General features: G+C 39.8%; 4 protein-coding genes and 1 pseudogene across 4 annotated transcripts; 1 reads left to right on the forward strand and 4 right to left on the reverse strand.

Moving 5' to 3' along the window:
• Nucleotides 1-11,325: 11,325 nt before the first annotated feature.
• LOC112909749 (olfactory receptor 7G1-like) lies at nucleotides 11,326-12,264 on the reverse strand. The gene has a single exon (XM_025985794.2). The coding sequence runs from the start codon at nucleotides 12,262-12,264 to the stop codon at nucleotides 11,326-11,328; it is 939 nt and encodes a 312-aa protein (XP_025841579.2).
• A 7,624-nt stretch (nucleotides 12,265-19,888) lies between these two features.
• LOC112909751 (olfactory receptor 7G1-like) lies at nucleotides 19,889-20,827 on the reverse strand. Its single transcript, XM_025985795.2, has one exon. It carries the CDS (start codon nucleotides 20,825-20,827, stop codon nucleotides 19,889-19,891), a length of 939 nt encoding a protein of 312 aa, XP_025841580.2.
• Nucleotides 20,828-23,045: 2,218 nt separating this feature from the next.
• Nucleotides 23,046-23,984, reverse strand: LOC112909735 (olfactory receptor 7G3-like). Its single transcript, XM_025985773.1, has one exon. It carries the CDS (start codon nucleotides 23,982-23,984, stop codon nucleotides 23,046-23,048), a length of 939 nt encoding a protein of 312 aa, XP_025841558.1.
• Nucleotides 23,985-32,778: 8,794 nt separating this feature from the next.
• On the reverse strand, nucleotides 32,779-34,775 carry LOC112909708 (uncharacterized). The gene is made up of 3 exons (XM_072722142.1): nucleotides 34,701-34,775; nucleotides 33,698-33,909; nucleotides 32,779-33,448 (listed from the first exon to the last, which is right to left on the reverse strand). Exons 1-3 carry the CDS (start codon nucleotides 34,773-34,775, stop codon nucleotides 32,779-32,781), a joined length of 957 nt encoding a protein of 318 aa, XP_072578243.1.
• Nucleotides 34,776-44,294: 9,519 nt separating this feature from the next.
• On the forward strand, nucleotides 44,295-45,100 carry LOC112909671 (prefoldin subunit 1 pseudogene; annotated as a pseudogene).
• Nucleotides 45,101-64,078: the final 18,978 nt, after the last annotated feature.

The raw sequence follows: 64,078 nt of genomic DNA on the forward strand, positions 1-64,078 counted from the left end.
CCGTTTTTGGCTTTATAATTTTGACTCCTCTAGGTGCCTCATAAGTAGATTTTTGTCCTTTTGTGACTGGCTCATTTACTTAGCTTTATGTCCTCAAGGTTCATCCATGTATTGTAGGTCAGGATTTCCTTCCTTTTTAAGGAATAATATTCCATTGTGTATATATACCATATTTTGTTTATCAAGTGTTCACCATTGCAGACCCCAGAGGCCTGCTCCACAGATGACTCCAGCAGCTTTCATCACTGAGGAAACCAACAGCCAGCTCAGCTACTATAGTCTCCCTGCAGTTTTCATCACCAAGAGTTCTGCAGATTTTCACATGCAAAGACCAACAGCTTGAGTCCCACTCCATTCCCACCACCACAGGTGTCTTCATCCTAGAAGTCACCATGGCCCCTGCACACATACTCACAGCTGGTCCTGGCCCCCATAGCTACACATGTGCATGCAGCCAGCCCCATTCCCTATCCCTGGTCCCCAAATCCATGCATATTCATGGCTATCTCTGTCATGATACAAGTGCATACCACCAGCCCCGGAAACCACAGCTGTGCATACTCAGGCAGAGAACCCCAACTTTTATCATTGGCTTCTACCACCATGCACACACCCATGGCTGACCCCTGACATTGCCCTGACCCTCACCACCATGCAAGTATTTACAGTCAGCTGTGCTACCATGCAGAAAACTACAGCTAGCACCCATAGCAGAGTGCATGCATTCTGCTAACCCTGACCATTACAACTCCCTGTCCTGGATCTTCATCACTGATTCTGGAGGTTCTGCAAAGGAAAAAAGACTCATAAAATACAAGGGAAACCCCATAAGACAATCAGCAGATTTCTCAGCAAAAATCTTGAAAGCCAGGAGAGAGTGAGATGCTTTATGCAAAATATTGAAAGAAAAAACCTACCAAGAATACATTACCAAAAAAAAAAAAAAAGAATACATTACACAGCAAAGCTGTCCTTCAGAACTGAAGGAGAGATAAAGATGAAGAACTGAAGGAGTTCATCACCACTAGACCAGTCTTAAAAGAAATTCTGAGTGGTTCTTCAAGCTAAAATAAATGTCAGTTAATAACATGAAAACATATTGAAATATAAAACTCAGTGATAGAGGTAAAAACATAGTCAACTATAGAAAAATATAACATTTTAAGGGTGCTGTGTAAATCACTTGTAACTCTAGGGTAATGGTAAAAGACAAAATTATTAAATATAACTATACTGCAATAATTGAACAAACATACAATATAAAAAGATAAACTGACACACCAAAAATATGAAATGAGGGAAGTAAAAGGGTGGAGCTTTTGTATGTAATCAAAATTAAGTTGTTGGCTTAACACAGGCTGTTACAACTAAAATGTTTAATGTAAGCCCCATATTAACCACACATCAAAACCCTATACGAAAAAAATAGGAATCAACAAATCACAGAAAATCAACAAATCTCAAAGGAAGACAGTAATATAGGAAGAAAGGAGCAAAGGATCTACAATACACCAAGAAAACAGTTAACAAAATGACAATAGTAAGAACTCACCTATCAATAATCACTTAAATGTAAAATTCTCTGATCAAAACACATAAAATGATGAATAGACTTTTTTTCTAATCCCTATCATGAGATTTAATCTAACCTAGCTATATCATGCTTACAAAAGATTCACTTCAGCAATTAAGCACACCATAAACTGAAAGTGGAGCTGTGGAGAAAGGTATTCCATGCAAATGGAAACCAAAAGAGAGCAGGGGTGTCTATACTAACATCAGATAAAATAGACTTTATGTAAAAAACTATAACAAGAGGCAGGAGCACCTAGGTGGCTCCATCAGTTAAGCATCTTAACTGATGTCGGCTCAGGTCACCATCTCAGAGTCCTGGGATCCCTGCTCAGTGGGAAGTCTGCTTGTCTCCCTCTTACTTTGCCCCTCTCCCTGCTGCACTCTTTCTTACAAAAATAAATCTTTAAAAAAAATTATAAAAAGAGGCAAAGAAGATGGATATATAATCAAGGTGCAATTCAGGGCTACCTGGATGGCTCAGTAGGTTAAGCCTGCCTTCGACTCAGGTCATGAACACAGAGTCCTGGGATCGAGCCCTGTGTGAGCCCCATGTGAGTCCCGTCAAAAGGCTCCCTACTTGGTGGAGATTCTGCTTCTCCCCTTCCCTTCTGCCTCTCCCCTTAGCTCATGTTTGCTCTCTCTATCAAACAAATAGAATTTTTAAAAAATTAGACACATATTCAACAAACGAAAACAGCTCTTAGAGAGCTCTGGAGTACACTTAAGAAATTTTACCAACACAGTGGTAAAACCTGAGAACAATCACACGAAGAGGAAACCAGTTTCATTTTGCCTTCATTACCCTATTCCCCAAGTTGGCATTTGTGAGCACCAAGAGGGACCTCAGATGGAAAGAGTCCCCATACCAGAAAAGAACGAGTGGTTGAGCCATCAGTTTCCCAGTGTTTCGGGGCATCACACATGCCTTAAGTTTCACCCCACCCAGACTAGCAAAGCTGAGACATAATCAGAAGGCAAGGATCAATTAAAAAAAAAAAAAAAAAGCAGGGGATACGAATAGCAGGACTGATCTCAGTTCACTGGGACCTGAAATGCATAAAAACCTAGTATATTTTGTCACAGAAAAAAACAAAGTCCACTCCTTGCATTCCCTTTCACCCCAGTTATTCATGTTCAGTAACACCATCCACCTGAGTCCCTCACATTCCTCCCCCTCTACTCTGAGCCCTCAACCCACACCAGCAGCCAGCTCAAGCCTCTGAAGCTGTGTGAATGCAAAGCACTACCCCAGACCCTCTTGCTGGCCCCCAGCACCATGTGCTGCTCACTTGGAGATAGTCCCTCCAGCTGTGCATTGTAAGCCACCAGCCTGATACCCATCACCAACCTCCATGGCAGTGTGCATGCCTGGGAGAGATCCTGCAGCAAAAGAACTCACCATAAGGGCAGGCTGGGTGGCTCAGCGGTTTAGCGCCGCCTTCAGCCCAGGGTGTGATACTGGAGATCCGGGATTGAGTCCCATTTCGGGCTCCTTGCATGGAGCCTGCTTCTCCCTCTGCCTGTGTCTCTGCCTCTCTCTCTCTCTCTCTCTCTCTCTCTCTCTCTCTCTGTGTGTGTCTCTCATAAATAAATAAACAAAATCTTAAAATAAAAAAAAAGAACTCACCAAAAGCTGGGGCCCCCACAGTTGCTTGTGGACATGCATCAGACCTTGCCTTCTGTCACTGGTCTATACCACTGAGCTCATCTGTAACCAACCCCTCCAACTATGCTCCTACATGCTCCCAGACCAACCCCCATTACTGGGTCCCACTGCCAAAATATAAAAACCATAAATATATATGCACCCAACATCAGAGCACCTAAATATTAAGCAAATACCAACAGACCAAAGGGAGAAATAAACAATACAATAGTAGTAGGGGACTTCAATGTCCCATTTTCAACAATGAAGAAATCATCCAGACAGAAAATCAACAAGGAAACATTAGACTTGAACCATACATCAGGCCAAATGGACCTATCAGACATACAGAATATTCAACTGACAACCTCAGAATACATATTTTTCCCACGTGCTCATAGGACTTTCTCCAGGATAGATCATATGATAGGTTTCCAAAGAGTCTTGGCAGTTTTATAAAGATTACTTGACAGGATGAGCACTGGGTGTTATTCTGTATGTTGGCAAATTGAACACCAATAAAAAATAAATTTATTATTAAAAAAATAAAAATAAAATCTTAACAAGTATTCTTTCCAACCAAAATGCTATGAAACGAGAAATCAATAACATGAGGAAAGCTGGAAAACACACAAATATGTGGAAATTAAACAACACAGTCCTGGACAACCAATAAGTCTAAGAAGAAATCAAAAGGGAAATAAAAACACCTTGAAACAAAAACATGAAAGCACGATATATCAAAAACGATGGGATGCTCCAAAAACAATCCTAAGGGAGATATTTAGAGTGATACATGTCTACACTTGAAAAAGAAAAAGAGATCTCAAGTAGGAAAGCAAGCTGAGGTCAAACTTAGAAGGAAGTAAACACAAAGAGCAGAAATAAATGAAATAGAGACCAGAAAACTACATAAAGATGTATTTATTAGAGAGAGAGAAAGAGAGAGAGAGAACAAGTTGGAGGAGGGGCAGATGGAGAGAATCTTTGAGCAGACTCCCTGCTGAGTGCAGAGCCCTGACTCAGGGCTCCATCTCACCACCTGTGAAATCATAACCTGAGCCGAAACCAAGAGTCAGGTGCTTAACAGACTGAGCCACCCAGGCGCCCATGAAAACTATATAAAAGACCAACAAAACTAAGAGTTGGTTTTCCAAATGATATACAAAATTGAGAAAATTTAGCTAGACTAAAAAAAGAGAAGATTCTAATAAAATCTGAAATTAGAGAGGAAACATTATAACTGATACCACAGAGGGGCACCTGAGTGGCTCAATGGTTGAGCGTCTGCCTCTGGCTCAGGTCATGATCCTGGGGTCCTGAGATCGAGTCCGGCATCGGGCTCTCTGCATGGAGCCTGCCTCTCCTCCCTCTTCCTATGTCTCTGCCTCTTTCTCTGTGTCTTTCATCAATCAATAAATAAAATCTTTTTAAAAAATTAAATTAAATTAAAATTTAAAAATAAAATATTTTTTAAAAACTGAAACACAACATTGCAAAATGTTAAAAAATTTTTTAAAAAAAAACTGAAACACAAAAGATCATAAGAGAATACTATGAGCAGTTATATGCCAACAATCTGGATAACCTAGAAGAAATGAAGAGACTCCTAGAAACGTAAACAAAGCCAAGACTGAATCATGAAAAAAGAAAATCTGAACAGATCAATAATGAAGGAGATTGAATCTGTAATCAAAAACCTCCCAACACAAAAAACCTCCTGATGACAGGGTTTCGCTGGTTAATTCTACCAAACATTTAAAGAAGAGTTTATACCAATATTTCCATATTCTTCCAAAAAAATTTTAAGAAATGGAGACATTTTCTAAATCATCTCATGAACCCAGCATTACCCTGACACCAAGCCCATATAAAGACATCACAGTAGGGGATCCCTGGGTGGCGCAGCGGTTTGGCGCCTGCCTTCGGCCCAGGGCGCAATCCTGGAGACCCAGGATCGAATCCCACGTCGGGCTCCCGGTGCATGGAGCCTGCTTCTCCGTCTGCCTGTGTCTCTGCCTCTCTCTCTCTCTCTCTCTCTCTCTATCATAAATAAATAAAAAAATTTAAAAAATATTTTTAAAAAAAGACATCACAGTAAAATTACAAAAGAATATCCCTGATAAATACAGATACAAAAATCCTCAACAAAATATTAACAAATTGAATCCAACACCAAAGTAAAAGGATAATTTACCATAACCAAATAATATTTATCCAAGAACTCAAGATTATTTAACATAAGAAAGTAGATCAAGGAAATGCATCACATTAATAAACAAAAGTATGAAAAACTGTATCTCAATTGATGAAGAAAAGGAATTTCATGAAATCCAAAGCCCATTCATGATAATAATTTATTTTTTTAATTTATTTTTTATTGGTGTTCAATTTGCCAACATATAGAATAACACCCAGCGCTCACCCATCAAGTGCCCACCTCAGTGCCCATCACCCAGTCACCCTTACCCCCCGCCCACTTCCCCTTACACCACCCCTAGTTTGTTTCCCAGAGTTAGGAGTCTCTCATGTTCTGTCTCCCTTTCTGACATTTCCCACTCATTTTTTCTCCTTTCCCTTTTATTCCCTTTCACTATTTTTTATAGTCCCCAAATGAATGAGACCAGATAATGTTTGTCCTTCCCCAATTGACTTATTTCACTCAGCATAATACCCTCCAGTTCCATCCACGTTGAAGCAAATGGTGGGTATTTGTCGTTTCTAATGGCTGAGGAATATTCCATTGTATACATAGACCACAGCTTCTTTATCCATTCATCTTTCGATGGACACCGAGGCTCCTTCCAGTTTGGCTATTGTGGACATTGCTGCTATAAACATCAGGGTGCAAGTGTCCCGACATTTCATTGCATCTGTATCATAATAATAATTTAAAACTCAGAAAACTAGGGATAATACAATAATTCCTCTAGATGTTAAATGGTTTTAGTGGAAAACCCACAGCTAACACCATACTTAAAAGACTGAAAGCTTTCTCCCTAACATCAGGATAAGGCAAGGAAGCCTGCCTTACCACTGCTGGTCGCCATGGAACTGGAAGTTCAAGTCAGAGCTATTAGTCAAGAAAACCAAATAAAAGTCATCCAGATTGGAAAGGAGGAAGTAAAACTATCTCTATTCACAGGGACCTGATCCTATATATAAAAAACCCTAAAGAGTCCACAGGAAAGGCACTGAGCAAAGAACTGTGCAAAGTTGGGCAGCCCGGGTGGCTCAGCGGTTTAGCACCGCATTTGGCCCAGGATGTAATCCTGGAGACCCAGGATCAAGTCCCACATCCGGCTCCCTGCATGGAACCTGCTCCTCCCTCTGCCTGTGTCTCTGCCTCTCTCTCCCTCTCTGTCTCTCCTGAATGAATAAATAAAATCTAAAAAAAAAAAAAAAAAACTGGGGATCCCTGGGTGGTGCAGCGGTTCGGCGCCTGCCTTTGGCCCAGGGCGCGATCCTGGAGACCCGGGATCGAATCCCACATCGGGCTCCCGGTGCATGGAGCCTGCTTCTCCCTCTGCCTGTGTCTCTGCCTCTCTCTCTCTCTCTCTCTCTAACTATCATAAATAAATAATAATAAAAAAAAACTGGGCAAAGTTGCAGGATAGGTGATCAACACACCAATATCAGTTGTGTTCTTACACATCTGAAAAAAGCAACTGAATAGAAGAAAGAAGAAAGTTATTCTCTTTAAAATAGCATCTAAAACAATGAGACACCTAGAGATAAATTTAACCAAGGAGATAAGAGACTTGTACACTGAAAACAAAACCCATGGCTGAAATAAACTGGAGGAAATCTAAATAAATGGAACTGTGCCTGGTGCTAACAGGTAGAAAGACGTCATTAAGATGTCAGTCTATACAAAGAAATACAGAGATTCAATGAGATCCCTTTCAATACTATTTTTGTGCCAAAAGGGGTAATGCCTTTTTCCAGATATAGAAAAACTGATCCTCGGACTCAGATGGAATTTCAGGAAGCCCCAATGAGCCTAAACAATTTTACACAGAACAAAATCAGAGGACATAAACTTTCTGAGTTCAGAATTGAATGCAGTTTGGGAAGTCCTCAAAAGCTAAACAAAGAGGGCAGCCCAAGTGGCTCAGCTGTTTAGCGCCGCCTTCAGCCCAGGGCCTGATCCTGGAGACCAAGGATCCAGTCCCATGTCAGGCTCCCTGCATGAGGCCTGCTTCTCCCTCTGCCTGTGTCTCTGCCTCTCTCTCTCTCTCTGTGTATCTCATGAATAAATAAATAAAATCTTTAAATAAAAAAAAGCTAAACAAAGAATTACTATGCAACCCAGCAATTTCACTCCCAGGTATATAGTCAAAGAATCCAAATCAGGAAGACAAAGGTACTTATACAACAATGTTCATAGCAGTATTACTGACAAGACCCAAAATGTAGACGCACACACACACACACACACACACACACACACACACGCACACACACTGGATTATTTTTCAGCCATAAAAAGGAATATAGTTCTGAAATATGCTAAAACATGGACAAACCATGAAAACATTATGCTAAATAAAATAAGCCAGATGCAAAAGAACATTTATTTTATGACTTATCTTTGATGAAATATCTAGAGTAAGAAAAATCATAGATAGAAAGTAGACTAGAAGTTGTCAAGGGCAGGTCCTGTGACATTAGATCAAGTTATTCATAAATGGCTACAGATTTTCCCTTTGATTCATGAAAGCTATAGAAACAGATGCAATGTTTGGTAAATACCATGAGTGCAATTTTGCCACCATATTGTACACTTAAAAACATGAAAGTTGCATAGGGTGTAAGAAAGTTTCATTCTTCTCATGTGGCTATCCAGTTTTCCCAATACCATTTTTTGAAGAGACTGGCTCTTTCCCATTTTTTTAAAAAGTTTTTATTTCAATTCCAGTTAGATAACATAGTGTATTATAAGTCTCAAGTGTACAATAGTGATTCAACAATTCCATACATCCCCTGGTGCTCCTCCCAACAAGTGTGCTCCTTAATTCCCATCACCTATTTCACCCATCCCCACACCCATCTCCCCTCTTGTAACCATCAGTTTGTTCTCTGTAGTTAAGAGTCTGTTTCTTGGTTTGCCTATCTCTTTCTTTTTTAATATTTTGTTCATTTGTTTTGCCTCTTAAATTCCACATAGAGTGAAATTATGTGGTAATGTCTTTCTCAAACTAATTTTGCATAGATTATACTCTCTAGCTCTAATCATGTCATTGCAAATGGCAAGATTCCATTCTTTTGATGGTTGAGTAATATTCCATTGTATGATGTATAGTTGAGTAATATTCCAGTGTGTGTGTGTGTATCCCATGTGTCCAGTGCATATCCCACTGAATCAGTCAGTGGACACATGGGCTATTTCCATAATTTGGCTTTTGTAGAGAATGCTGCTATAAATACTGATGTGCATGTATCCCTTTGAATTAGTGTCTTTGTATTTTTTGGTCAATTACATAGTAGTATAATTGCTGGATCATAGGGTGGTTCTATTTTTAAATTTTTGAGAATCTCCATACTATTTTCCACAGTGGCTGCACCAGTTTGCATTCCCACCAATAGTGCAAGAAGGCTCCCCTTTGTCCATATCCTTGTCAACACCTGTAGTTTCTTTTTTTTTTTTTAAGATTTTATTTATTTATTCATGAGAGACACACAGAGAGAGGCAGACACAGGCAGAGGGAGAAGCAGGTTCCCTATGAGGAGCCCTATTTGGGACTCAATCCCAGGACCCTAGGACCACCCCTGAGCTGAAAGCAGAGGCTCAACCGCTGAGTCACCCAGGTGTTCCAACACCTGTTGCTTCTTGTGTTGTTGTTGATGTTGTTGTTGTTGTTGATTTTAGCCATTCTGACTGGTGTGAGATAATATCTCATTGTAGTTTTGATTTGTATTTCCCTGATGATCAGTGATATTGAGCATCATTTCATGTATCTATTGGCCATCTGTATGTCTTCTATGAGAAAATCTCTATTAATGTCTTCTTCTCTTTTTAACTGGTTTTTTATGGTTTCACATCTCACATTTAGATCTTTAATCCATTTTGAGTTTATTTTTGTGTATGTTAGAAGTCCTAGCTGCAGCAATCAGAAAACAAAAAAGAAATAAAAGGCATCCAAATCAGCAAGGAAAAAGTAAAACTTTCACTATTTGCAGATGACACAATACTCTATATAGAAAACCCAAAAGGCCAAAAAAAAAAAAAAAAAAGAAAAGAAAAGAAAAGAAAAAAGAAAAAGAAAAAAAGAAAGAAAGCCCAAAAGGCTCCATTAAAAAAAACTGCTAGAACTAATAAATTCAGTAAAGTAGCAAGATATAAAATCAATGTACAGAAATATGTCACATCTCTATACCCCAATAATGAAGCAGCAGAAAGAGAAATGAAGGAATCAATCCCATTTACAACTGCACCAAAAATAATAAGATATCTAGGAACAAACCTAACATAAGAGGTTAAAGATCTGTACTCTGAAAACTATTAAACACTAGTGAAAGAAATTGATGATAACACAAAGAAATGGAATGACATTCTATGCTGATAGATTGGAAGAACAAATATTGTTAAAATGTCTATCCTACCCAAAGCAATCTGCACATTCAATGCAATCCTTATCAAAATGTCAACAGCATTTTTCACAGAGCTGGAACAAAAATTTCTAAAATCTGTATGAAACTACAAAAGATCCCAAATAGCCAAAGCAACCTTGAAAAAAAAAGCAAAGATGGAGGCATCACGATTCCAAGCTTCAAGTTATATTACAAAGCTGTAGTCATCAAGACAGTATGGTGGCACAAAAACAGACACACAAATCAATGGAACACAACAAAGAACCCAGAAATAAAACCTCAACTATATGATCAATTAATCTTTGATAAAGCAAGTAAGAATATGCAATGGAAAAAACAGTCTCATCAACAAATGGGGTTGGGAAACTGAACAGCAACATGCAGAAGAATGAAACTGGACCATTCTCTTACACCAAACATAAAATGAATTCAATGATTAAAGACCTAAATGTGGGACCTGAAACCATAAAAATCCTAGAGGAAAACACTGGCAGTCCCCTCCTTGACATAAGCTGCAGCAATTTCTTTCTAGATGTGCCTCCAGAGGCAAGAGAAACAAAAGCAAAAATAAACTATTGAGACTTAATCAAAATAAAAGGCTTCTGTACGATTAAGGAAACAATCAACAAAACTAAAAGGCAAAAAAATGGAATGGGAGAAGATATTTGCAAATGACATATCTGATAAAGGGTGCATATCCAAAATCCATAAAGGACTTATAAAATTCAACAACCAAAAAATGAATAATTCAATGTAAAAACTGGGCAGAAGGCATGAGTAGACACTTTCCCAAAGAAGACATACAGATGACCAACAGATAAATGAAAAGCTCCCCACCATCACCGATCAGGAAAATACAAATATATTGTTTTCACATTATATAATCAGGATTACATTCTCTTGGAAGATACGATGGTTTCCTCACTAATAAGGATCAAAGGTCTAACGATCATCTCAAACCACTGAGATAATCCAATTATAGCAGTTTTATAGATGATAAAATTGAGGATCTATACTGTTAATGCTGGTGTTGCCCTGAACTGACACAGTTTACCCATGACTGATCCCAAGAATTACTGGAGTATGAAAGAAAAGCCCCCCCTATGTCTCACATTTGGATCTTCCCTGGAGTGCGATTCACATGGCACTAACCATGAAATAAGGCAAAATCAAGTCTCTGCTATAACCACAGACTTATTAGATCCTCTCTCTGACTTATCCAACTTCTCCTACTTCTCATATTTCAGTATCAGTGTAACCCTGGTCTTGGGACGGTTTGTGAGGACTTCATCAAAAATACCAAGCTTAGGAATCGGAACTCAATTTTGAAATGTCACAGAGCTATTCAAAGAAGAATCAAGTTTCAACCCAAAGTTAAAATGAACTTACCCACTATGTTCTCTAGTCATTCTACAAGAGCTTGGTGTTGCAAGAACCAGATATTCTGGCTCACTCAATATTTCTGTCACTTTGACTCATTCTAGAAACCCCAGTCCATGCAGATGACAGAGTCACAGAAGAGAAGGCATTCTACTTATGAGTTTTCTCAAGGCTCCCTTCATGTCCCTGTTCCTCAGGCTGTAGATGAAGGGGTTCATCATTTGAGGGACAACAGTGTACATCATTGAAACCACTGCAGTGTTTCTGGAAGAGCTAGTGAGAGCAGAACTAATGTACACCCCCAAACCGGTCCCATAGAACAAAGACACAACTGACAGGTGAGACCCACAGGTAGAAAAAGCTTTATACTTCGTACCTGCTGATGGCATTCTCAAAACAGAAGATACTATCTGAGTGTAAGAGAAAATGATTCCACACAGAGGAATACCACCAAATATGCTGGTTGCAAAATATATCAGGATGTTATTGATGAGGGTGTCAGAACATGCTATCTTGATAACCTGAACAACTTCACAGAAGAAGAGAGGGATTTCAAGGTCTGTGCAGAAGGACAGATGCAACACCATCAGACTGTGCATCAGGGCATCCACAATGATAATAAACAGAGGCAGTAGAATCAAGAGGCCACAGAGGTGGGAGTTCATGATGACTGTGTACCTCAGTGGATGACAGATGGCCACATAGCGGTCATAGGCCATTACTGAAAGAAGACTACTTTCTAAACTTGCAAAAATCAGGACAAAGCAGATCTGTGCGAGGCAGCCTGTGTAAGCGATGCTTTGATTCTGTGTTTGGATGTTCACCAGCATCTTTGGGATGGTGGTTGTGCTTAAACAGATGTCATTAATAGACAGATTGGAGAGAAAGAAGTACATGGGGGTGTGGAGATGGGAGTCATAGATGACAGCCAGGATGATGAGCAGGTTTCCCAGGATGGTGACCAGGTACATGGACAAGAACAGGATGAATAGGGGGAACTGCAGTTCTGGATTCTCTGTCACTCTCATGAGAAGGAAATCTGAAACATGTGTATCATTTCTGGGTTCCATATTGTTGATGAATCTGATGGAAAAGATGGAGTCAATCAAATGTGTGTTTCCTAGACCAGCAGGAAGAGCATCACTGCTGGCAAAAACCATCTTGGGATGGGATGGAGACTAATAGAGAGGAGTAAGAGATGGGTGCCTTCTGTATGTATATTATTCATTTTTTTAAAAGAAATAATAAAAACCTGAAGCTGATATAGCAGAGCATCAACAATTGTTAAGTCTGGAAAGGGTTAATGGGTAGTCATTTTTAAAAATTATACTGTTTATGATGCTGTTTCCTCATAACATTTGGTAATTATAGGGACACCTGAGTGGCTCAGTCAGTTAAGCATCTGACTTTAGCTTAGGTCATGATCTCAGAGTACTAGGATTGAGCCCCATGTTGGGCTCCCCACTCAGTGGGGAGTCTTCTTTTCTTTCTCCCTCTCCCTCTGGCCCCCCATTTCATGCTCTCTCTTTCAAATGAATAAATAAAATCTTTTTTAAAAAAATAAAACATTTGAAATTTGATAATTTTATAAAAAGAAAAAGACTGGGGCACTTAGGTGGCTCAGTGGTTGAGTGTCTGCCTTTGGTTCATGTTGTGATTCTGGGGTCCTGGAATTGAGTCCCGCAATTTCCCCAGATTTTCCCTCTGCCTATGTCTCTTTCTCTCTCTCTCTCTCTCTCTCTCTCTCTCTCTCTGTCTCTCTCTCTCTCCATCTCTCATGAATAAGAAAATAAAATCTAAAAAAAAAAAAAAAGAAACAGACTAGAAAGGCAGCTGAAGATTCTGTCTGGAGGGCACCTGGGTGGTGCAGTCAGTTAAGCATCCAATTTTTGGTTTTGGCTAAGGTCATGATCTCAGAGTACTAGGATTGGGCCAGGGTCCTGAGATCATGCCCTGCTTTGGGCTCCACACTCGGCGGGGAGTCTGCTCGAGATTCTCTCTCCTTCTCCCTCCCCACTGCACTCACACACTCTTGCTCTTTCTCTGTAAAACAAACAAACAAATAATCAATCTGAATCTCCAGAGACCTCAGAGGCAGACAACTGAGATAATGCATAGATATGTCAAGAACCAAGAATAAGATAAACTTATCTAAATTTCCTGCCCTCTTACCACAAGATTGTAGGTAAATGTCAGAAAATTTTATAACAGTCACCATTATTTTTTAAAAGGCAAATTCCCCCACCACCACCAAAAAAATAAATAAAAATCTAAAAAAAACCAAAAAAACAAAAAACAGGCACCTGGGTTGTCAGTTAAATGCCTTCCTTTGGCTCAGGTTATGATCCTGGAGTCCCAGGATCAAGTCAAGCTTCCTGCTCAGCAGGGAGTCTGCTTCTCCCTCTGCCTCTCACCCCACTCCTGTGCTCACTCTCTATCTCTTTCTCTGTCTCTCAGACAGATAAACAAAATCCTTAAAAAAAAAAAAAAAAAAAGGCAAATTTCTACTGGGGGGGGGGGAATGGTTCCTGGCCATAGAAGTGAATGAAAAGATATTAGTAAATGGAGTGACAGTAAAAAGCACAAGGAAACATGTGAAAAAAACAAGGCATGTGGGAAGACCAGGGTTAATTTGCTTTTAATCATTTGATGTAGGTACTCTCTTCACAGCTTCCCCTATATTAAAACATTTGCCCCCATTTCCGAACACTGCGTAGGGGATGTTACATTACCTGGTTGGCATCATAGTGGACTGATGATTGACATTTCTGATGTACCTTATGGAAGACATGCTCTCAGGAAAGGCAGAAGGATTAAGTGAGATTCAGGTTCTTGAGCAAGAAGGATCATCTATAGGAGGAGGCTGAGCTGTACTACTTTTAAGGTTGGATGAGGTGGTCATAGGCAGATTATAGTCTCTATATCCCTAGAGGTTCAATTTCCAAAGCTCCTCATTAACCAAGCAATTTTATTGTCACAGACATCCCAGGGCAGTGTAAATCCTTAAAGACCAAGACTCTAGAACATCCTGAAATTCAGGATGGTTTTTTCTTGATCCCAGGAGACCAAGTGTACATCATGTCCATCTGGGTCTGTTCATCTCCATTTCAAATGCTTTGCAAATATTAACACACTATCCTTCTCTAATGGAATTTCAGTCTTATTTTTAGGTATTAATGAAGGGATCTCTACCCAGTGACATCAGTAAGCCTGATACTAATTTTAGTTGTGAAAATATACTTTGTATATATTGATATAAATAACACATTTTAAAATATAGCTGAATTGTAAAATGGGGGAACTCTCAAAAGTTTTTCTTTTGGGGATCCCTGGGTGGCACAGCGGTTTGGCGCCTGCCTTTGGCCCAGGGCGCGATCCTGGAGACCCGGGATCGAATCCCACGTTGGGCTCCCGGTGCATGGAGCCTGCTTCTCCCTCCGCCTGTGTCTCTGCCTCTCTCTCTCTCTGTGACTATCATAAATAAAAAAAAAAAAAAGTTTTTCTTCTAAGAGTCATTAATGTTTCCTGAAGCTTAATCTTCATTGTGTATATTCATACAATAATTCTATTTTATTTTTAGACCTTTTTGTCTCTAGTCAATGCAGAGAAATCTGTCACCTTTTTATGTCTGTAACTATTTTTCTAATTTTTTTCACAATATTTTCAATGTATATATTTGTCCACTCTAGGAGACTGTGGGCTAAAATTATCTACAGAATTCATGTGAATTAGTAAGAAAAACATAAACAACTCAGTAGAAATAATATATATACTTAAAAGAAAGGGAAGTTGATGCCTGAAACCATAAAAATCCTAGAAGAAAGCATAGGCAGTAATTTCTCTGACATCAGCCATAGCAACATTTTTTCTAAACATGTGTCCCAAGGCAATGGAAACAAAAGCGAAATTAAACTATTGGGACTACACCGAAATGAAAAGCTTCCGCACAGCGAAGGAAAAAACCAACAAAACAAAAAGATAACCCACTGAATGGGAGAAGACATATCTGATAAGGGGTTAGTACCCAAAACATGCAAAGAACACAACTCAACAACATAAACATCAACTAATCCAATTGAAAAATGGGCAGAAGAATAGACATTTCTACAAGGAAGACATATAGATGGCCAACAGACACATGAGAAGATGCTCAACATCATTAATCATCAGGAAAATGCAAATCAAAGCCACAATGCTATGTCACCTCACACATGTCAGAATGACTAAATTAAAAAATACAAGAAACAACAGGTGTTGGCAAGGACGTGGAGAAAAAGGGACATATATGAGAATATTCCAACAGGTTTATTCATAATAACAGAAAACTAGTTACAAACTAAACTAATAACAGAAAACTAGTTACAAACAAAATTCCATCAATATTGTACAGAATACATACTTTGAAAAGTTGCCATATATCATGTAAAAACAGAGAATTAGAAATAAATTATTTACTTATGTGCCCAATAACATGATTAAATATTAAAGTACAATGATAAGAAAAACTATTAAGATGAAAACTAATATATTAAACTTATACAAGTTTGGAAGAGGCAAATTTATAAATTGAACAGGAATATATATTTAGGTGATAAGACAATGGCATTTAATTCTATTGCTAGTTTTATAAGGCTAATATGATAAAATATTGGAAATTTCATGGAATTCAACCCAAAAGAACTTCAAAGAAAATAAGCACACAAGTCAGAAGTGTCTGCACCTGGAACGGGGAGAGGGTGATGTGAGTAGCAGATCACATAGGCAGTTCCTGGGGTGATGGCATTGTTCTTTTTAACCCCTAGATATGTATAAATGTTCTTATTACGTGATTTTTTAGTATATACAATATTAAAAAGCAAACTGAAGAAAAATCTGCCATTTTCCTAACTCTAAACACATTCTCCCATATGCTTTTATTTTTTTAAAATTTTTATCCCATATGCTTTTAATATTGAAGTCATGCATGTCAGACTTCAGAGGTCAATAGAATTTTACAGCGTTTATTAAAAATGCTCATCCAGTATAAAGATTTTTTAATTCTTCACATTTTTAAATAAAAATGGGTTATGTTTCTAAAAAATCTCAAATATAGTTCTAAGTATAAAAATGCATGCACATTCCTCAAATGTCTCCCCAGAGGTTCAGAGTCGGTGGTTCTTGCTGGAGTCAGGCAACCTCAGCATGAACAAAGGTCTCAGGTGATTTACCTCCTTAGCTGTGCTGTGGGCTTCAACGAAGGAACCTTCTCCATTAGAGATGCTGAGAGCCAGGCAGGAGCTGTTTCTCAGATGTGGTGCTGAAAATAAAACCTTCACCCAACCTCCCATAACAATAGAACTTCTCCAGCAATTCCTTTGATTCTCCTGAGAACTCCACTATTTAACCCTTTCCCCACAGAGGTGATTCTAACCCATGGACCTTCTTTTCTGTGTTTATGGGGAAAATGCTGTGCCTAATCTTGACAATTCCCCTTTTCTCCACTCTTACACTCAATATCTCCTTGTTAAAAAATTTTTTTTCTCCATAGAATATCTATGCTAACAAAGACATATTTAAAATATTTGTTGGGGGAGTGGTGTCTGGGTTCAGTCAGTTAAGCGTCTGTCTTCTGCTCAGGTCATGATCCTACTAGAGTCTTGGGATCAAGCCCCAGGTGGAGATCCCAGCAGAAGAGACTGCTTCTTTCTCTCTTTCCCTTTGCCCCGCTCCCTCATGTACACATGCTCTCTCTCAAATAAACAAATAATAAAATATTTGTTAGGGCACTTGGGTAGCTTAGTCACTTGAGTCTGCCTTCAGCTCCGGTCATGATCCCAGAGTCCTGGGATCCAGTCCTGCAGGCAGCTCCCTGCTCAGCAGGGAGTCTGCTTCTCCCTCTGCCCTTCACCCCTGCTTGTGACCTCTCTCTCTCTCTCTCTCTCTCTCTCTCTCTCTCTCTCTCCCTCTCTCATTAAGTAAAATCTTAAAAAGAAAACATATAGGCTATAAAAGACCAATGCCACCAATAGTGCATGAGGGGTTCTTTTCCTCCACATCCTTGCCAACACCTACTGTTTCTTGTGTCGTTGATTTAGCCAAGGAATGTTATATTCTTGGCAACTACTTCAGAGGTAGGGAATGTAGAGGGGTGCTTGGGTGGCTCAGTCAGTTAACACTCAATTTTTGGTTTCTACTTAGGAGGTTACCTCTGGGTCATGAGAACAAACCCCACAACAAGTTCTCTGCTCAGCAGGAAATCTGTTTGACAATCTCTCTCTGTCCCTGGATCTGTTCTCAAGCATTCACTCACATGGTCTCTTGTACTCTCTCTCTCTCTCAAATAAATAAATCTTTAAAAAAAAAAAAAAGACCTATAAGAGGGGCACCTGGGTGGCTCAGTCAGTTAAGCATCTGCCTTTGGCTCAGGTCATGATTTCAGGGTCCTGTGATCAAGCCCCACATTGGTTCCCACCTCAGTGGGGAGTCTGCTTCTCCCTCTCCCTCTGCCTCTCTCCTACTTGTGCTCTCTCTCTCTCTCACTCAAATGAATAAATAAAAATTCTTTTAAAAAAACAAAATACGGGATCGCTGGGTGGCGCAGTGGTTTGGCGCCTGCCTTTGGCCCAGGGCGCGATCCTGGAGACCCGGGATCGAATCCCACATCAGGCTCCCGGTGCATGGAGCCTGCTTCTCCCTCTGCCTTTATCTCTGCCTTGTCTCTGCCTCTCTCTCTCTGTATGACTATCATAAATAAATAATTAAAAAAAATAAAATTAAATTAAAAAACCAAAATACCTATAAGATATGGAACACAATGACAGCAATTAAATCTTGTGGAGTACTTGCTAGTTGTCGAACATTGTCCTAAGTGTTTGTAATGCTTATGAGGGTGGATTTCTCAGTAGGAGTTACATTCCATGTGATCAGGAATCATTTTCCCACAGTAAGAATTTCCCATTAGCAAGAATTAGATTAAGTAGATGGCATAGGATCCTATTCTTAGGGAATAAATTAAAGGGGATATATTCCACATGACTCAATGCAATGCCAAGTAACAACAGAGCCAGAGTTAAAGAGTCAGATTTCTGTCTCCCAGCATGGTATCTGGATAAGGCCTGAATCTGTTGCAGTCCTCTGTGTCCATGAGGGGAACTAGTCCAAGATAAAACCATTACATGGAAAAATAAATAAATTTACCTCTACATTCCCTACCTCTGAAGTAGTTGCCAAGAATATAACATTCCTTGGCTAAATCAACGACACAAGAAACAGTAGGTGTTCGCAAGGATGTGGAGAAAAAGAACCCCTCATGCACTATTGGTGGCAATGCAAACTGATACAGCTGCTGTGGAAAACAGTATGGAGGGTCCTCAAAAAGTTAAAATAGAACTACTCTATGATCCAGTAATTGCACTATTGGTATTTACCCAAAATATATAAAAACACTAATCGAAAGGGATAAATGCACCCCGATGTTTATTGCAGCATTACTTACAATAGTCAAACTATGAAAGCTACTCAAATGTCCACTGATAGATGAATGGATACAGATGATGTCATATGTGTATACATACATAATATTCCACTGTATACATACAATATTCACCACATATCTATATATAATATAGATGGATAGATAAAATGGAATATTATTCAGCATAAAGAGAAATTAAATTTTGACATTTGTAACAACATGGCTGGAGCTAAAAGGTATCATGCTAAGTGAAAGATGTCAGATGGAGAAAGACAAATGCCATATGATTTAACTTATATGTAGAATTTAAGAAACAAAACAAATGAGCAAAGGAGAAGAGAGAGAGAGGCAAACCAAGAAACAGACTCTTAACTATAGAGAATAAACTGATGGTTACCAGGGGGAGGTGGAAGGGGGGAATGGTGAGATAGATGATAGGGATTAAGAAGTGCATTTGTTAGAACTGGGTGTTCTTTGGAAGTGTTAAATCACTGTATTGTGTACCTAAAGCTAAAATAACACTATATGTCACCTAACTTGAATTAAAATAAAAATTTTTTTAAAAAGAATATAACATTCTTTATTGTTTGTGTCTCTTAGAATCAGGGTTACCTTCTTTTGGCAGAAACAGAGATTTTTTTCCCACTAATTAAGATTAACTGTATCACCATTATCTCAAACTACTGAGATAATAATATTATACAATTTTATAGATGATGAAACTGAGTGTGGTAGATGTTGATAGTGCCTTTGCACAGATACAGTTTGCCAGTGACCACTCTGCAAAATTACAAAATTAGGTATAAAAGATCAATTCCTCCCATGTTTCATAGTAGGCTAATTTTTGAGGTGCAATTCAAATGGTGCAATCTATGCAATTGGTAGAATTATGACTCTATGACCACAGACTTATTTGGATCCACTCCATGATTTATTCAACTTCTTAACTTTTCTTCTTCCTTGAATATCCAAACAAAACTCACTGTGTGCCCTGCCTCAGGTTCAGCTCTATGGACCTGATCAAAGAAACTGAGTTTGATAATGTAATTCATTTTTGAAACATCACAGAGGTATTCAAAGAACAAATCAAGTTTCAACCCAAAGTTAAAATGAACTTACCCATTATGTTCTCTAGTCATTCTACAAGAACTTGGTGATGCAAGAACAAGATATTCTGGCTCACTCAATATTTCTGTCACTTTGACTCATTCTAGAAACCCCAGTCCATGCAGATGACAGAGTCACAGAAGAGAAGGCATTCTACTTATGAGTTTTCTCAAGGCTCCCTTCATGTCCCTGTTCCTCAGGCTGTAGATGAAGGGGTTCATCATTTGAGGGACAACAGTGTACATCATTGAAACCACTGCAGTGTTTCTGGAAGAGCTAGTGAGAGCAGAACTAATGTACACCCCCAAACCGGTCCCATAGAACAAAGACACAACTGACAGGTGAGACCCACAGGTAGAAAAAGCTTTATACTTCGTACCTGCTGATGGCATTCTCAAAACAGAAGACACTACCTGAGTGTAAGAGAAAATGATTCCACACAGAGGAATACCACCAAATATGCTGGTTGCAAAATATATCAGGATGTTATTGATGAGGGTGTCAGAACATGCGATCTTGATAACCTGAATAACTTCACAGAAGAAGAGAGGGATTTCGAGTTCTGTGCAGAAGGACAGATGCAACACCATCAGATTGTGTATCAAGGCATCCACAATGCTAATAAACAGGGAGAGAAGAATCAAGAGGCCACAGAGGTGGGAGTTCATGATGACTGTGTACCTCAGTGGATGACAGATGGCCACATAGCGGTCATAGGCCATTACTGAAAGAATACAACTATCCAAACTTGCAAAAACCATGACAAAGCAGATCTGTGTGAGGCAGCCTGCATAAGTGATGCTCTGGTTCTGTGTACGGATGTTCACCAGTATCTTTGGGATTGTGGTTGTACTTAAACAGATGTCAGTAAATGACAGAATAAAAAGAAAGAAGTACATGGGGATGTGAAGATGGCAGTCAGAGATGACAGCCAGGATGATGAGCAGGTTTCCCAGGACAGTGACCAGGTACATGAATAGGAACAGGATGAAGATGAGGGACTGCAGTTCTGGATTCTCTGTCACTTCCATGAGAAGAAATTCTATAATGACTGTTTCATTTCTAGGTTCCATGTTGTTGATGAATCTGATGGAAATTATATGGTAACAAGACAATGAAATGTTGGCTCCTGGGCAAGTAGCAAGAATATCACCAAGCACAAGCACCATGTTGGGAAAAGAAGAAGTCAAATGGAGAGATGCCTTCTCTTTACCTATTATATTGTTATTTTTTTTCAAAAATATTTGGAGTGCCTTGGTGGCTTAGTGGTTGAGCATCTGCCTTTGGCTCAGATCGTGATCCCGGGGTCCTGGGATTGAGTCCCGCATCAGGCTCCCACAGAAAGTCTGCTTCTCCCTCTGTCTCTGTCTCTGCCTCTCTGTGTGTGTCTCTCATGAATAAACAAAATTTTTAAAAAAAGAGCTTCTACAATTATTTAAAAAAAGAAAAGGAAAAATATTTAAAGTTAATAAAGCTATGAGTCAGGATTTATTAATCCTGGAAAGGGTTGAAGAATCATCATTTTTTAAATTAGGCTATTTTTTAATTTGGTGACTTCATTAGAAGAAACAGGTAGTGAGACTGATAAGTCTATCTGCATCTCAACCCCCTTACACAGAGACCTCACAGCCTGGCAACAGAGATAACACAACAGTATATCATAAAACTCAGAATTGGGAGATAAAGGGAAACTGCCCAAGTCATCTTTCAGAAACTAGTAGAATGATTAAGCAAATGTTATAACAATCACCAATTTGCAAATAAGCATGTTCCTGCTGAGAAGGAAATTAGTCTTTTTCCTTATAGAAAGAGTAGGAAACCGGCAGAATGATAACTCTTTAGGGATTGGAGAAAAGATACAGGGAACATGTCAAGAAAATAGAAGACAGACAAGAGGCAAATAGATGTCTTGATTCTAATCATCTTATGCATGTACTCTTCACAGTTTCGGCTGGATAAACTTGTAGTAACATATATGCCCTTATTTCCAAACACTAACTAGAGGACATCAGGTTACCTAGGTGACATCACTGTGGAATGGTACGGAACATCTCTGCTAGATGTTGGATGATGGAGACTGGTACTGTATTGGTAGGAAGAGGAGAGGGATGGACTGAAGCATCAAGCTCCTGGGAGAGAGAGATCACCATCAGGGCAAGGCACAGGTATGCTGTTTCTTTCCTGGGGCAGGACTGTTGAGCGAGGTTTGTAGTCTCTGTACCTCTGGGGGATCAATATCCAAAGCTCTTCATTAGCCAAACAATTATATCATCATTCTGATCCTGGAGCAGTCTGGGGATTGAGTCTGGCATCAGGCTCCCCGCATGGAGCCCGCTTCTCCCTCTGCCTATGTCTCTACCTCTCTCTGTGTGTCTCTCATGAGTAAAACCTTTATAAAAAAAAAAAAAAACATTCACAATGTTGCATGACCATCACCACTATCCATTTCCTGAACGTTTTTATCATCCCAAACAGAAACTCTGTACCTGCTAAATGATAACATTTTCTCCAACCAGCTATCAGAAGGAACCTAACATTTTGCAATATAGATGATTTCAGACTTCTGACCTTCAGACTACAGCAAAATACATTCATGCTGTTTAAAGCTCTAAATTTGTAACATGTTACAATGACAATAGGCAACTAATACATGACATTTCTCAACTCGGGATGATGATAAAAACAACTTCTTCTGGATGTCTCATTGGAAAGATTATGTTTGTGTTGCAAAGAAACCCAAGGAGAGGCCATCAGTCTTTGTTTCTGGGTCTGAAAAGCCTCTGCACTGCTGCAGGCATCAGTGACCACCTGAACAGCCATAAAAAGCAAATAGTAATACATGGCAGAGTGAAATGCAGCTCTGTGGATCTGTGCCTGGTCCTACCCAATCCCTGAAGTTTTTGTTAGGAAAGATCATTGTTTTTATCATTTGACCCCACTGGAGCTGAGAATTCTAACTTAATACCACTGGAGGCATGCATCCTCACTAATTGAGGTGAAGTATCTCAAATCTTCCCAAAATATAAGCTAATATAATTATGCCAATTTTGTAGATGAGGAAACTGAGTTTAGAGAGTTGAGATAAATTGTCAAAGGCCACATAGCCATGTTTTAGTGGAGGTAGGATTCAAACCCAGCTGGTCTGATTTCAAAATTCTTACCCTTAAAAAAAATTATTATCCTTAACCATTTCATCTCCAGTTTCATATATTCAAAGTTGGTCAGGCTGTCCGGATCACACATTATTTCTCCATCAAACCCCAGCAGTGTAAGCCCAAAGCAACTGACACATTAATGGAAACATGATATTCTAGAAATCAGTTTCCTCAAAGCCCCCACCATATCCTTGTTTCTCAGACTATAGATAAAGGGATTCATCATGGGGGTGACCACAGTGTACATCACTGATACTACTGCGCTCTTCCTGGAGGAGTGTGTAGCTGCGGAACTAAGGTACACCCCAAAACCTGTCCCATAGAACAAAGAAACAACTATTAAGTGTGACCCACAGATGGAAAATGCCTTATACTTTCCACCAGCTGATGGGATTTTCAGGACAGAGGAAACAATTTGAGTGTAAGAGATAATTATCCCAGAGAGAGGAATAACACCCAACAAGCTGGTCACTAAATACACAAGAATATTATTGATGAGGATATCGGAACAGGCAAGCTTGAGAATATGAGCTAATTCACAGAAAAAGTGGGGAATTTCCAGGTCTGTGCAGAAGGACAGCCGCAACGCCATCAAAGTGTGGAGAAGGGCATCCAAAACACTAATAAGGAAGGACAGTAGAACCAGCAGCCTACAGAGTTTGGGATTCATGATGACATTGTACCTCAATGGGTGACAGATGGCCACAAATCGATCAAAGGCCATCATTACCAGTATTCCATTTTCTAATCCAGCAAAAGTCAGGACAAAGCAGATTTGTGTGAGACAGCCTGTGTAAGTGATGGATTTGCTGTGTGTCCGGATGTTTACAAGCATCTTTGGGATTGTTGTGGTGGTGAAACAGATGTCAACAAAAGACAAATTGGAGAGGAAGAAGTACATGGGGGTGTGGAGGTGGGAGTCATACAGAATGGCCAGGATGATGAGCAGGTTCCCAAGCACTGACACCAGGTACATAGACAGGAACAGGAAAAATAGAAGGGGCTGCAGTTCTGGATCCTCTGACAGTCCCAGGAGGAGGAATTCTGTAGGATCTGAGAGGTTTCCTGATGTCATGTTGCTGAGGGTCTGATAGAAAAGATGGAGGTGACAAGAAAACAAAACTTAAGAGAAACTTTCTTAAACATGCCTGTCTTTTCTGCTTCCCTCTCTCCCCACTTGACCTCTCCTTTTCTTGCTCTGTTCCCTTCGACACTTCCCTCTGCACTATCCTGCCCTAAGTTTTTATTTCCTATCAATTCTTTGTCAAGTAGGGTACTTAAGAAAAGAGGAATGAAACATTATCCTGTTAAGATGCCTGCAAGAAAATTCTAGAATGAAATTATTAAAGCTGTATTACAGAATACAGTTTGAGAAAATACAGCCTATGGGCAAGATCCAGTAAATAAGGTTTATTAGAACGTAGCCATTCATTTGTATATCATCCTTGGCAGATTGCACGCTACGCTACATCTCAGTTTGAGCTGAGTAGTTGTGAGAGGCCATATGGCCCACAAAATATAAAATATTTACCATCTGGCTCCTTACTGAAAACATCTACCTACCTCTAGTCTAGAAGCCTGATTAAATTCAGGTTCTTTTGGTGGTGGAGGGGCAAATACTTTAAAATATTCTCATGAGGAAACATACTGTCTTGTTTCTTGTAATAACTATCACCTTGATCTATTCATTCATTGGGAGTTAAGGGTGCCTGGGTGCCTCAGCAGTTAAGCACAGGCTCAAGGCGGGATCCTGGAGTACCGGGATTGAGTCCCACATCGGGCTCCCTGCATGAAGCCTGCTTCTCCCTCTGCCTGTGTCTCTGCCTCTCTCTTTCAGTGTCTCTCATAAATAAATAAAATCTTTTTTAAAAATTTCATTGAGTTACAAAATCTTGATGTTCTAGTTCTTTCATGTATTGGCTAAAATACTTTCATAAAGAGGAACTTTTCCTAATTATATAAGTGGACACCTTAGGGTTATTCTTAGAAGGCAGGATACATCTTGATTCCTGTATTCATCATTTGTTAAAATAATGAAATGATTTTCAGCATGATACACAATGTTCATCTTCACATAATTTGCCATCTTTGGCCAATCAAAACTACAACATCTTTGGCCCTTCTGAAACAAACCAGTGTCAGTTCTCTTTTCACTCTGGCATGAAAGTTGGGGTGCCTGGGTGAGTGGCTTAGAGGGTTAAGTGTCTACTTTTGGCTCAGGTCATGATCTCCGGGTCATGGGATCCTGCCCCACATTGGGCTCAGCGGGGAGTTTTTTTTTAACAAGATTTTATTATTTATTCATGAGAGGCACATGAAAGAGAGGCAGAGACATAGGCAGAGGGAGAAGCAGGCTCCATGCAGGAAGCCCAATGTGGGACTCCATCCCAGGACCCCAGGACCAGCCCTGAGCCAAAGGCAGACATTCAACCTTGAGCCACTCAGGCATCCCTCAGTGGGGAGTCTGCTTCTCTTTCTTTCTCTGCCTCTCCTCCTGCTGATTCTTTCTTTGTCTGTCTCGAATGAATAAATAATAAAATCTTTAAAAAACACAAAACTTTGGCATAAAAGTTGTTCTATACTATCAATGCCTTGGTCTTCAGACTCCCATACCTGTGAGCTCCCACACAGAATGCATTGGCCAACATCAAAACAGAGCACATCTGTAGGACCTGAAGTTTAGAAAATGCTGCTGGCTCAAAGAGAGCCTTGTATGAATCTGTCAGGAGTTACACATGTGTGCATATAAGCATATTGCATATGTTCATATAATTAAGACACTGGGCACAGGGGTTCTGCTCCAGAGCTACTCAGGGACCCAAGCTGATGGGGACCCCACAGTCACTTGTAGTTATATTATTTGGAACATGTGGCCTTGCTAGTCATGATTGTGGTGGATTTATAATGATTCTTTGATTCTTTGATTTATGGATTCTTTTCACTTACAGAAAGAGAAAGATAAATAGGCTGGGAAAATATGTTGCTATAATCTCTCTCCAGTAGTTGAAGGTTAAATGTCCCTCTCTAAAGCTAGAATGAAGCACTTTTTTTCTTTAACAGAATAGAGGGAGAGAATGATATATAAGGGGTCTGAAATGAATAAAATTTTTAAGTGTGTTATCCTCATAATCTTAGAGAGGAAGTATCTCTCAGCTAAACCTGATATCGAGGCCACCAAACACTTGAGTCCCCAGATAGACTGGTAGGTAGAAAGAAGGAAATAGAAGCAAATATACCGGGATGATTATACTTTTGGGTAGCATGGGGACTTATAGTAATAAATGCAAAATGTTTGACATGGCACATGTAAATAGTAACACTTCAGTGGGTTTTATCTAATTATCTCTACATTTGGAAGATATAAATGACATTCAATTTTAGAGGTTCCTTACCTCTTTCTCACTGGTATTTTCCAAAATAAACACATATCTTTTCTGCTTAATGTTCTTTGACCACATAATTGAGGGGAAAAAGGAAAAAATAAAAGAATGCAAGGAAACAAGGAGGAGGGATAATTAATTCCAAAAATATTCAAATGTTAATGGAAGTCATTAGAGTCAAGTTCTGTGCTTAGATTAATAGTCTGGATAGATATACCCTTTTATAAACTTAATTAATACATACCCCATAATGTCTTGTCTCTCCCATCATTCTTTTCCTACAGTTCCTGGAAGTGAAATTTAACCTCTCTTTATTCAGTAGCATAGATTCCTCCTCTTTTGTCTTAAGCCATGTCTATCAATTATCATAGATAACATAGAATTTTATCTTAAAAGTTCTCATCACAAGAAGCAAATATGTGACCATATGATGGATGTTATAGAAAATTATTCTGGGGGATCCCTGGGTGGCGCAGCGGTTTGGAGCCTGCCTTTGGCCCAGGGCGATCCTGGAGACCCGGGATCGAATCCCACGTCGGGCTCCCTGCATGGAGCCTGCTTCTCCCTCTGCCTCTCTCTCTCTCTCTCTCTCTCTCTCTCTCTCTCTCACTATCATGAATAAATAAATAAAATCTTTAAAAAAAAAAAGAAAATTATTCTGACAATCATTTTGCAACATTTACAAATAGCAAGCCATTACGTTGTACACCTAAAACTATTACAATGTTCTATCTCAAAGAAAAATGGGCATTAACGAGGGCACGTGATGAGGTGAACACTGGGTGTTGGTAAATTGAATTTAAATAAAAATCTTAAAATTGTATTTAAAATAAAGAAAATGTTAAGAGTAAGCCATAGATCAGACTCTCCTTCCTGTTACTCCTGGTTTGGCCATCTCAGCCCCTGGTTCGGGGGAGAAGTCCCATACGGACCAACTCAGGACTGACTCTAGACCTCTCCTATCTGGCTTACCCAGATTCCTAAGAAATTGATCATGATGCCCCCAAAAGAGGCAATAAGGGATTGATATGAGCTGGCAGTGTCTAAGCATCTGCCTACCATTCTCATGAATTAAAGGAATTTCTGTAATGATACCTCAAATATGATAGAATCACAAGATGCATACAGTGAACACACCTAATATGAGCCCTTTGCTTCACAAATTGAGACCCTGAACAGAGCGAATTTTTTCCTGGAGATAAACAAAGGATCATAAAAACCACCTACGGATAAGACTTAAAACATAGATACTCCTTGGTTTAATCATGAACTTCGCCACCCCCCCCCTCCAATTATAAGATGGATCTGCGATATGGGAAGTTCCCTAAAACTGAACAGATTCAATTTTCTCATTTTTATAATGGGAACTACTATAAAAGATATACAAAGGTATTGCAGAAAGCACCAAGCACAATGGGGCCTTGCAATGACTTTTCCTATCACTTTTGGTTTTAGCTCACGACAAGTCTAGATAATGTCTAGAAGGGAAACAGAGTAAAAGAGGCAAAGAGGGAAGACACCCCAAGAATATAATCTCAGGGCTGAAAGAGGGATGTATTCAAATCCTCAGTGGGAGCCCTCACTAATGAAAGAGAAAGGAAATAACCTAAACAAACATCAGTATGGGAATACATACATAAGTTATGGCATAGTCATGGTACTCCGTGTTATTTTAATATTTTATACAATAATATCATCCTTAAGTTTTTAAATGTTCATTATGTTTTAAATATGCAAATCTAAATATTTACATTAGTCCTAGCTGTAAAAAATCATTTTTTTGGCTTTACAGTGTCTTTTCTATGTTTATCAAGACTGGCACAATGGGACACCTGGGTGGCTCAGTGGTTAAGCGTCTACCTTTGGCTCAGTGTGTGATCCTGGAGTCACAGGATGGAGTCCCGCCTGCCGCATCAGGCTCCCTGCATGGAGCCTGCTTCTCCCTCTGCCTATGTTTCTACCTCTCTCATGAATAAATAAACAAAATCTTTAAAAAAAGACTGGCACAAGAACTGGTTTATTAATTTTAACATACATTCTCACATCAATGGGCATTTGGGTTAATGACAATTTTTTTCTATAGTAGAGAAGTATTTGTCAGACATGTTCACAACTCAGTTTTAAACTACCCATGGCAAATATCCACCAATTCCTTCTTCCCTCTGGGAGGGGAGAAGAGGAATAATAACAGAGGATTTGTCCATGATAATACATAGCTATCCCTGTCTGAAGGCAAAGAAAGGTCTTTCTATGTGGGATCTGATACTCAACTTTAATGTGTATGTATAATACTTTAGTATTTTTTAAAAAGTGTCTGAAGCTAATATGGCCAAAATGTCAGCATTAATTTTGGAAAAGCGGTTGCATGGCTATTTATTTTACTGCTCACTGTGCTATTTTGATGGTTTAAAATATTTTAAATATTGATGGTTTAAAATATTATATTTTCCTTAAGAGTTTTCAAAGAAAGACTGGAAAGGTAGATTGATGGGTTTCAACCTCCTCTTTCAAGGTCCTCACAGATAAGAAGTAGGGATAAGACTTGAGTTCTCTAAGGATAATAGCTGGAATCAGATATGGGAAAACTGAGAAGCCAAACTCACCCATCCTAGTCCCAATCGCAGCCAAGAAATAAAAGTGAGGGAAACCAGGGAATTGTAGAATAATTTGTCCAATTTCTGAAGGGGCTAATTCATGTTCAGGTAGGGAAAGAGTCCCTGGAATTTAAAAGGCAGAGTAAAAGCCAGAAACACAACTGACTGCAAATTCAATATTAACTTAATCCTACCAAACTATCTCTAACCTCTTGGATGTCTTCCAGATAGGTAGATTTTTTTAAAAATTGTTCAATTTCTCACAGTATTTGTTAGAGCACATCAGATTACCTTGAAGTCACCAACGAGTATTTCACTTTTCCTCTAAATATTGAAGGATAGTGGGAAAGTGTCCCCAGGAAGGGCAGAGGGATCATGTAAGGCAGTTGGGTTCTTGGGCAAGAGAGATCATCTCTGGAGATTCAGATGTATTTTCTGACATGAGCAGGTCTTTAAGGGGAGTGGTCACAGGTAGACTGTTATCTCTGTGGCCCTGGGAGCTCAATTTCCAAAGCTCCTCATTAGCCCAATATGTACTGTCATTTCTTCCCCAAGGTATTTCAAATCCTTAAGGATAACAGCTCATAGAAAGAACTCCTGGATGACCAGATTTCCTGACCCTGAGGACAGGTATGCCTCATTCTCTTCCCACATGTTTCCTCTCACCTCCAGGCAAGGAATTTTATTCTTGGATTTCTTGGATCTGACCTTAAGAGAACTGATGAGCTTTTCATTACACCAATTCCCAGCTTTCTCTGAGTCAGATTATCACTGGAAGAGTAGCAAAGCGGTCTTTAACTCCCCATAGGGAAAGACTGGGGATGCAGAGCATGTATCATGGGATCATTTCCCACAAAGTCACTGTAAAAAATATTTTGTTAACTCAAGTCCCTTCATGAGTGAGGTTAGTACTATAATAGGAAAGAGTGCAAAGAAACCAATTTACTAGTTACTTGGGCAAGGTTTTGGAGGTTGCCTGGAAAGTAGACATCAAAACCACCAATCTTAGAGATCACAAAAAATACCATCCAGAAGGAAGCAGGTTATAAATTAATTTTATTAATATTGGAAAACTGAGAGCTATACAGGACTCTGTACAAGCTTCTAGTAAGTGCAAAACTAGTTCAAAATTTAAAGAAGTTTTTAAAATTAAAAAAATAAAAATATGGTCCTACATCATATACACAAAAATTACCAAAATAAAAAACAATGTAAAATATTACCAAGATAGCAGTCATGCATTTGGAACAACCACTTTCTAAAACTGTTTCGTTGTGTTGAATTAATGTGATCATATGTATTCCCTGACTCAGAAATTGCACTCCTACAATAGACCCAATAAAAATATGTACACCTGTGAACTAAAACATGTATAAGAATGTTCATGGCAGGGGATCCCTGGGTGGCACAGCGGTTTGGCGCCTGCCTTTGGCCCAGGGCGCGATCCTGGAGACCTGGGATCGAATCCCACATCGGGCTCCCGGTGCATGGAGCCTGCTTCTCCCTCTGCCTGTGTCTCTGCCTCCCTCTCTCTCTCTCTCTCTCTGTGTGACTATCATAAATAAATTAAAAAAAAAATTTAAAAAAAAAAAAAAAAGAATGTTCATGGCAGAATTACTTGTAAAATACCAATTATAGGGCTCCTGGGTGACTCAGTCAGTTAAGTACCTGCCTTTGGCTCGGTCATAATCTCAGAGTCCTGGGATTGAGCCCTACATTAGGCTCACTGCTCATCAGGAGGTCTGCTTCTCCCTCTGTGCATACTCTTTCTCATGCTCTCACTCTCTCTCAAATAAATAAAATTTTATGCAGACTGGCATAGCCGCTCTGGAAAACAGTGTGGAGGCTACTCAAGAAGTTAAACATAGACCTACCCTATGACCCAGCAATTGCATGACTGGGTATTTACCCCAAAGATACTGATATAGTGAAACACCAAGACACCTGTGCCTGGAAGGAGCCTCAGTGTCCATCAAAAGATAAATGGATAAAGAAGATGTGGTTTATGTATACAATGGAATATTACTCAGCCATTAGAAATGACAGATACCCACCATTTGCTTCAATGTGGATGGAACTGGAGGGTATTATGCTGAGTGAAGTAAGTCAATCGGAGGACAAACGTTATATGGTCTCATTCATTTGGGGAATATAAATAATAGTGAAAGGGAATAGAAGGGAAAGGAGAAGAAATGGGTAGGAAATATCAGAAAGGGAGACAGAACATGAAGACTCCTAACTCTGGGAAACGAACTAGGAGTGGTGGAAGGTGAGGAGGGTGGGGGTGGAGGTAAATGGGTGTCAGGCACTGAGGGGGGCACTTGATGGGATGAGCACTGGGTGTTATGTGTATGTTGGCAAATTGAACACCAATAAGAAATAAATTTATTATTAAAAAATAAATAAATAAATAAATAAATAAGCAAAAACAAAAAAAAACCAGCAACCAGTTGTGAAACCAATGACTAAAAATAAATAAATAATTAAAAAGCCACGTGAAAAAAAAATAAATTTTAAAAATTGAAAAAAACAAAATCTTTAAAAAATGCTACTCCAAAAAAAATGATACTCCAAAATAATACTCCCAATTATAAACAACCCAAATGTCCAGAACAAGTACAGGGATTGTGCATATTCATAAAATGGGAAGCTATGTGTCAGTGAGAATAAAACTACTAAAGAAAAAACAGACGCCTGGGTGGCTCAGTGGTTGAGAGTCTCCCTTTGGCTCAGGGCATTATCCCAGAGTTCCAGGATCGAGTCCCACATCGGGCTCCCTACAGGGAGCTTGCTTCTCCCTCTGCCTATGTCTCTGCCTCTCTCTATGTGTCTCTCGTGAATAAATAAAATCTTAAAAAAAAGAAAATAGATGAATCTCACAAATACAATGCTGGTCAGAATCCAGTTGCAAATGACAATATATCAGGCATAATGTCAAAAACCAGTGACTCTTATACTTTGGCATGCAAAATATCTCAATAAAGCTGTTAAAAAAGCATGATTCTTGGGCACATGGCCAGTTCGGTTAGTGGAACATGCAACTCTCGATATGAGTTCGACCCCTGCATTGGGTGCAGAGATGACTTAAAAATAAAATCTCTTAAAAATGCATAGAGTACACATGTTCTGGTGGCAGGAATTAGGGTGATTAGTGAGCGAAAAGGAAGCACTGAAGGAAGATTCTTAGTGCTGACAATGTTCTACTTCTTGGCCAGTGTGCGTAGTAGTTAATAGTTATTTCTACCCTGTCAGAAAGTCTTGGGGTTGTACATTACTTAACAATATCTTAAATGTAGATGATGTGCTGTGAAAAGTACAGAATTTCAAGGAGGATTTACCGCTCACAATTTTGGTGAAAAGGTTCATTATAGACCCTGGTGTCAGGAAATGGTAGGTTAAGAGACATGATTTGGATGATTTGTAAACACAAAGTCTTTATCTAAAAGGTAAATATTAAACACACCTCCATCCTGGTACTCCAGTAGCAATTTAATTTTTTAATTATATATAAAAATTTATATAACAACCTGACATGGGTTATGTTGGTAAATGATAGCATTTGTGAATAAAATTTCCCTCCCAACTCGCATGCATGCACAGGTGCACGCACACACACAAACACTGTGCACATGGCAACTTAAAACATTGTGTTAATTCTTCTCAAGTAACAAGTCTTGAAGACACTACAAAAGTTTTTACTTTCAGTATTGAGTGGTCACATATTGAAGCCATAAATAAAGGATTTATTACAGTCATTGCATAACTTATAGTTCACCCACAGATCTTTTATTCAGAGGCATTTTCCATTCTTTAGATTCAGTTTCTCTGCAGTCAGCATTTGCTTGTATACCTTAAAGATTGAGAGTTCACCGAATACTACTGCACATGGACATTACTAAGACTTTTGTCCCCCATGAGTGCTCTCACGATGCCGCCGAAGGGTTAATAGCTTACTGAAAGCACGCCCACAGACATTGCATTGATAGGGCTTTTCACCAGTATGGACTCTCTTGTGCACAGTAAGATTACACCTTACACTGAAGGTTTTCCCACATTGATCACACTCATAGGGTTTCTCTCCAGTGTGAGTTCTTATGTGTATTGTAAGGGATACATGCCTCGCAAAAGCTTTTCCACAATCACTACATTTGAAGGGTTTCTTTTCCCTGGTGTGTTTTTTCATATGTCTCCTATAAGATAAGAGACCACTGAAGGCTTTTCCACATTCCTTACACTGATATGGTTTCGATCTCGTGTGAATTTTCTTGTGCAAATTGAGTAAAGATTTCAATCTAAAGGCTTTCCCACACTGGTTACATTCAAAGGGTTTCTCTCCAGTGTGAATTCTCATGTGTTCTTTAAGGCATGAGCGATCCCTGAAGGCTTTCCCACAGTCATTGCACATACATGGTTTCTTTCCAGCATGCATTTTCTTGTGCACATTAAGATTACAGCTCATTCTAAAAGTCCTCCCACACTGATCACATGTGTAAGGTTTCTCGCCAGTATGTATCCGCAGGTGTGCCTTCAGGGATGACAGACTACTTAATGCTTTTCCACAGTGGCTACACTCAGTGGACTCCTCTCTCGAGTGAATTCTCTTATGTCTTGTAAGGTATGAAAGAATACTGAAGGTTTTCCCACAATCGTCGCAGACATAGGGCTTCTCTCTGGTATGTATTACCTTATGCGTGGTAAGCCTAGAGTTTCTACTGAAGGTCTTGCTGCACTGATTACATTTGTAGGGTTTGTTCTTTGAATGGGTTCCTTCATGTTGTTTGAGAAGTGAACTATCTCTGAAGGTTTTTCCACACTCACGGCATTCATAGGGCTTCTCCCCAGTGTGAATTCTTTTGTGCCGTGTAAGGTAAGAACTTGAACTGTAGGCTTTCCCACATTGGTTACATTTGAAAGGTTTTTCTCCACTGTGGGTTCTCATGTGCAATGCAATGGATGAGCGGTTCTGTAATACTTTACCACACTGGCTACATTGAAAAGATTTCTCTCTGATCCAAGTTTTTTCATGCTTAAGGTATAATATTGAATTTGAGACTTTCTTAGAGTCAGTGCATTCATAGGATCTCTCTTTTGTGTGTTGTCTCTTACGTATAACTAAGAAAGAATTCCTGATGAAGGTATTTTTATCTTTTTTACAGTCATTTTCTCTGGAAAGAATGCTCTCATGTGGGTTAAGTTGTGAACAATCTCTGAGGACTTTGTCAGGATGAAGAGATTGATGGGGTGTCTCTCCAGGATGAATTCTCTGATTCTGAGTAATGCTAGATTTCATGCTCAAGGCAATTTTATTCTGTTCAATGGATCTGCTTCCATGAGTTTGTTCCTATTAGTTAAAATGAGTTATGATCACAATATTTATTACATTCACTGTATTGAGAATCTTCCCCCCTCCCCTCAAATTCTGACGTGTTTAAACAAGTACTTTATTAGAATTAGAGCTTACTACTCACTAACATTTCTGTAGTGAACATACACAGTTCTTGAATAAGATGAAATGTTATGCCAGGTGGCTCCCATCAGGGTCTCTTTAGAGTTTAACATAATTGCTTTGGAGTGAATGTTTTCAATATTTAATATCTAACTTCCATTATGAAAATACTTATATTGGGGACTTTCTGCAACCATTTTTGGAGCTAGGGTATGAGTTTCCTTCAAGTTCATAATATTTTAGAGATTTCCTGTTTTCTATGGGTAAAATTAGTATTTCAAATTGCCCCTTATGTGGCAATGTGTTCCTTTTCTACTACATGGAAGTCTAGACTTCTAACACAGAGCAAGAAATTCTCATGTGATTCTTACCTTCTTATCACTGAGTGCTTCTTTCTCCAAAATATCTTGTTTATCTTGTGATTGTTTGGTTTTAAGGAGAACCATCGCATCTGAACAAATTGAGGGGAAAGTAAGTTGGGGAAAGACATGGTGACAAAATACTGACAAAAGCAGGGAAAGCCCGAGCCCAATCTGAAACAGGAAACAACTTCGAGTGTGAAATGGTGTGATGAAGACAAAACTGAGGCACATGTAGATTTCTCTTCAAATAGACGCTACTGGGCAGCCCAGGTGGCTCAGCAGTTTACCACCACCTTCAGCCCAGGGCCTGATCCTGGAGCCCCAGGATTGAGTCCCACATCTGGCTCCCTGCATGGAGCCTGCTTCTCCCTCTGCCTGTGTCTCTGCCTCTCTCTCTCTCTCTCTCTCTCTCTCTCATGAATAAATAAATAAATAAAATATTAAAAAATAGACCCTACTATTTACAAATACAGTGTACAAGAAAAATGCATTCTTAATCAAAAGAATTGATATTTACATATTTTAGTATTTTACATAATTTACTAAGTAATGGTTCTATCATGATTGAAAATTATGTTAACAGGCAAAAGTTATAGCTATATATGCAAAATGGGAAGAATTAGACAATGATTCTAAATGTAAATATTAAAGCATAAGAGAGATCTTTCTTTCAGAGTATAAGAAAGTATGAAATGATCGGTTAAAAGCCGAGGACTAGGGAATTCTCATGAATAAGCTCACACCAAATGATCTCTGGTATCTCCTCAAACTTAAAGCATATCTGTTCCCTGTTTGACTTCATAATGTACCTCTTCCTCACCCCCACCAGATGTGGTAAAAAAAAAAAAATCATATATGCCCACTGCTCACATGAACAGGTAACTTGGTGATTTCTTTTCTCTGTTTTCATTTCATCTTCCTGTTCCATCTGCGCAATCAGAGTAGGTTTACTGAGCTGCTTTTCTATAATGAGGAACAATGTATGTGAGAGAAACATGCAGTGTACAACAACAACAACAAAAAATCTTAAAACTGGCAACAACTTTGTCTTTGAGGTTCTGAAGACAGGCAAGTGTGGCCTCAGGAACAGCAAAATGATTGGGAAATTTCTAACAAAGCAAAAGTAACACACTTGAGAGATCAGCTTTCAGAATAATAGAACAAGGACCCTGTTTAACTCATCTCTCCCACTAAAACAACAAATGATGGCCAAAACAAAAAGAATCAATCGATTCAGAACTCTAGAAATTAGCCAAAGCCATAGAACAAATGGAAAATTATCCAATAAAAATCACTGAACCTTGGTAAAGGGTCTTTGATATTTTAACTTTAGATTATTTCTATTTTTGCTCTCTCCTAAGCTCTATGGCATGGTAATCAAAAGCCAGTAGCCTTGCAGCCAACAGAGACCTGAGCACTGTTAAAAGAACCAGCCCCAGAACAATTAATATTTTTCTTAAAAACCTTTATTTTAAAAAAGCTAGTGAGAAGAGTGATATCCTTTTTTTCACATTTTGTACACCTCATTAATGCATGACTTAAAGACTACTGGATTGTCATATCCACTTCTGCATTCAATCTGTTTTCTATGTTGTTTTGTTTGAATGTATGAAGAAAAGCCAGTCTTGCATAAATAAGTAGTTGGAAAGGAGAGAAATATATTAATAGTCTTTAAAAATCAGTGTGGAGTGGCGGCTGGATGGCTTAGTGGTTGAGCATCTGCTTTGGCTCAGGTCATGATCCTGGAGTCCTGGGATGGAGTCCCATATCATGCTTCCCATGAGAAGTCTTCTTCTCCCTCTGCCTAGGTCTCTGCCTCTCTATGTGTGTCTCTTATAAATAAATAAAATGTTTTTTTTTTTTAATCAGTGTGGAGGGAACCCTGGGTGGCTCAGTGGTTTAATGCCTGCCTTTGGCCCAGGGCATGATCCTGGGGTCCTGGGATCAATTTCCACATCGGGCTCCCTGTGTGGAGCCTGCTTCTCCCTCTGCCTGTGTCTCTGCCTCTCTCTCTGTGTCTCCTATGAATAAATAAATTTTTAAAAATCTTTAAAAAAAAGAAAGATTTTATTTATTTATATGAAAGACAGTGAGCAAGAGAGAGAGAGCATGAGCAGGGGAAGAGCAGAGGGAGAGAGAAAAGCAAATTTCCCATTGAGCAGAGAGCCCAATGCAGGGCTCAATTGCAGGGCTTGGGGATCATGACCTGAGCCAAAGGCAGACACAATTGACTGAGCCACACAGGGACCTCAGTGAGTCCTTTGTACTCTGTTACATTAAAATTCATTGTCTATCGTGAAAAATAAATATTATTTTTCTAAAAAAAAAATATATATATATATATATATTATTTTTCTAAGCTTGCAGCTCCCTAGAAAATCTATATCCTCAGGGTGATGTGGCTACTGGATTTTACTCAGAGCTCAGCTTAGCAGAAAAAAAGCCTGTTAGCTCCAAGGCTTTACCTTGGGGACTTAGAAAACCTCAAATCAGTTCCTGGGGTTCAGAATTCTGTGCATGAGCAAAGCTATGCAAATGCCCAAGAAAGAGGGTAAATCCCAAATTACTTAGCTTCGATTGACTCTTAGATCCTGCCCAAACCAAAAGTGAAAATGACCTTATCTTATGAGTTGCTTGAAGCTTAAAGGCATGACTTCTTACATAGATCTACTTGGCAAGAGATGAGGAGACAAAGGCAAGGCATTTAAGAAAATGCTACTAATCATTTTTGGACTACAAACTTATAATGACCAGGAAACCATGCTTAAAAGTTAAAATAAGCATTTTTAAATTTTTAAATTTTCTTGTTTAATAGGCTGTGTATGCTCAGTGTGGAGCCCAACAAGGCCTTGAACTTACAACCCTAAGACCAAAACCTAAATTGAGATCAAGAGAAGAATGTTTAGGAGATCCCTGGGTGGCTCTGCAGTTTAGTGCCTGCCCTCGGCCCAGGGCGTGATCCTGGAGTCCCGGGATCGAATCCCATGTCGGGCTCCCTACATGAGCCTGCTTCTCCCTCTGTCTGTGTCTCTCTGCCTCTCTGTGTGTGTCTCTCATGAATAAATAAATAAAATCTTAAAAAAAAATAGGATGCTTAACTGACTGACCCACCCAAGTGCACCCAAATAAGCACTTTCTTCTAAGAGTTTGGAGAAAATTCTGTGGCCAAACATTGTAGGGAATACAGAATCTGTGGGACTCAGCTAGGGAGGTGACTAAACAAATAAGCACCAGCAAGATAACAGCAACAATAAACCTTGGTGGCAAAGGCATCTGATGCTAGATAGGTAAAATATATTCTCTAAAATGTAATTTTCAAGAATAAATTAGAGACATGCAAAGAAACAGGAAAGTATACCACACATGGGGGGGGGAGGTTGGGGAGGGGTAAGAAAAGCAGCCAAACAGGACACAAAATCAATGCCCAGAAATCAGTGGCATTTCTATACACTAACACATGAGACTGAAGAAAGAGAAATTAAGGAGTCAATCCCATTTACAATTGCACCCAAAAGCATAAGATACCTAGGAATAAACCTAACCAAAGAGGTAAAGGATCTATACCCTAAAAACTTTCAGAACACTTCTGAAAGAAATTGAGGAAGACACAAAGAGATGGAAAAATATTCCATGCTCATGGATTGGCAGAATTAATATTGTGAAAATGTCAATGTTACCCAGGGCAATTTACACACTTAATGCAGTCCCAGTCAAAATACCATGGACTTTCTTCAGAGAGTTGGAACAACTCATCTTAAGATTTGTGTGGAATCAGAAAAGACCCCGAATAGCCAGGGGAATTTTAAAAAAGAAAAGCATAGCTGGGGGCATCACAATGCCAGATTTCAGGTTGTACTACAAAGCTGTGGTCATCAAGACAGCGTGGTACTGGCACAAAAACAGACACATAGATCAATGGAACAGAATAGAGAACCCAGAAGTGGACCCTGAACTTTATGGCCAACTAATATTCGATAAAGGAGGAAAGACTATCCATTGGAAGAAAGACAGTCTCTTCAATAAATGGTGCTGGAGAAATTGGACATCCACATGCAGAAGAATGAAACTAGACCACTCTCTTTCACCATACACAAAGATAAACTCAAAATGGATGAAAGATCTAAATGTGAGACAAGATTCCATCAAAATCCTAGAGGAGAACACAGGCAACACCCTTTTTGAACTTGGCCACAGTAACTTCTTGCAAGATACATCCACAAAGGCAAAAGAAACAAAAGCAAAAATGAACTATTGGGACTTCATCAAGATAAGAAGCTTTTGCACAGCAAAGGATACAGTCAACAAAACTAAAAGACAACCTACAGAATGGGAGAAGATATTTGCAAATGACATATCAGATAAAGGGCTAGTTTCCAAGATCTATAAAGAACTTATTAAACTCAACAGCAAAGAAACAAACAATCCGATCATGAAATGGCAAAAGACATGAAGAGAAATCTCACAGAGGAAGACATAGACATGGCCAACATGCACATGAGAAAATGCTCTGCATCACTTGCCATCAGGGAAATACAAATCAAAACCACAATGGGATACCACCTCACACCAGTGAGAATGGGGAACATTAACAAAGCAGGAAACCACAAATGTTGGAGAGGATGCGGAGAAAAGGGAACCCTCTTACACTGTTGGTGGGAATGAGAGCTGGTGCAGCCACTCTGGAAAACTATGTGGAGGTTCCTCAAGAGTTAAAAATGGACCTGCCCTACGACCCAGCAATTGCACTGCTGGGGATTTACCCCAAAGATACAGATGCAATGAAATGCCGGGACACCTGCACCCCAAAGTTTATAGCAGCAATGGCCACAATAGCCAAACTGTGGAAGGAGCCTCGGTGTCCATCAAAAGATGAGTGGATAAAGAAGATGTGGTTTATGTATACAATGGAATATTACTCAGCCATTAGAAATGACAAATACCCACCATTTGCTTCAATGTGGATGGAACTGGAGGGTATTATGCTGAGTGAAGTAAGTCAATCGGAGGACAAACATTATATGTTCTCATTCATTAGGGGAATATAAATAATAGTGAGAGGGAATATAAGGGAAGGGAGAAGAAATGTGTGGGAAATATCAGAAAGGGAGACAGAACATAAAGACTCCTAACTCTGAGAAATGAACTAGTGGTGGTAGAAGGGGAGGAGGGCGAGGGGTGGGAATGAATAGGTGACGGGCACTGGGGGTTATTCTGTATGTTGGTAAATTGAACACCAATAAAAAATAAATTAAAAAATAAAAAGAAAAGCAGCCACAGAAAACATCCCTTATAAGGCCATATTTTGGAGTTAGTAGACAAAGATTTAAAATCATCTATTATAAATAGACTTAATGGACAAAGACTGAAAACTGTCCTTTCCCCTAGGATTAGGAACAATGGCAACAGATGTCCATTCTGGCCACCTATATTCAACATTACATTGGAAGTTCTATCCAGGGCAGCTACACAGGAAAAAAAATAAAGGCTATCCAGTTTGGAAAGAAGAAAAACCATCTCTACTCAGAGATGTCATAAGTTTATAAATAGAAAATCTGAAAGAGCAAGGGAAAAGATCACATACAACGTAGCATTTGTATTTCTTTATACTAGCAATGAATATAATGAAAACGAAAACAAGAAAACAATTCCATTGACAATATCATAAAAAACTGATTAGGGTTAAAGTTAACATAAGAAGTTTAAGACGTAGGGGTCCTGGGTGGCTCAATCAGTTAAGTGTCTGACTCTTTGTTTTAGCTTAGTTCATGGTCTCAGGGTTACGGGATCAAGCCCCGCATCAGGCTCTGCACTCAGTGTGGAGTCTGCTAGGGATTGTCTCCCTCTCCCTCCTCTGCTCCTCCCTCTGCTCATGCTCTCTTTTTCAAGTGCATACACTCTTTCTCTCTCTCTAATATAAATCTTTTTAAAGTATTTTTAAAAAGAATTTTAAGACTTAGACACTGTTGGGATGCCTGGGTGGCTCAGCAGTTGGGCGGCTGCCTTTGGCTCAGGTCATGATCCCGGGTTCTGGGATTGAGGCCCACATTGTGCTCCTGTGAAGAGCCCACTTCTCCTTCTGCCTAGGTCTCTGTCTCTCTATCTCTCTGTCTCTTAAATAAATACTTAAAAAATAAATACTTAAAAAAAAAGATTAGACACTGTTAACAGAATTCTATGGATAGAAAATATAAAAACGACCCATCAGAGATAAGGAGCTCAATAACTGAAATTAAAAATATACTAGAGGGAACAATAGACTAGAGAGAGCAGAATAGATCGTGGAGCTGGAAGACAGGGTAGTGGAAAGCAACCAAAATGAATGGTAAAAAGAATATTTAAAGTTATAAATAGGGGCACGTGGCTGGCTCAGTGTAGCAAAAGACTCCTGATCTTGGAGTTGAATTTGAACCCTGTGTTGGGTGTAGAGATTACTTAAAAATAAAATCTTAGGGCAGCCCTGGTGGCACAGCGGTTTAGCCCCACCTGCAGCCCGGGGTATGATCCTGGAGACCTGGGATCAAGTCCCACATCGGGCTCCCTGCATGGAGCCTGCTTCTCCCTCTGTCTGTGTCTCTGCCTCTCTCTGTGTGTGTATCTATGAATAAATAAATGAAATCTTTTAAAAAAAATTTTTTTTAAATAAAATCTTAGAAAAATTGAGGATAGGTTGAGGGAACTCAATGACACCATCAAGCGTAATACTTTCATTATATTTTTTATTTAAAGATTTTATTTTTGTTTATTTAAAAGAGAGAAAAAGCATAAGCAGAGGGAGTGGGAAGGAGAGAAGCAGACTCCCCACTGAGCAGGGAGCCCAATGTGAGACTCAATCCCAGGACCCTGGGATTATGGCCTGAGCCAAAGGCAGGCACTTAACTGACTGAGCCACCCAGGCATTACATGGGTCTCAGAAAGAGAAGTGAGACTAAGGGGCAGAAATTTTATTATTTAAAGAAATAATAGATGAAAACTTCCCTAATCTGAGGAAGGAAACAAACATCCAGATCCAGAAGTCGCCCCCAACAAAATCACCCTGGAGTTCCATACCAAGACACACAGTTATTAAACTGGCAAAAAGCAGTGAGAAAATTTTAAAAGCAGAAAAAGTAAAGAAAATAGGGGCAACCCAGGTGGCCCAGTGGTTTAGCGCCGCCTTCAGCCAGGGCCTGATCCTGGAGACCTGGGATCAAGTCCCATGTGGGGCTCCCGGCATGGAGCCTGCTTCTCTCTCTGCCTGTCTCTCTCTCTCTCTCTCTCTCTCTCTCTGTCTCTCATAAATGAATACATAAAATATTTTTTTAAAAAAGTAAAGAAAACAGTTACATACAAGGGAAACACTATACGACTATCAGAGGATTTTTCTTCAGAAACTTTGCATACCAAGAGGGGGTGGTATGATACATTAAAAGTGCTGGAAGGAAAAAAATCTGCAACCAAGAATACTCTACCCAGCAAGACTGTCATTCAGAATAAGTTAAAGAGTATCCCAGAAAAAGAAAAGTTAATGTAACTTATCACCAGCCTTACAAGAAATGTAAAAGCAAATCCTTTGAGTGGAAAGAAAAGGCCATAATCAGAAGAAAATTATAAAAGGAAAAAATTTCACAGGTACATTTAAACATAATAAAAGTAGATTAATCACTTATAAAACTAGAATGGAAGTTAAAGTACAAAAGCAGTAAAATTAATTTTATCTATAAAAATCCATCAAGGGGGGGCACCTGGGTGGCTCATTCAGTTAAGCATCAGTTCATGATCTCAGGGTCCTGGGATTGAGCTCTGCATCAGGCTTCCTGCTCCACAAAGAATCTGCTTCTCCCTCTGCCCCTACCCCAATGCCCTCTTTCTTTCTCAAATAAGTAAAATCTTAATCAGTCAAGGGATTCACAAACTGAAAGGATGTAAAGTATGACATCATATACATAAAATGGGGGTGGGGTAAAAATTTAGTATGTTTAGAATAGGTTAAACTTGAGAGACCAGGGATGCCTGGGTAGCTCAGTGGTTGAGTATGTACTTTTGGCTCAGGGCATGATCCCAGGGTCCTAGGATTGAGACCCACAACAGGCTCACCTCAGGGAGCCTGCTTCTCCCTCTGCCTATATCTCTACATTTCTCTGTATCTCTCATGAATAAATATAATCTTTTTAAAAATAAACTTAAGGGACCATCAACCTAATATAGACTACTAATGCATAGGATATTATGTATAAACCTAAAAGTGGTAATCACAAGCCAAAAACTTGTAAGATACCCCAAAAATAAAAAGAAAGGAATCCAAGCATATCACTAAAAAAAGTCACAAAATCACAAGGGAAGAGAGTAAGATCAGAGAGGAACAGAGAATTACAAAAGCAACCAAAAGCAAAAAAAAAAAAAAAAAGCAACCATAAAACATGTAACAAAATGGCAATGAGTACATACCTATCAATAATTACTATGAATGTAAATGGATTAAATACTCTAAAAGACAGAGTGACTGAATGAATAAAAGTGGGACCCATCTATATGCTATCTACAAGACAGTCATTGCAAACTTAAAGACAAAAGCATATTGAAATTAAAGGGTTGGAAAAACATTTACAGGGCAAATGGAAGTGAAAAGAAAGCTGAAGTAACAATATTTACATGGAACAAAATAGACTTTAAAACAAAGATCATAACAAGACAAGGACACTACATCATCATAAAGGGAACAACACAACAAGAAGACATAACAATCAGGGTGCCAGGGTGGCTCGATCAGTTAAGTGTCTGCCTTTGGCTCAGGTTGTGATTCCAGGGTCCTGGGATTGAGCCCCACATCGGGCTCCCTGCTCATAAAGGGGTGCTCCTTCTCCCTTTGCCCCATCCCCTGCTTGTGCTTTCACTCTCTCAAATAAATAAAATCTTTAAAAAATAATTGTAAATATTTATGCATTTCAGCTTGGGAGCACCCAAATACATAAAACTGTTTAAAAAAAAAAAAGCAAGAAGTCTATAGTAATACAATATTAGTAGGGGACTTTAACAACCCACTTATCTCAATAGATAGATCACCCAGACAGAAAATCAACAAGAAAATATGGATTTGAGTGATGTACAGGAATGCACTTAATGGATACTCAGAACATTCCATCCCAAAACACCAGGATACACATTCTTTTCAAATGCACACAAAACATTATACATAAGATATCACATGGTAGGTCACAAAACAACTCTCAAAAAATACAAAAGACTGAAATCATATGATACATCTTTTTCAACCGCTAGAAATAATCCACAGGAAAAAAACTCTGGAAAGAATACAAATACATGGAGGTAAAATAACATAAAAAAATACTCAACAATGAATGGGTCAACCAGGAAATCAAAGAGGAAGTTTAAAAATACATGGAGACAAATGAAAATGAAAACACAATGGTCCAAAATCTTTAGCATGCAGCAAAAGCTTTTTTAAGAGGGAAGATCATATCAATACAGGTGTACCCCAAGAATCATGAGAAATCTCAAACTAACCTTCCACCTAAAGGATCCACAAAAAGAGCAAAGCCCAAAGCCAGTGTAAGGAAGGAAATTATTAGAAACTTAATTGAGACTAAAAAATAATAGAACAGTGAACCAAGATGGCGGCTCCCCTGGATCTGGAGTTGAAGAAGGCCTTCACAGAACTTCAAGCCAAAGTTATTGACACTCAACAGAAGGTGAAGCTTGCAGACATACAGATTGAACAGCTAAACAGAACGAAAAAGCACGCACATCTTACAGATACAGAGATCATGACTTTGGTAGATGAGACTAACATGTATGAAGGTGTAGGAAGAATGTTTATTATTCAGTCCAAGGAGGTAATTCACAGTCAGCTGTTAGAGAAACAGAAAATAGCAGAAGAAAAAATTAAAGAACTAGAACAGAAAAAATCCTACCTGGAGCAGAGTGTGAAGGAAGCTGAGGACAACATCCAGGAGATGCTGATGGCACGAAGGGCACAGTAGGAAATCTCCAGCCGAAGCTTCCTGCCCCCTCCCATTCCTGGCAAGGGCAGGTGGGGGGCCCATGTGGAGAAACTTCTCTTCTGCCCCAGTGGACTTTTTTTTGGATGATCTCATAACCCTGTGTTTTCTACTTCACCATGATACCCTTTCAGACCCCAGTTCTATATTTTTTATCCTGGCTCTGTCTGCCACCCCTGTCCAGAACACTTTTCTCCCTGGGGGTGAGTCACAAACTCCCAGGAGAGGGAGATGGGAGCCATACAGATAGGGGAGCTCTGCCCAAGCCTATGAACTAGTTATGCTCCTTAGACCAATAAAAGGCATGTGTTCCCCTAGCCACTCTACGAAGTCTGCCTTTCTTGAGATGAAGGATGAGAACCAAGGGCCAGAGAGGTAGAGGCTTTCAACCTCAACTCCTCCCTGACCTCTTTATTTAAGCCTTTGCCGCTGCTTTTGTCCCTTTCTGTTCCTTTGAGTAAAATCCCTCACCTCTGAGCCTCCATGCAAATAAGAAGACCAGGGGGGATAGCTGAATTTAAGTAACCTTGATGGCATGTTGCAAATGTTCAAGAAAATGCAGTAATAAAGCAGCAGCACATCCAAAAAAAAATAATAAATAATAGAACAGATTAGTGAAACTAGTGTTCTTTGACAAGATCAACCAAACAATATACCTTTAGCCACACTCAAAAGAGAAGACTCAAAATCATAAATGAAGAGAAATAGCAACCAACACCACAGAAATAAAAAGGATTATAAGCAAATATTATAAAAAGTTATGTGCCAACAAATTGGACAACCTAGAAGAAATAGATAAATTCCTAGAAACATATAACCTCCCAAAACTGAATCAGGAAGAAATCGAGTTTTTGAACAATTACTGATAATGAGATTGAATCAATTAAAAAAAAAAGTCCAGAACCAGATGCCTTCACAGGTGAATTCTCCCAAACATTTAGAGTTAATACCTATTCATCTCTAACTATTCCCAAAAAGAGGAAGGAAAATTTCCAAATTCATTCTACAAGGCCAGCATTACCCTGTTACCAAAACTAGATAGACAAACACTACCAAAGAAAAATACCCACAGGTCAGTATCTGATAAACATAGATGCAAAAATCCTCAATAAAATATTAACAAATTGTCCCCAACGACATACATTAAAAAAAAAAAAATCATTCACCACAATCAAATGGAATTTATTCCATGGATACAAGGGTAGTTTAATATTTTAGTAATGTGATACATCACATGAACAAGAGAAAAGGTAAAAAACATATGATCATTCCAATAGATGCAGAAAAAGTATTTGACAAAGTATGACATCCATTCGTGATATAAAAAAAAAAAACCTTCAACAAAGTCGGTTAAGAGAACATACCTCAATGTAATAAAAGTCATAAATGAAAAACCCACAACTAACATCATACTCAGTGGTGAAAGACTAAGAGTTTTTCCTCTAACACCAGGAACAAGGATATCCATTCTCACTACTTTTATTCAACATATTACATGATGTCCTAGCCCTGACAATCAGACAAGAAAAAGAAATAAAGGTCATCCAAATTAGGACAAAAGAAATAAAACTGTCACTATTTGCAAATGACATAATCCTATGTATAGAAAACCCACCAAAAAACTTAGAACTGATAAGTGAATTCAGTAATGTTGCAGGTGCAAAAAATATACAGAAATCTGTTGCATTATTATGCATTAATAGTGAACAGAAGAAAACAATCCCCTTTACACTTACACCCAAAAAAAAAAAACCTAGTAATAAACTTAACTAAACTGGTCAAAGATCTGTACTCTGAAAACTATAAAACATTGATGAAAGAAATTTAAGACACACAAATGAAAAGATATTCCATGCTTATGGATTGAAAGAACCAATATTGTTAAAATACCATACCACCCAAAGCAATCTACAGATTTAATGTAATCTCTATCAAAATACCAATTTTTAACAGGTTTAGAATAATCCTGAATTTTTATGGAGCCACAAAAGACCCCAAATAGCTAAAGCAATTTATTTATTTATGCGCTGAAGGCAGTACTAAATCACTGAGTCACCCGGGCTGCCCTAGCTAAAGCAATTTTGAAGACCAAGAACAAAGCTAGAGGCATCATAATCCCAGATTTCAAGATATACTACAAAGCTGTGGTAATCAAAATAGTATGGTACTGGCAAAAAATAGACATATCATTGGAATACAATAGAGTCCAGAAAATCAACCCATGCTTTTATGATCAATTTACAACAAAGGAGGCAAGAATATACAATGGGAGAAAGAATCTCTTCAATAAACGGTATTGGCAAAACTGGACAGCAACATGCAAAATGATGAAACTGCATCACTTTCTTATACCATATACAAAAATAAACTCAAAAGGATTAAAGACCTAAATAAATGTGAGGGATGCCTGGGTGGCTCAGTGGATGACTGTCTGCCTTTGGCTCAGGGTGTGATCCTGGAGTCCTGGGATTGACTCCTGCATGGAGCCTGCTTCCCTCTCTGCCTATGTTTCTGCCTCCCTCTCCGTGTCTCTCATGAATAAATAAAATCTTTAAATTAATCTCGGGGTCCTGGGCTCAAACCCCGAATGGGGTTCCCTGCTCAGCTAGGAGTCTGCTTGTCCCGCTCCCTCTCCCCCTCACCCCTGCTCATGTGTGCTTGCTCTCTCTGCTCTCTCTCTCTCAAATCAATATTAAAAAATAAACTACTGGTACTACAACAAAATAAAAAGCTTTTGCACATAAAGGAAACAATCAACAAAAAGATAACTTACTAAATGGGAGAAGATATTTGCAAATAATGTATCCAGTAAGGGGTTAATATCTAAAATATATAAAACTTAATAAAATACCAAAAAAAGATATTCCAAATTAAAAAAATGGGCAGAGGACATGAAAAGACATTTTTCCTAAGACAGATATCCAACAGACACACAAAAAGATGCTCAACGTTACTTATCATTAGGGAAATGCAATTCAAAACCACAATGAGGGATCCCTGGGTGGCGCAGCAGTTTGGCGCCTGCCTTTGGCCCAGGGCGCGATCCTGGAGACTCGGATCGAATCCCACGTCGGGCTCCCGGTGCATGGAGCCTGCTTCTCCCTCTGCCTGTGTCTCTGCCTCTCTCTCTCTCTCTCTCTGTGACTATCATAAATGAATAAAAATTAAAAAAAAACAAAAAAACAAAAAAAAAAACAAAACCACAATGAGCTATTCCCTCATATCTGTCAGGATGGTTAAAATCAGAAACACAGAAATAATAAGTATTGGTAAGCATGTGGAGAAAAAGGAATCCTCTTGCACTGTTGGTGGGAACATAAACTGGTGCAGCCATTGTGGAAAACAATATGGAGGTTCCTCAAAAAATGTAAATTGGGATTACCATATGATCCAGTAATTCCACTACTGGGCATTTTCTCAAAGAAAATGAAAACACTACTTTAAAAAGATATCTGCACCCCCTGTTGATTGCAGCCTTTTTACAACAGAATAATATGGACACAACCCAAGTGTCCATTCACACATGAATGTATAAATATAATGTGGTACATATATACTATGGAATGTCACTTAGCCATAAAAAATAATGAAATCTTGGGATGCCTGGGTGGCTCAGTGGTTGAGTGTCTGCCTTTGGCTCAGGGGGTGATCCTGGAGTCCTGGGATTGAGTCCCACATTGGGCTTCTGCATGGAGCCTGCTTCTCCCTCCACCTGTGTCTCTGCCTCTCTCTCTCTCTCTGTGTGTGTGTCTCTCATGAATAAATAAATAAAATCTTAAAAATGATGAAATCTTGCCAATTGCAAAACATAGATAGATCTAGAGAATATAATGCTAAGTGAAGAGAAAAATACTCTATGATTTCACCCTTATGTGGAATTTAAGAAACAAAAAAAAAAAGACAAACCAAAAAACAAATTCTTAACTATAGAGAACAAATAGATCGTTACCAGAGGGGAGGGGAAGGGTGAAAAAAGGGAAGGAGAGTAAGTGTACATTTATTTTGATGAGCACTAAATGTATATACTGTTGAATCATTCTATTGTACACTCGAGACTAATGGAACACTGTGTTAATTATACTTTAAATTTTTAATTAAAAATATATTAACAAAAATAAAGACTTCTATGAATGAAAGGACATCCCACGTTTATATATATTGTAATAATTAATATTGCTAAATTGGCGACACTCCCCAGATTGATCTGCAGATTCAATGTGGCTTTTATCAAAATCCAACCTGGATTCATTGCAGAAATTGACAAGCTTAGCCTAAAATTCATATGAAAATTCAAGAGATCCAGAATAGTCAAAACCATCTTGGAAAAGAGAAACAAAGTTAGAAAACTCACACTTAGTCAATTCAAATGTTACTACAAAGCTACAATAATCTTACAGCATGGTACTAGTATAAGGATGGAAATATAAATCACTGAGGGGCACCTGGGTGGCTCAGTCAGTTAAGCATCTGCTCAGGTCATGATCTCAGGGTCTTGGGATTGAGCCCCTCATCCAGCTGTCCACTCAGTGGGGAGCCTGCTTCTCCCTCTCCATCTCTCTGCTTGTGCAGGCTCACTCTCTGTCACTCTCTCAAATAAATAATAAATACAATCTTTATTTTTTAATATTTTATTTATTTATTCATGAGAGACATGGAGAGAGAGAGAGAGGCACAGACACAGGCAGAGGGAGAAGCAGGCTCCATGCAGGGAGCCTGATATGGAACTCAATCCCCAGTCTCCAGGATCACACCCTGGGCGGGAGGCAGGCACTAAACCGCTGAGCCACCCAGGAATCCCCAATAAATACAATCTTTAATAAAAAAAATATATAAACCACTGGAATAGAATCAAGAATCCAGAAAATTGATGTTATTTATTAAAATCAAACTTTTATACCACAAATGAAACTACCAATAAAGTGAAAAGGCAACATAAAATTAAAGAAAATATTTGCAAATATTGCAAATTGCAATCTGATAAGGCATCTGTATCCTGAAATTATAAAGAACATTCACAACTCAAAAAAATGACAATCCAATTCTTAAATTAACAAAGAATTTTTTTAAAGATTTGTTTTAGAGAGATAGAACATGTATAAGTGGGGAAAGGGCCAGGAGAGGGAAAGAATCTCAAGCAGACTCCAAGTGAGCAAAAAGTTCCCTTGAGATAAGAGTCCTGAGTCAAAATCAAGGGTTGGATACTTAACTGACTGAGCCATCCAGGCACCCCAAATGAGCAAAGGATATTTCTCCAAAGAAAATATACAAATGCCCAATAAGTACATGAAAAGTTGCTCAACGTCATTAGTAAGGAAATCAAAACCATGATGATACCATTTTACAAACAGAATAGACAAATAAAGCAAAAAGACAGTATTAAGTGTTGGCAAGAATGTGGAGATTTTGGAACATTTATACATTGCTAGAGAGAATGTAAAATAATAAAGTCAGTTTGGAAAACTGTTTGGCAGTTTCTCAAAATATTAAGCATAGAGTGACAAAATGGCCCAGCAATTCCACTTTCAGGCATATATACAAGATAAATGAAAACCTATCTCCACATAAAAACATGTATGAATGCTTGTAGCAGCACTATTCATAGTAACAAGCACCAAAAATCGAAATGTCCATAGCCAATGAAAAAATAAACAAAATGGTATGTCCACACAACAGATTATTCAGCAAATAAATAAGAATTAAGTACTGATAAATGTTACAACATGAATGAACCTAGAAAACATTATGCTACGTGAAAGAAATCAGTCACAAAAGACCACATGTGGTATGATTCCACTTATATGAATATTCAGAACAGGCAAGTCTATAGAAATGGAAAGTAGCTAAGTTGTTGCCAGGGTCTAGAGACCCAGGAGGAATAAAATGCCCTGCAGGTAGTGCAATGAGAACATTCTGGAATTAAGATAGTGGTGATGGCAGCACAACTCTGAATATACTAGGAAAAAAACAAAAAACAAAAAACAAAACCAGACACACATACATTACACATTGCTTTGTATTCTCTAAATGCCTAAACTATGGTAGGCAGATTTTATCTTAACACAAGCTATTTTTCATAAATGTAAAAATCTACAAAAACCTACAGGAAACCAACAGGAATATTCATATTAGCCACGAGGTAATTGGGGTTAATTTACCCCAGAAATTCACGCCCAAACTCAATAAATAAAGGGATCGTGTCAGCCTTACCCAGAGATGCGAAGTTTCTATAGTTCTCCAGCATCACATCTCTGTACAGTTTTCTCTGATGTGAATTCAACAACGCCCATTCCTCCAGGGTGAAGTCTATGGCCACGTCCTCAAAGGTCATTGAGTTCTAAAATATCAACACATTCTGTCTCAACCAGCAACCAACCACCAACATTTTTGGGAAAAGTCATGGTGACCTCACTGGGGATGAAAGACTTAGTATTTCCAAGACCCTAGGGCTCGGTTCTCTTGCCTCTCACTCCTTAAGGATCTCACTCAGTCAAGAATTTAAAGATATGTTCTCATTCATTTGGGGAATATAAATAATAGTGAAAGGGAATAGAAGGGAAGGGAGAAGTGGGTAGGAAATATCAGAAAGGGAGACAGAACATAAAGACTCCTAACTCTGGGAAACTATTTAGGGGTGGTGGAAGGGGAGGAGGGCGGGGGGTGGGGGTGACTGGTGATGGGCACTGAGGGGGGCACTTGACGGGATGAGCACTGGGTGTTATTCTGTATGTTGGCAAATTGAACACCAATAAAAAATAAATTTATTATTAAAAAAAAAGAATTTAAAGAATCTCTAGGGCAGTCCTGGTGGCTCAGTGGTTTAGCACTGCCTTCAACCCCAGGGTGTGATCCTGGAGACCCAGGATCGAGTCCCACGTTGGGCTCCCTGCATGGAGCCTGCTTCCCTCTGCCTCTCTCTCTCTCTGTCTCTCATGAATAAATAAGTAAATAATCTTAAAAAAAAAAAAAAAAAAAGAATCTCTTAACAGATGAGATGTATCTCTCCATTTGCAGCCTGCTAGTTTTTACAGTCTTACTTTTCCTATCTCCAGGATCTAACATACATCTGAACACATTTCAAGGAAAGTACTTGCTAAATACATTTTCTCCACAGAATGACCATGTATTTTCCCTAACATCATTAAGTAGAAAAGATGTCTGAAAATATTTGTGAATAGTGGAGTAATTTTGTTGGAAGTCCCTGAACCACCATCAGGTCTCAAGATGAAGGATGGGTTGTAATGCTCCTGTGAAAATTATTTTTTTTATTGGTGTTCAATTTGCCAACATATAGCATAACACCCAGTGCTCATACCATCAAGTGCCCCCCCTCAGTGCCCATCACCAGTCACCCCCACCCCCCGCCCACCTCCCCTTCCACCACCCCTAAATAGTTTCCCAGAGTTAGGAGTCTCTCATGTTCTGTCTCCCTTTCTGATATTTCCCACTCATTTTTTCTCCTTTCCCTTTTATTCCCTTTCACTATTTTTTATATTCCCCAAATGAATGAGACCAGATAATGTTTGCCCTTCTCTGATTGACTTATTTCACTCAGCATAATACCCTCCAGCTCTCAGGGAGTTGGAGAAGGATCCTGTGAAAATTTAAATGAACGGAAACCTTACTGAAATGGAGCCAGTAGGCCAGCAAGGGGAGCTCTCATCCACTTCCACCAGAGGTCATTACAGATCCAAAAGGAAGAGACAGATTCCAAGTCCTTCCTACTTTTAGCTACTACTTTACAAAGGGTTTTCTCCTCCTTAGGCAACAGCCCAGGGAATGGGAGACTGCCACAAGTCAGCCAGCCAATGGAAAGCCACTATACACTGAACTCCCAATTTATTCAAAAGATGTTTTGTTTATAACAACCTTCCAACTCCCTCCTTTCCTCTATAAAAAAAGGTTCCTCTCCTTTATCCTCCAGACTTGCCTATAGTTTCACTGTAGCATGCTTGTCCCAAATTGCAATTCTCTGCTATTGCCAAATAAACCCATTTCTGCCAGTAACAACACTGACAAGTCTTATTTTTTAAGGTTAACGCTCCTGAGTGTTGGCAGGAAACGCATTCACTCCAGGACAGAAATGTATTTTAGGAGACAATTCACCTGTAATGCAGAGTGGATGTTTTCCACCTTTGTGATCCTCTCATGGGCACCAGCAGGGTCTAGAATAGGCAGAGATAGACAAGGTGACTTGAGAGTCCAGGCAAATCCAATATTGTAACAGCCACAAGTCTAGAAACTGCCCCACAACAATTGAATCAGCCATATATATATACATTACCCAGATCAACATGCCCTACCCTCCTCCCTCCCCAGAGCCAGAAAATACAGTGCCTTAATACCCATGAGGAATGGATTTAGTCTCCATTTTCTTAGGTAAGGAAATTAAAACTCAGAAAGGTTTTCTTTTTTTATCTTTTCCAACTTTATAAAACAAATGGATAGGATAATGAAATGCCACCCCTAAATATTCTTTCCTTTCTCCACCATGCATATATGCCTTTCCTCCAAAATCCCAAAGGTTAATGAATCATATGTGAACAGATTCTAGGGCCCCAAGGGTTTGTAGAGGTCCATACCATCTCCCCTCATCTTGGCCTCCTTTCCAGTCCTCCTCAGTGGTTACTTGGCTCTCTTCTTTGGTGCCCACTCTAAGGTGGAAAGGCCATTTAATTCTAGTAAGGTGCATCTACCCTAGGAACTTACCAAATATATATATTTTTAAAGATTTTATTTATTTATTCATGAGAGACACGGGGTGGGGGGTCAGAGACACAGGCGGAGGAAGAAGCAGGCTCCATGCAGGGAGCCTGATGTGGGACTCAATCCTGGGTCTCCAGGATCACACCCTGGGCCAAAGGCAGGCGCTAAACCGCTGAGCCACCCAGGGATCCCTGGAACTTACCAAATATAGCAGAGGAATGTTTGCCTGCCATTTTGCAAGTCTCTGAGTAATGAGCCCAGGATGCTCTTCTTGCTTCTATGGTCCACTACAGGCAGGGTTCTGAAACTAACATTAACAGGAGAATTTTCAAGCTTTCTGTTTCTCCTTCGCACTGAGGACAATTCCACCATAGCCCATCCTGAGTCTGTTTTTCTTGCCATGAACAACCTCAAAGCAATCGGATAGGTATTCTTGATCTTCCTCATCCCTAATGTAAATCCACCATATTATCAAGCTGTACTGCCCATCATTTATCAAAAGTCCCAACTCCAGGGGTGCCTGGGTGGTTCAGTTGGTTAAGTATCTATCTGCCTTCACCTCAGGTCATGATCCCAGGGTCCTAGGATCAAGCCCCACATCAGGCTCCATGCTCAGTGGGGAGCCTGCTTCTCCCTCTCTCTCTCTGCCTGCTGCTTCCCAGTGCTTGTGCTCTCTCTCTGTCAAATAATTCTTTTAAAGTCTTTTTTTAAAAAAAAACCCATCTCCACTGAGGCAGTGCCCTGGTTTCTCATCTGCAAGGGCTCCAATATATAGACCTAACTCATTAATGTCATTAGCACCCGACTCCTACGGACTCTGCCTTGATTCAAGATGATTCTGTGTTCTTGGGCATAAGCTAGCAAACATCCATGGCTTTTACATCTCACATACCTTGAACTTATCACCTGAGACTCTTGCCCTCTTCAGGGGCAAAAAGTCAGACATCCCACTCTGAGCACAGTAGCTATACTTTTACCTGGTTCACTTTTTAATCTGTCCTGCACCTGCTCTCTTCCCCCAAAGAATCATCCAAGCTGTTCATCCTCCCATTATTTTGCTATTTATATTCCCCATTTCCTTGGCACTACATATAAAATGTCATGGCCCATTATTTCAATAATATATTTTCCCAGACCTCAAATTCCTCTTTCTCTGTCCTACTATAGCATCTGCCCTGGATAATTCCAGCCATCTGTCTATCCCACTTGGGTGATTCTTACCTAACCAGTTATATGGGAAGCACTAAAAAAATTTGAGGCCATCTACTCTCAACAGGCCTTTAACACTAAAGAAAAAGCCCCACAAGCAATTTAACTCCTTAGTTATCCAAAGCTAACTTTTCACAATTTCTCCAGGACTTATGATCTCAACTTTCATTCTTCAACAAATGGTCTTATATCTTATTTCACAAAGAAATAGTAACAATGATGAGAAGGATTTGCCACTAGTTCAAATGTAATCAGATACCATCCTGGTTTCTTTCTTCTTTCTATGTAAACAAGGAAGTGCCTCCTTTTTTTCACGGTTTTATTTTTGGGGGCACCTGGCTCAGTCAGTTAAGCATCTGCCTTCAGCTCATGATCCCAGGGTCCTGGGATCAAGCCCTACATCAAGCTTGCTGCTCTGTGGGAAACCTGCTGCTTCTCCCTCTCCCTCTGCCTCTGCCTACTTCTCTCCCTGCTTGTGCTGTCAAATAAATAAAATCTTTTAAAAAAGAAAGGAAGGGATGCCGGTGGCTCAGTGGTTGAGTGTCTGCCTTTGGCTCAGGATGTGATCCTGGAGTCCTGTGATCAAGTCCCACATCAGGGTCCCTGCATCTTGGCCTGTGTCTCTGCCTCTCTCTCCTTCTGTCTCCTGAATAAGTAAATAAATTTTAAAAAAATAAAATAAAACAAAATTTAAAAAAGATTATTTTTAAGTAATCTCTATAACCAATGTGGAGCTCAAACTCAACCCTGAGATCAAGAGTCACATGCCTTTCCCACTGAGCCAGCCAGGTACCTCTTCCTTCTCTTCTGAAGCTAGTGTCTCTTCTTACTTTGCCGTCCCAGGGTTTCCCATCCTTGGCACTACTGACATTTGGGATTAGATACTTGTTTCTTACGAGGGCACCCATATGCTTTGCAGCATCTTTGGACTTTACCCAGTAGATGTCAGTAGTATCCTCTCTAGTTGCAAAGTTAAAACTGTCTCCAGATGTTGCCAAGATATTGCCCCCGTTAAGAATCACTGGTCTAATCCCTTCATATCTTTTCTCAGAAGGTATTCTCTATTGTTATTCCTTGGTTCTTCTTTCCCAATACCACACTGTAAGCAAAAAGAATTAGAGGTCCCCAGAAGAAGACATAGCTTTCTTGCCATAAAAAGTCATTTGAGGGACGTCTGGGAAGTTCAGCAGTTGGTTGAGTGTCTGCCTTTGGCTCAGGGTGTGATCCTGGGTCTGGGGATCAATCCCACATTGGGCTCCCTGTCAGGAGCCCACTTCTCCCTCTGCCTATGTCTCTGCCTCTCTCTGTGTGTCTCTCATGAATAAATAAAATATTTTTTAAAAAAAAAGAAAGAAAGAAAATAAGTCATTTTAGGCCCCAGGCCACCTTGTGATCTATACCTGACCAGGACTACTTGCCCAAAGCACATTCTTGAGTTATCTTTGCAGAATTTAAAGCCTTCTTTTTTTTTTTTTAATTTATGATAGTCACACACAGAGAGAGAGAGAGAGGCAGAGACACAGGCAGAGGGAGAAGCAGGCTCCCATGTACTGGGAGCCTGACGTGGGATTCGATCCCGGGTCCCCAGGATCGCGCCCTGGGCCAAAGGCAGGCGCCAAACCGCTGCGCCACCCAGGGATCCCTAAAGCCTTCTGATCACTCAAACACCAAACTGGGGCCAGAGAACTGACAGAAGTTGACCCTTGCTGGCCTGGTGACTTCCCATCAACTAAGATCTAGACTCTGTCACCTTAAAATAACTTTTGCCCCAATTCCATGCTGAATTCCCCATTGCACAAGCCCCTTCATGACTATATGTACCCTTGGCTTAAAAGTTCCCCAGTTTTGCTGTTAGGAGACATGGCTTTGAGAAATATCCCCAGAGTTCTTTATCTGTTGCAAATAAAACCCTTCCTTTTCCTCTTCTTTGGCTAAATTGTGTCTTTTGACTGAAAACCCACCATAAGGTGAACCAAGTTTGGGGGAACACCATCAACTTCTACTTCACTGTACTCATATCTTTAACATTTAAACATAACAAACATAGTATCTCCCATCCTGAAACAAATTTATGCCTTACGTCCCACTTATCCCTCTGGTTAATTCTAACTCTCTCTTACCACCAAACATCTCAAAAGAGTAGTCGACCTTCACATTGTCCCCATTTCCTCACCTCCCTTAATATATCCCAAACTGGCTTCCACCCCACCACCCCTTCACTACTGTGCTAAGATGGCCAAGGATTTGAGAATGAATGAGAATTAATCCAGTAAATGCACTTCTTTTATTAAGTTGGTCCCTCAGAAAAATTCTATCACTACCCCTTTTTCTCTTCCCTGGGCTTTTGTGACCATATCTTCTTACTGCTCTGGCTATTCTCTTTCATCTTGGCAGGCTCTTCCATTGCTAAACGTCCTCCGGGATCAGTCTTGGCCCATTTCTTGCCTTACTCTGTGCCTTCTGTAATCTACACATCCCTTCTTGACCTTATTTTCATCTCTATGCTGATAACACCCAAATCTTCATTTAGGGATCTCAAACTTAACACAACACTTAAGACCCATATCCTACTGCTTTTCAACTACTGCCATCTAAAATTTTCATAGATGAGGATGCCTGGGTAGCTCAGCGGTTGAGTGCCCGCCTTCGGGCCAGGTCGTGATACTGGAGCCCCAGAATCAAGCCCCAGGATCGAATCCCACATCCGGCTCCCTGCATGGAGCCTGCTCCTCCCTCTGCCCCTGTCTCTGTGTCTCTCATGAATAAATAAAATCTTTCTAAAAACTTCAGACTCCTCTGATGAAACTTAAAAACTGAACTTATCTCTTCCCAAAAAACCTGTTTTACTTCAAACATTCACACCCTCAGTAAGGAATACCTGTTCCCTGGTTATTCAAAGCAGGCAGAAAGGATTAGTGGTATCCCACCCTTTGCCCCACCCCATAGGTACAATTAATTGAAACAAGATTAACCATTTGACAAGGGCTTCTGGCCTCCTATGGGCTGGAATCAAAACCTAACAGAATCCTTGATTCCTTTCCCTCAGCTCACAACAGCAATTGAAAATTTAAAGTATAGGCTCACTCTCTCCCCATTCCCAAAAGACAGCAACAATCACTAGAAACCTAAAACTAAAAAAAAAGGAAGGAAGGAAGGAAGGAAGGAAGGAAGGAAGGAAGGAAGGAAGGAAGGAAGGAAGGAAAGAAAGAAAGAAACCTATAACTATTCCTTGATGGGATCCTCTACCCTACCATATAGCAGAAACGGGTTAAAATTCATACTAATCCAAACCACGCCCCCCAACACCCAAATCCTATCAATCATTCAGTCCTTTCTCCAGAGAAAATATCCCAGCTGCTGAAATCTGCCCCCCAATCCCAACCCCTGCTTCATGTGGATAATTCTGTTATTTTTGGTCTCTTTAAATCTCAAGTCACCTTTACTGTGAGCCCCACATCCAATAAAGCTAGTCGGTCTCCTCTTATTGTCTATGAGTTGTTATTCCTCCTATGCAGTCTTCTTCAAAATTTATAATTATGTATTTAGTTCTTTGCTTACTTACCTTCATTTTCTTCTACTAGAAGATAATGTTCAAAAGCACAAGAGTGGCTTTTTCTTATTAAAACATGATACCCAGTCACTGGAACATCACTAGCCACATCAAGTGCCCAGAATTCCAGATAAAGAAATGAATGAGTCTCCAAAGAATCCATTCCACCTTCTATCTATCCCCAACAGCATCACTCATTCCACTTTGAAACCAAGAGTCTAGATTGCCATCATTCATTTCTAAACCCTACTACTAATCCTTAATCTTATCTCCATTCCCTCAAGTTTGCCCTCTATCCTCACTATGCAACTAGCTTTCTTCTAAGCTAAACAAATCTGTGGGCCACCCCAACTCACAATGGCTTCCCACCAGCCTTAGAATTACATTGTTATCTTGCTTTCAAGTTTCAAAAATCACACAATCTAATAGCTCGCCTTCCTTCTCTTGCTTTGTTTTCAGCCCTGTCCTATCTTGCTCATTTTCCAGAACATTCTAGAGCTCTTAGTTGCTCCAGGGCTTTTGCACGTGCAGAGCCAATCCTGCTAAAATGCTTTCTCCATTCCTCGTCCCACCACAGCCCAGCTAGTTGCATAGCTGCACCTTGGTTGTGGTTGCCTAAATGGGGCATCTCAATGGGATGGGGGTTCCCTCAAATGTGGTGGAAGCTGGTGAATTTGGTGGTAAAAGGATTTACCAGAGACAGAACAAAGGAGATGTTTACTGAATGCATTGCAAGGGAGCAGCATGCAGGACAGCATAAGAGGCTGTCTGCAATGAGGCAGTAGGTGGGGCTGTTTTTAAAGTGCAGAGATGGGGTGCCTGAGCAGCTCAGTCCGTTGAGCATCCAACTCTTAATTTTAGCTCACGTCGTGGTCCTAGGCTCCTTAAAGAGAGCCCTCTATTGGGCTCTGGGCTCAGTTCAGAGTCCGCTTGAGCTTGTCTCCCTCTCCCTTTGCCCCTCCCCGCCACTCCCACTCTCTAAAATAAATTTTTAAAAAATCTTTGAGGCACCTGGGTGGCTCAGTTAGTTCAGTGCCTGCCTTCAGCTCAGGTCATGATCCCAGGGATTGGGCTCCCAGCTCCCTGGCCCAGACTGGGAGTCTGCTTCTCCCTCTGCCTCTGCCTACCACCTACTTGTGCACTTTCTCTCCTTCTCTGTCAAATAATTTTTTAATCTTTTTTTAAAAAATTACCATGAACCAACAACAAAAGGCTCAAGAAAAACTAGAAAATATTTTTAATTGAATGAAAATGAAAACCCAACATATTAAATATTGTGGAATGTATCTAAGACATTGCTTAGAAGAAATCTTTAAAGGGGGAGGAGGTATGGTGACTATGGAATCTTCCCTTTTTGGGAACTGTGCCTGGTTGCAAGTAGCCTATTGGTTAGTTAGGATCTATGGATTTTTTTTTTTTTAAGATTTTACTTGAGAGAGAGAGACAAGCATGAGCCAGGGAGGGGCAGAGGGAGAAGCAGACTCCCTGCTGAGCCTAATGTGGGACTTGATCTCAGGATCCCAGTATCATGACCTGGGTGAAAGGCAGACATTTAACCAACGCTTAACAGAGCCATCCAGGTGCCCGCAGGGTCTATGGATATTTTAAGGTGTGTCACCCGATGGGCCTGTATTCAGCCAGGTGGTCACAGTGACCCTTTCTGTGTACCATTGCTCAAGGCTATTTGCCTAAAAGCATCTATAGTAGTCATTTCTAAGATTGTGGCTTCCATGTCTTTTCTTTCCAAGAAGCTTCATGAAGGATTAGATCAAGTCCTCTTCTGACATCTTCTCATTTACAACAACTCACCATCATTTATAATTTAGCACACTTAGTGGCTGGACTGTAAAACCCAAGGACCTGAGCTTTATTAATTTTGTTTGCCATTAAACCCGTGAGGCTGAGCTAACAGTAGTAAGCTCAATGTAGGCAAGTAATAACTCCTTGTGGATCACTAATAAGCAACAGAACTCACCCCAATAACCTTTCACTGTAAACATACTAAATGATAAGAATTACTAAAATAGATGTAATGACAAATGATAAAAATAATGAAGTTTATTAAGTTTGTAAAAGATTCATTCTATTCAGGTAAACAAGGCTTCAAATTCTACAAAAGAATAATTTTTATAACCAAATCCCTTGCATCTAAAACCAAAGCTGATACCTAATTTCACCTCTGCTGTGTTTTATCTGATTTGTGGGAAAATAAACATATATCTCACTAACACTAGGAAAAACTCATCTCATGTAGTCAACTCTAATTTCAGGTAACATCTTCATGAAGTTACAGTACTTTTTTTCTTAGAATCTCTTGATATTAAAGGATTGGGGGTTGTAATTTTAGTTAAGCTCACTTGAAAAGAACAAAGCTGATAATAGAACTCACAATCAAAAGGTAATACATTGCCCATCCTGATATCCTGTGAAAAAAAACCTACCCAACATAGATAACTGAGAAATTACATTTCACAAGATACCTCAACCTCAAAGTGCACCCTGATGCCCACAGTCAAGAGCAAATGTTCCGTAAATTAAAAATTCTCTTACAAGGTGAAGGGTAGCAGGGAACCCATGCCACAATTACTCACCAAGACACACAGAAATCCGTAGGTCAGTGAGAGGTAAGGGTTGGAGCCAGACTGCGGTTCACGTACTCCTCAGCTACAGCGTGCTTTTGGTCTGGGGAAACACACAAGGTCACTGACTTTTATCTAGCAACTCGATTGAAAGGACTAAAGGATTAAAAGACACACCCTGTTCTCCTCAATTAGACTTACATAGTGGCTTTGTATAGGATTATTGATAACCAAAGAATATGCCCTGATTACCCTAATTCTGCTTACTTGGTATTCCCTAAATATCCAGAAAGGGACTCAGAAACCTCAGGAGAGTGATCTACCTAGGAAAGTCTAAATTGTTGCATCTTTTTGCAGGGCATTTTGTTATTCATTAATTCATGGAATAAATATTCATTGGGTGCCTACTGTACACCATGCACGATCCTTTTTTTTTTTTAAGATTTTATTTACTTATTCATGAGAGACACAGAGTCAGAGACACTGGCAGAGGGAGAAGCAGGTTCCTCGCAGGGAGCCCAAGGCGGGACTCGATCCCAGCACTCCGGGATTGTGCCCTGAGCTGAAGGCAGACGTCCAACCACTGAGCCACCCAGGCGTCCCACCAAGCACGATTCTAAACATTGGGAAAGTAGAAGAAACAACACACATTTATATAGGAAAATTAAGTAACTAAGAAAGCCTGCACAGATGACAAAAGCTGGAAGAGAAGTAAATGGTAAAGAGAAGTGAGTGATTGGTGTAGGTGAAGACAGGAACTCTTCCTAATTAGTGATTGTGGGTTTTCTGTTTTGTTTTGTTTTAATGAAGTATAGTTGACACAACACAGGCACCCTTTGAGAAGCTACTGTTCCAGCTGAGACCTTAACAACAAGACTGATCAAACTTTGTGCTTGACATCATTTAAGCTAAATTGACTGGAACGAGGATGCCTGGGTGGCTCAGCCGTTGAGCGTCTGTCTGCCTTCAGCCCAGGGTGTGATCCTGGAGTCTCAGAATCGAGTCCCACATCAGGTTCCCTGCATTGATCCTGCTTCTCCCTCTGCCTATGTCTCTGCCTCTGTGTGTATGCGGGTCTCTCATGAATAAATAAAATATTTTTTAAAATAAAAATAAATAAATAAATTGACTGAAACAATTGGGCTCTGAATTTTATGTGAACTTCCCCCGCTGTAAATTATTTGCTCCACATCAGGCTCCCATCCCCACCCCGCCTCCACATGCCTGCAACACGTGAACATTCCTGCCTCATCTTTCCTGTTAGTGCAATACTTAATGCAGTCTGTTGCATTTCAAGGCACATCCCCTTCCCTCTCCCCAGCTACCAGCTCTGCATCTTTTTTTTTTTATTCATGAGAGACAGAGAGAAGCAAAAACATAGGCAGAGGGAGAAGCAGGCTCCCCAGGGGGAACCCAATGCGGGACTCAATCCCAAGACCCTGGGATCACTAACTGAGCCAAAGGCAGATGCTCAACCACTGAGCCACCCAGGTGCCCCCCAGCCTCTGCATTTTAAATCTTTTTTCGCCCACACCTCCTCTGTTCTGGCATACACTTTGCAGATCTTCCTGTTGCAAGAGTCCCCTTTAAGAAAGACTTTCCTTAGTAATTTTGAAATGCCCTTTAAAAAGAAATTTACCAACCCAATTTACAAGAGCCAACTATTGGATTACTAGGGGAAGACATTTCCAAAGAGAAATAACAGTACGAAGGTCTTCAGGCATGAACAAGTTTTGAGAATTGGCAGAAGAGAGACTTCCTGTCAGTGGGGGAGCTGAAGTCCACTCTGCATAACTGATCACTCAGCCTCCTTCCACCTCTGCCTTCAATGACTGCCCATTAGTGGAGTGAAATCATGGCAGGAGAATTTCCACTATAGACACCTGCCAACACCACAAATCAGAACTTTTACCAACTTCCCACCAAACCATTGCCTCTAATCACTCATCGCTTCATTTCTATTATGGGTATAATAATGGCCCCTACCTCATAGGTTGAGACAATCTCTTGGCTCATACCAGTAATATTTAATCAGTTCTTATTTGGGTCGTGGTGAGGAAAAACTGACAAGTCCTTGTTCTCTCAGAGTTGTAGCTTACAGCACAAAAAGGGCTTTATTTGAGGGCGCCTAGGTGGCTCAGTGGTTGAGCATCTGCCTTCCACTCAGATCGTGATCCTGGGTCCTGAGATTGAGTCCCACAGGAGCCTGCTTCTCCCGCTGCCTATGCCCCTACCCCTCTCTCTGTGTCTCTCATAAATAATAAAATCTTTAAAAGGGGTCCCCCTACCTGCACCCCGATGTTTCTATCAGCAATGGCCATAATAGCCAAACTGTGGAAGGAGCCTCGGTGTCCATCGAAAGATGAATGGATAAAGAAGCTGTGGTCTATGTATACAATGGAATATTCCTCAGCCATTAGAAACGACAATTACCCACCATTTGCTTCAACGTGGATGGAACTGGAGGGTATTATGCTGAGTGAAATAAGTCAATCGGAGAAGGACAAACAGTGTATGTTCTCATTCATTTGGGGAATATGAATAATAGTGAAAGGGAATATAAAGGAAGGGAAAAGAAATGTTGGGAAATATCAGGAAGGGAGACAGAACATAAAGACTCCTAACTCGGGGAAACGAACTAGGGGTGGTGGAAGGGGAGGAGGGCGGGTGTTGGAGGGGAATGGGTGACGGGCACTGAGGTGGACACTTGACGGGATGAGCACTGGGTGTTTTTCTGTATGTTGGTAAATTGAACACCAATAAAAATTAATTAAAAAAATAATAATAAAAAAAATAAAAGGGGTCCCCCTTTTAAATAAAGCCCCTTTAATCTTTAAAGGGGCTTTATTGGAACAATTGCCAAAATCCTGCATCTCCCTACAGTCGTAGATGAGTGCCATCAGTAACAAGCCACCATACGGGAGAGCCGCAAATCAAGAGGCCTTGCCCAGGATAAAGTCAGAGCAGATCTACCTGAGCAGATGCTGCTAAGGCAAAAATCTGGAAGCTGTAGAGATGGCAGTCATTAGTGTTTCCAAAACACTGCAGAGAGCATTTTAAATCTACATAGTTTAGTACCTGTAAGAAAATACATTGCCAACACACACACACACACAAACATATGGTTAGGAAAAAAACAGCATGCTTAGGATTGTGGCAAGTTAAACTTTGCCAATTAAGGGTTGCTTTTAGGGATCCCTGGGTGGCGCAGCGGTTTAGCGCCTGCCTTTGGCCCAGGGCGCGGTCCTGGAGACCCGGGATCGAATCCCACGTCGGGCTCCCGGTGCATGGAGCCTGCTTCTCCCTCTGCCTGTGTCTCTGCCTCTCTCTCTCTCTCTCTGTGTGTGACTA

The sequence above is a fragment of the Vulpes vulpes genome, chromosome 9, assembly GCF_048418805.1.
Source record: "Vulpes vulpes isolate BD-2025 chromosome 9, VulVul3, whole genome shotgun sequence".
In the NCBI taxonomy this organism is placed as follows: domain Eukaryota; kingdom Metazoa; phylum Chordata; class Mammalia; order Carnivora; family Canidae; genus Vulpes; species Vulpes vulpes.

What these genes read in the sequence shown, in the direction of transcription:
- LOC112909749 (XM_025985794.2), bottom strand. Translation starts at nt 12,264, where the DNA reads ATGGAACCCAGAAATGATACACATGTTTCAGATTTCCTTCTCATGAGA.
- LOC112909751 (XM_025985795.2), bottom strand. Translation starts at nt 20,827, where the DNA reads ATGGAACCTAGAAATGAAACAGTCATTATAGAATTTCTTCTCATGGAA.
- LOC112909735 (XM_025985773.1), bottom strand. Translation starts at nt 23,984, where the DNA reads ATGACATCAGGAAACCTCTCAGATCCTACAGAATTCCTCCTCCTGGGA.
- LOC112909708 (XM_072722142.1), bottom strand. Translation starts at nt 34,775, where the DNA reads ATGGTTCTCCTTAAAACCAAACAATCACAAGATAAACAAGATATTTTG. An exon ending in AAGCACTCAGTGATAAGAAG is followed by an intron (nt 33,910 to 34,700) that starts GTAAGAATCACA and finishes TTATACCTTAAG; the next exon opens with CATGAAAAAACTTGGATCAG. An exon ending in AAGCCCTATGAATGCCGTGA is followed by an intron (nt 33,449 to 33,697) that starts GTGTGGAAAAAC and finishes CACTGAGTGTAG; the next exon opens with CCACTGTGGAAAAGCATTAA.